The sequence below is a fragment of the Arachis hypogaea genome, chromosome 13 (assembly GCF_003086295.3).
Source record: "Arachis hypogaea cultivar Tifrunner chromosome 13, arahy.Tifrunner.gnm2.J5K5, whole genome shotgun sequence".
NCBI classification, from domain to species: domain Eukaryota; kingdom Viridiplantae; phylum Streptophyta; class Magnoliopsida; order Fabales; family Fabaceae; genus Arachis; species Arachis hypogaea.
In genome coordinates, this window is record NC_092048.1 from 32,583,231 (window position 1) to 32,655,319 (window position 72,089).

Below are 72,089 nucleotides of genomic sequence, written 5' to 3' on the forward strand. Positions count from 1 at the left end.
ACAAGAATAATTGGTCTATGAACCAACAAGGTAAAAATGGTATTGAAGTAACAAAATTAAGAATAAACAAAGTAACGTAAGTAGAGAAGAGTGAATTAAGCTTCCATTGAGTAAACCTGCAGCATGCCATAAAGAAGAGAATGAACAATAAGAAGGAAGGAATTATCAAGCCAAGTAAAAAATTCTGCAAGAAGAAGGGAAAGAAGAAGAACGTAGAGATAGAGAATTGAAAGGGTAGGGAGAAAAGAGTACCTTTCTCAGAACAACGATGCATAGGAAAAGCTCAAATTAAGGAAAATAAGAAGGGGTAACAGTAAAATAACAAAAATTTCATAAAAAAAATCCATGTTCACCCTCCCAAATCCCATGTCCATTATTATCCTTCGTTTAAAAGTGGACAAAAAAAAAACTGTCCTGAAGATATTGTGTCCAATGTCTATGTCTCTCTATCCAAACACTTTTTAGATATTTACTATCTTTGTATCCTGTCTACGAAAACAAATGCTGCCTTAGTGTTGTGAACGTGACCCTGTTAGATTTTAAACCTCTCTCACTCATCTCATTCACAAGTTTCCTAACTTCTTTCAAATCGCAGATCTTGCAAAGGTCATTGATCAGCGCATTGTACGTGATCAAGTCCGGCCTAATGCCTTGATTGATCATTACCTGAAAGTTCTTCCAGACCAAATCAATTTTTCATATTTACATTGCCCATCAATCAAAGTGGTGAAAGTAACACCATTCGAGACCAACCCTTTCTTGCACATGTCATCAAACAAAATCTCTGCAACATAAGAAGAAAAAGAAGCAACAGCAGTAGCAAGGAACTAAGGCTACTACCAACCAAGGCCAACAACCAGTGTAATAGCAGGTACAATGACTTGGTAAAATTTAGGGATACTTATCCTATTTCATGGTTCATTACAGGTTTATGTTTAAATTAGTTAGGGGTTTAAGTGTCTCCAAAAATTTTTTTCAAGAGTTTAATTGTCCTATTTTACTGTAGCATATTGCTGACATGGTAGGGAGCATTTTGTCCTTTGGAATAGTTTCTTGACACATCATTAACTAACGTGACATGTAGACAAAAATCCATTAGCTCTGGATGAAAATATTAACAGAGAGGGTAGAATGTTTGACGGAGTTAATCGTTAGGGACCACAATTATGTCATTTTCTAATCGATGAGGGGGCGGAATGAGAGTTAGCAAAATAATTAGGGGCGGAGTAGGATTTTACTCAAGTTTTTATGAAAAAAATTTAAATTCTATCCTTATTAACTTACAAATAAAAGGTTTAATTACTCTATTGGTCCCTATAGTTTTGTCAAATTTTCAATTAGGTCCCTATATTTTTTTTTTAATTAGATCCCTGAATCATTTATTTTTTTCAATTAGGTCCCTCTTGGATAGTAAACATTAAAAAAAGAATAAATTTACTGTTATACCCACTGCTTGTTTTCAATTTACTATTATTGTGACTTCGTCCTTTTCTATTAGATAATAGATATCGTTAGCCATGTACAGGGTGGCTTCATTCCAGGTTGTCGTTCAAGAATATCATTGTGGCACAAGACGTTCTTCATTTCATGAAGCACAAAAACTCCTAAAAAGGTACTTTTGCTTTCAAAATAGATCTTGAAAAGGCTTATAATAAGATCGACTGGAGGTTTTTCGAAAGCACTCATTTTTTTGGCTTCCGTAGGATCACTGTTAATTTAGTTATGTCAAGCATTTATATTTCATCTCTTTCTATTCTGTCTACGGAATGGCAATAGGTTGAATAGTTTTTTTTCTAGGAGAGGGCTAAGACAAGGAGATCCAATGTCTCCTTACTTGTTTGTTCCTTGTATGGAGAGGCTTGAGTGTTATATCTCCCATAACTCAAAGAGGGTGTGTCGAAACCAATTTCTATCTCAAGGGGTGGATCAAATTTTCTCATTTAATGTTTGTAGATGATCTGTTACTTTTTTGTCAGGCTTCTAAGGTTCAGGTTCAAGTGGTGATGCAATTCTTGAACTCTTTTTTGTAAGACATCCGGAATGAAAGTCAACCTAATGCATGTCTACTCGCTAAAGAGATGTTCTTACAAGTGTTTCTTCTATAACATGTGTATTAGACCTAAGCAAGTATCTAGGGGGTGAATCGCAATCATTCTCATGTGATCAGGATGTGTTTTCATTCGGTAATCAAGAACGTTCGAGGAAGATTAGCTAATTAGAAAGGAAGACTCTTCAACATAGCAGGTATGTGCTACTTAAACAATTCAGTTACAATGTCTTTCTCTGTTTACCATATGCAAGTATATTTTTTTTTCAAATTAAGTTTGTGATAAGTTATCTTCTATGATGCTTCAGTTTCTTTGGAAGAGTCAAGTGGATGGTAGGAGTCTTTTTAGTTAATTGGAAGAAAGTGGTCACTCTTAAGAAATATGAAGGCCTAGGCATTAGAAATCCTACTTATGCTAATCTATCCTTACTTGGGAAACTAGTCTGGCAACTTTTGCACCATCAAGCCAAGCCTTAGGTGGCGCTTATGAGCATGAAGTTAAGAAATGAGAGTGTGTTAGATGAGTCTCTTCCTTGCAATGCGTCTCATGTTTGGAAAAGCATTTTTAAGGCCTTTCAATTTATCAAGGATTGTTTCTCTTGGTGTGTTGGCCCTTCTAATTAATCTTTCTGGTTTGATAAGTGGATGATTGAAGCCCTATTGCCGAAGATCTCCCTTTTGTGCATATTTCTGCTTCTGACTTAACTATTAGTGATATTTGGTAGGGCGAGCAGTAGGATCTGCATGATGTTTTCTCTATCATGCCGAAGGAGGTGATATAGCGTTTGGATGATTATAATCTATATTTGGAAGTTTGGGAAAGACCTAGATGGAATTGGCACCCGGCGTCCACTAGACTCTATTCATTGAGCAACATATATAGTTGGTTGGCTAAGAGGAAGCTTAGTTAGGATTAGCAGCAGAATTGGTTGTGGTTATGGCGGCTTCACATTCCAAAGAAATACAAATTCTTGATTTAGCTTAGTCTTTATAATGCTCTTCCTACGGCAGAGTTTCGATTTGATCATGTTTTAGCTATGTCGAATACTTACCATCGGTGTTAGCTTGGTTCTGAAACTGTTTTTCATTGTCTTCAAGATTGTCCCAGTGCCAAAGAGGTATGGATGCTATTAGGACTTGTTCATACCCTGGGTCGAGCTATCCGACCTGGGATGATTGGAGGCAAAGTGACCGACATCTTCAGGTCAGACTACCCGACCTCTTTATAAAAGAAGTCGGCTAAATCGACAGGAAGGCCCAAGTAGGCCCAAACAAAGGGACACAACCCAATCCAAAGGCAACCCAAGCCTACAGAGAGAAGGGAGGTTCCGTTAAAGATAAGCTGACCTCACCCAAAGATAAGATAAGATAAGATAAGATAAGATAACTAACTTATCTTATCTAAAAAGGTCACTCTACACCATTATAAATACACTGGAGCACCCAGGTATAACTCATACTCTGATTCTACAATAAACCTGCTTAATACCCATGCTAACTTAAGCATTGGAGTCTCTTACAGGTACCCCCCACCCTCCGGTGACCAAGGATCAGAAGTGCAGCTAGATCAACAAGTCGGACACGACGGCTCCGGCCGCCACTTACCGGCCAAACACGTCGGCACCGACCAGTGACATTGGCGCTGTTGACGGGGAACCTGGAAGTCATCCCATCACCATGGCGGACGACCATGACAACGACCACGATTCAGATCTAGAAGATAGAACGCCGCACAAAAACGCGGACACTACACTGAAAGATACCCCGGAATCCAACGGGGACAAAAACTCACCAAATCCGGGAGCAATAGAAGCGCTTCAAGATCGCTGAAAGCAACTTGAAAAAGAAACCCAACAACAACGAGAGATCGGAAAGGATCTACAAAGAGAGGTACGGTGACGTCGAGAATTGAAAGAAAAACTACAGCAATTAGAAGCCGATATCAAATCAAAAGCTCCTCGAACCACCCCAGACGAAAATTCACACAAAGAGCAAGACCCATTTACCAGGAAAATCATGAAAACCAAAATTTTAAAAGACTTCAAACTCCCGGATATGACTTTGTATGATGGAACCACAGATCCCAACCACCATCTCAGTAATTTCAGAAGCAGAATGTACCTCACCGACGCCTCAGATGCCGTTCGCTGTAAAGCCTTTCCAACAACTCTCACGAAGACAGCAATCAGATGGTTCGACAACCTACCTCCAAAGTCCATCTCAAACTTTGACGACCTGGCCAAAAAATTCCTAGCCAGATTCTCCATCCAGAAAGATAAGGCCAAGCACGCCCCCAGTTTACTAGGGATCAAGCAAGGAGATCGGGAGAGCCTCCGCAACTACGTGGAAAGATTCAACAAAACATGCATGGACATACAAAGCTTACCAACAGAGGCTGCCATCATGGGACTCATCAATGGCCTACGAAAGGGACCTTTTAGCCAATCTATATCAAAGAAGTACCCTACCTCCTTAGACGAAGTACAGGAGCGAGCAGAAAAATACATCAACATGGAAGAAAACGCTCGGTTAGGAGAAATCTCAAAATCTGGGGCCCCCTACCGAGATAAAGACAAGGAATCCAAAAAGAAAGAAGATCGACAAGGGGAGAAAATAAAAAATACCATAATTACACTCCTCTCAGGGCATCCCTGGTCGACGTATACAAAGAAGTCTGTCATACAGAGAAAATTCCTCCAGCGCGGCCACTCAAAGGCAAAAAGGGGAGGAGGAAACCGGAATGAATACTGTGAATACCATCGAGTCCGAGGGCACTCCACCAACGAGTGCTTTGACTTAAAAAACATCATAGAAAAATTGGTGAGAGAAGGAAAATTAGATCGATTTCTGGCCACCCGAGATGAGGACCAAAGAAAGAGACGAAGGGACGAATATGCCGGACGAACTGAACGATCACCTCGGACACCAGAAAGACACGTCCACATGATACACAGCAGATTCGCAGGAGGTGGGATCTCCAAATCATCTCGCAAAAGACATCTCAAAGAAGTATATCATGTCAAGGGAAAGGAGGAAGCACCCGACATCCCTGCGATAACATTCACTAAAGAGGACGCATCCGGCATCATCTCGGGACAAGACGATCCCATGGTCATCACTATCATACTGGCAAACGCCAATCTACACTGCACATTAATAGACCAAGGGAGTTCTGCCGACATCTTATTCAAAACAGCCTTCGACAAAATCGGCTTAGAAGAAAAGGAACTTAGAGCATACCCGAACAGTCTGTTCGGACTAGGAAATACCCCGGTACAACCACTGGGATACGTATCGCTACACACAACCTTCGGAAAAGGGAATCAACTCTCAATGCTCTAATAGGTCAGACAACTCTCAATCAACTCGGCGCAATAGTCTCGACTCCACATCTATGCATGAAATTTCCAACTACAGAGGGGATAGCCACGATAAAAGCAGATCAAAAGATGGCATGCCGCTGTTATAACGAAAGTCTAAACCTCAGAGGCAGAGGAGAAGAGTTTCATACAATTGAGATTGACGGAGTTCAGCGATGAGAAGAACTCCGTCCACAGCCAGAAGGCGAGATAGAGAAGGTTCAGATCGGAAATACCTCGGACAAAACAACTAATATCGGAACGATCCTAAGAGGAGACTCAAAAGAATTACTGATACAATTCTTACGAGATAATGTCGATCTCTTCGCATGGAAAGTCGCAGACATGCCAGGCATAGACCCCAAGCTAATGTGCCACAAGTTGGCGGTCTATCCAGGATCTCGGCTGGTGCAGCAGAGACGAAGAAAACTTGGGCCAGAGCGATCCCAAGTTGTGGAAGAACAGGTACAAGCACTACTGGAGGCAGGATTCATAAGAGAAGTAAAGTACCCGCTATGGCTAGCCAACATCGTCTTGGTGAGAAAATCAAATGGGAAGTGGCAAATGTGCACCGATTACACTGATCTCAACAAAGCCTGCCTAAAAGATCCTTACCCACTCCCAAGTATCGACGCTCTAGTAGATACTTCCTCCGGATATAGATACCTTTCATTTATGGACGCATACTCGGGATACAACCAAATTCCCATGTATCCACCAGATCAAGAAAAGACCTCGTTTTTAACGCCGAAAGCAAATTATTGCTACATCGTGATGCCTTTCGGTCTCAAGAACGCGGGAGCTACTTATCAAAGACTAATGAATAAAGTCTTCTCAGATCACATCGGAAAAATCATGGAAGTCTATGTGGACGACATGTTGATAAAGACACAAAGCGAAGATATATTATTGTCCGACCTGGCTCAAGTGTTCGACACTATAATGAAGCATGACATGCGACTCAATCCCACAAAATGCACCTTTGCAGTAGAAGCAGGCAAATTCTTAGGTTTCATGCTCACACAAAGAGGAATTGAAGCAAACCCGGATAAATGTCAAGCCATACTCAACATGAAGAGCCCCACCTATGTCAAAGAAGTACAGCAACTCAACGGGAGATTGGCTGCCCTATCCAGATTCTTAGCAGGAGTAGCGATAAGATCTCTCCCTTTCTATGCTACTTTAAGGAAGGGAAAGAAGTTTGAATGGATGACAAAATGTGAACAAGCCTTCCAAGCTTCAAGGAATTCTTAGGACGGCCGCCTATCCTATCTCGACCACGAGAAGGAGAACTGCTCATATTATATCTCGCAGTAGGAAGCCGGGCAATAGCCTCAGCACTAGTCAGAGAAGACGAAAATGGGCACAATCCGTCTACTTCATTAGCAAAGCGCTACAGGGATCCGAGCTGAACTACCAGAAAATAGAAAAGTTTGCCTATACCCTCATTCTAACATCCCGACGACTTCGCCCGTACTTTCAGGCTCGCACCATTAAGGTTTGAACTAACCAGCCCATAAAAGGAATATTGCAGAAAACAGATTTAGCAGGTAGAATTTTACAATGGGCAGTTGAGTTATCAGAGTTCGACCTCCAATATGAAGCTCGGACGGCCATCAAATCACAGTATCTGGCCGACTTTATCGCAGAATTCACAGATGCCCTGGAAACCCTCACAGAATGGAATCTCTATGTGGACGGTTCTTCAAATAAAACTGGAAGCAGTGCAGGTGTGATAATAGAAAGCAACCAAGGAACCCAGGTTGAGCTCTCCCTCAAGTTCGGGTTCCCGGCCTCAAACAACCAGGCGGAATATGAAGCGTTATTAGCTGGTTTGAAGCTGGCTAAAGAGGTTGGAGCTCAAAAACTCAACATTTACAGTGACTCACAAGTAGTCACCTCACAGATAACAGGGAGCTATCAAGCCAAAGATCCCACCATGAAAAAGTATTTGGATAAAACCAAGGGACAGCTCGGACAACTCGGGGAATATAAGATCTGCCACATACCCCGAGAACAAAATGCCCGAGCTGACGCACTCTCGAAACTTGCCAGCACCAAACCAGGGGACAACAATAGAAGCCTCATCCAGGAAATGCTACAGAACCCGTCAATCTCGGAAGAGGAAAAAGTCCTAGCCATAACAAGCCAGGACCAAGGATGGATGACCCCCATCATCAACTACCTCAAAGCAGGAACACTCCCCATAGAAGAAAAGGAGGCAAAGAGGTTAAAAAAGGAGGCACAGTACTACACCATCATAAACAACATCCTGTACAAAAGAGGGGTCTCAATACCATTACTAAAATGCGTGCCGACCTCCAACACAGGGGAAGTACTAGAAGAAGTACACGGCGGCATTTGTGGTAATCATCTCGGAGTACGAGCTCTCGCAAAAAAAGTATTCCGGGCGAGATTTTATTGGCCAACCCTACAGAAAGAAGCTACAGAATTTGTAAAGACATGTCCACCATGTCAGAAACATGCCAACTTTCACATCGCCCCACCAGAAGAGCTCATCAGCGTGACTTCGCCTTGGCCGTTTGCAAAATGGGGACTCGATCTTCTCGGCCCCTTCCCCCAGGGGTCAGGACAAGTTAAATTTCTCATAGTAGGGGTAGACTATTTCACAAAATGGATCGAGGCAGAGCCCCTAGCCAACGCCACCGCCCAAAGAAGCCGGAAATTCTTATATAGAAACATTGTCACAAGGTTTGGGGTTCCATATTCAATAACCACAAACAACGGCACTCAATTCACAGATGCAGGCTTTAGAAAACTAGTAGCCGACTTAAATATAAAGCACCAGTACACCTCCGTTGAACATCCACAAACCAATGGACAGGCCGAAGCTACCAACAAAGTTATATTAGCCGGGTTAAAACGGAGATTACAAGATGCAAAAGGAGCTTGGACAGAAGAGCTTCCACAAGTCCTATGGGCGTATCGAACGGCGCCACATTCCACCACGAAGGAATCCCCCTTCCGGTTAGCATATGGAATAGAAGCAATGATCCCAGTGGAGATCGAGGAAGGATCACCTAGAGTGGTTCATTACAATAAGGGAGCAAACTCCCAACTTCAGAGGAAAGAGCTCGACCTACTACCTGAAATCCAAGAAAGAGCTCAGATCAGGGAAGAAGCACTAAAGCGTCAAATGGCTTCCAGATATAATCAAAGGGTAGTGTCGAGAAGTTTCGCGGAGAATGATTTCATCCTAATCCAAAATGATATCAAAACAACTCGACCAGGAGAAGAAAAGCTGGCAGCAAATTGGAAAGGACCCTACCGAGTTGTAGAAGTACTTGGGAAGGGCTACTACAGACTGTCCGAACTCGATGGACGAGAGCTTCCCAGATCATGGCACACCTGCAACCTAAGAAGGTACTACAGTTAGAAAAAGTAAAAGATCTCATTATTGGATGCACTCTTTTTCCTGAAAAGGTTTTTTAACGAGACACCAAGTTGAGACTCAGACACTATCCGACTTAAAGGGATGAAAAATTCCCACATGTATATATTTGCACTTTCCTTTGAATAAAATATATTTTTTAGATATTCTACAAGATCTCAAGACGCATTAATCTGAAGCATTCATCGTCCGATTATAAAGCAACAGATCGGCGGAAAGTGAAAAACAATTTCACTGCACGATCACGATAAAGATAAACCGTCCGATAAAGGTGAAAACGCGATTCACCCAAAAGACGATCTAGAGATGACAACCACTTTCTACAAATCGACAAAGATGAACACAGAATAATGTAAGAAGTTATCGAAAGTGATCCAAAAAAGAACCTGACGAGGTCTTACGGATTGCTAAAATAATAACTTAAAGACTGGCCGACGTTAAGAAGTCGGACCAAGTCAACCCAAGTTATAAGTAAACCCTGGAAAGAGGTCTGGCCAACCCTATTAAAGAGGATTACTTTAACTTAGAAGGGCCCGACATGACAAAGTCAGCCCAAAATGAAAAAGTTATAAAAGTAGTCCCTGAAAGAGACCTGACAAAGGTCCAAAAAAGAGGACTACAAAAATAACTTAGAAAGAGGACGAAACAAAGAAGTCGACCTCCTACAAACAAGTTATAAAAGTAATCCCTGAAAGAGACCTGACAAAGGTCCAAAAAAGAGGATTACAAAATAACTTAGAAGAGATCGACCTAACGAAGTCGATCTCCTACAAAAGAAAGTTATAAAAGTAATCCCTGAAAGAGACCTGACAAAGGTCCAAAAAAGAGGATTACTAGGAATAACTTAAAAACGAAAGCTACAGCTTGGACCGACAGGAGAAGTCGGACCAACGAAAACTACAGCTTGGACCGACAAGAGAAGTCGGACCAACAAAACTACCACTTGGACCGACAAGAGAAATCGGACCAAAGAAAGCTAAAGAAGGACCGGCAAGAAAAGTCAGACAAAAAAGAAACAAGCGCTAAAAGGGACATAGCTTTACCCAATAAGCCACCCGACAAGCCTAACGAAATTGTTCAAGACTAACTAAAAAGGTTTCACCAAGAACACTAAGAGTTGTCGAACAAAAGTCGTCCTACCTCAACCAAAAAGGAGACACCACAGACAAGTCGAAAGAAGGCCGAAAAGACCTCTCAAACAAATTATGCAAAAGATCGACATGATAGCATCGGTCAACTACAAATAAACTTGGAAAAGGACAACATAAGAGAAGCCGGTCATGGATTGACACTTAAAAACAGCTCAAAAAGGCTGAGCAACAAAGCCTCAACATTCTCAAAGCGCATAAAGAAATGCAAGCAAGCATGACATAAAATACCAAGCTTCAGGGTCAGACCCAAAAAAGCTTAGAAGCTACTCGTTGCGTTTGTTTTAATGGGTTGCTTAAAGCAACCAAAAAGAGTGTCATCAAAGGATACCAACCACAAAGTAAAAAGTTAAAAGCCCACAAGCCCGGCCAACTACACAGATATCTAAAAACTAAAGATCAGAAGACTTTTTAATAGCACCAGTCTGAGGAGAAGGAGGGCGAGCCTGGAGAGGAACAGCATCCACAGAACCATTGTTCCGGTTTAAGATCTGGCAGTCAGGATCAAAAATAGGAGGGCCGACCTCAGCAGGAGGAACAGTAGGAGTTGACACCTTGGCAGAAGGAACAGGGAGAGGTTCAACATCATCATCATCCTCATCATCAGGGACAACCTTACCATCCCTGACGACATTCTCTAGGCTGAAGAGAGTGAGGTCAGCCTTGGGAGCAATAATCCGAACCTGCTCCTTCAGGTTCTCGTAAGCAGCAGTCACACTGCCAACGAGATGACCTTGGAGCTCAGAGTAATTAGCTCGGGCATTCTCCAACTCCTCCCTCACGCGCACCACCTCCCGATAAGATGTCACATAACTGTCCTTATGTCTCATAGCTGTATCCTCGGCCAGCCTCACCGAAGCCGCCAGAGAGATGGAACTCGCCTTCTCATTCTCCAGATCCTTCTCCAACTTGGCTACCTTTACCTCAAGCTCTTCCTTCAGGCCCTTCATCCGGTCGAACTCCTGTTTAGCCTCCTCCATAAATTCCTTAGTGGCATGGAGAGGAAGATTCTGGGCAGTTCGGTATAAGGCAGCCCCCATGTATGCCATTTTAACACTGTTTCGGGTCATAAAATCCAGATGGCGAAGGATTGACACATCATCCATGGGGAGGGTACCGTAGGGACCGATCTGCTGATCTACGAATTCGATTGCATTAAAATCAGGGGCGTCAAGGTTGAAGACCTCAGTTGTTTTTTGTTTCTTATTGGGAGGAGCACCAGAAGTAGCAGCTGAAGACTGTGGAGGCTCAGCCAGACGAACTCGAGGAGTGGGGATCACTTTTCTCGGCCCAGGAGAACTCGGCATGGGCGGCTTCACTAGCACTTGGAAAGATCCCTCCCTGGCCGCCTTGGCCGAGATGTTCTGAGCAGCAGCAGCCTTCTTCGCCTTCTTATAGGCCTTCATGGAATCATTATTTTTTGACATCTCTGAAAGAACAGAATCAACCATAACGATAAGTTACAACACAGGAAAAGAAAAGCTCAGAAAGCAAGTATAAAAACAAATCAGATAGTACCCAAAGCAGTTCGAACCAAAGACGGATCACTCAAGAATCTTTTTGTATCCAGATGGGGTGGTTTCCCCCACAAATCCTCAAGAACAACCACAAAAGCCCGCTCAACCTCATTAAGCATCTCCCATGTATAACGTGGCACTCTCACATTCTTTTGCCACTCTAGAGGAAAAGCAGGCTCATCATTTTCATCAAGAAAAAAGGGGCGGACCCCCTCAACAACACGGACGCGGAAGAAATAGTTCTTAAAATCTTTAAAAGACTCATCATACATGGCAAAAACTTTATGCCCCTGGGCCGACCTGAAAGAAACCCAGAAAGTTTTCTTTTTGGAGGAACCTCCGGGCTTGGTCGAGACGAAAAGATAAAGGAAAAGAGTTTCAGAAGGTGCTATGCCTAACTCTTGGCAAAGCAGTTAAAATATTTTGATAAAACCCCAGGAATTCGGATGAAGCTGGGATGGAGCAATGTTACATGACCATTACAGGTCAGTTTCAAAAGCAGTAAAAGGAAAAGTAACGTCTAACTGGCTGAAGAAGTATTCATAAGCGTAAAAGAAGGGACGCTCCCCCTCGACGAAAGTAGAAAAGCAAGCCCTCTCATCGGAATCAGGAGCTACGAGTTCATAATCCCTCTCCCGGGCACTGCTACTACAAATCCTATGACGCTTCCTCAGTTCTACACAAAATTCAGCATCCACGACAGAGACACACATTAGGACAAGGGAGTCCAGCCAATCAGACATCCCCTCAGGAACTTTGGAAGACACCTCTACAATGTTATTGCGAGAAGACATGACGCCGACTAATCCTACAAATAAGAAAAGAAGATTGGATTACTAAAAAATATCTCGGACGAGGGGCAAAACAACTCGACAAAAATGACTCAGGCAAACACATAGGAAAGGAAAACCCCAAGACTCAAAACCAAAGTCCTGGGGCATCCTTTGGAGGCAGAAACAAGGCAAGGTTTCAGGAAATTCCTACAGCTTACGAAGGTCTCAAATAAACAAAGGAAGCAAAAACACAAAAAGCCACTATCTTTCTACAGTTTCACCAAACAAAAGGGCATAACAAAAAAGCCGAAAGCAGGAAAATCGTCAAAGATACAACCTTTTTTCAGAAACAAAAATCATCATTTCAAATACAATCATCAAAAGCACAAGCAGAAGTGACGGCAACATGCAAAACTCTAAAGGCATCAAGCAGCAGAGAAAGTCAAAGAAATCACACAAAAAGACGAAGAAATCCCAGAATACACAACAATCAGGCATAGTAAAACAGAAAAATCCAAACTTTCTCCAAATCAGACTTTCTCTAAATCAGACAAGAAAATGACGCAGAAGAAAGGGAAGGAGAAAACCAACCTGGAACAAAAGAGAAGCTGCAAAAACTGAAGACGGGAAAATAGAATCAACCCAGAGAATCGCCAAATGACGCTATCACACAAGGAAAGGCAGAACGATGCGGATGAAAACAGAAAGTGAGAGAGTGAAGGAAGAAGTTACGAAGGAGAGAAACCATTTTTTGATCGAAAGATTCAAAATAAAAACCAAGGAAAACGAGCAATTAAAACCAATTAATGAAGGTATTTAAAGCCTCGCATATTTCCAAAGTCAAAATATTAAATGCAAAAGTGCGCGCTTTCAGAAGAAGCGAAAGAAGAAACGTTCCACATTCAAAAAGACTCTACAAAGAAAGGAATCGACAAAATGCTTGAGTTCGGCTTCACTAAAAAGGACCGAAGCCAAGGATTCGACCTCAACAAGAAAGACCGAGCTCAAGCAGGGGCACTGTTCATACCCTGGGTCGAGCTACCTGACCTGGGATGATTGGCGACAAAGCGACCGACCTCTTCAGGATCGGCTACCCGACCTCTTCTCAAAGAGGTCGGCCAGATCAACAGGAGAGCCCAATAAAGGGCCCAAATAGAGAAACACGACCCAAATCAAAAGGCGGCTCAAGCCTACAGAGAGAAGGGCGGTTCCGTTGAAGATAAGCTGACCTCACCAAAGATAAAATAAGATAAGATAAGATAACTAACTTATCTTGTCTAAGAAGGTCACTTCTCACTACTATAAATACACTGGAGCACCCAGGTATAACTGATACTCTGATTCTACATAAAACCTGCTTAATACCCGTGCTAACTTAAGCATCAGAGTCTCTTGTAGGTACCCCCCACCCTCTGGTGACCAAGGATCAGCAGTGCAGCAAGCCCAACAAGACGGACACAACAGCTCCGGCCGCCACCAGCCAGCCGGATACGCCATCTCCGACCAGTACAAAAGATCTCATCCAAGATCGACCTCCAATTTCAGGTAACCCTCGGAACAGGTACTTTGTTAAACAAATCATTTAGATGCATTCATTTTGGTAAATAGACAATTATTGGGTTCAAATATTCCAGAATAAAAATTAGCAAAATAAATTTAAGAGAATATAAATTAGGACTTCCAAATTACTATTGCTATATATAATCTAAAGAGATGTAAATAGTGTACCAGACTGTATGGCTAGAACAGCTGTTTCTAGTAAAGAGTCTTATTCAAATTGGGTTCAACCTTAAAGTGAACTTTAACATTGTATAGTAATCTTAGGGTAAAATACATAAATAAACCAAATGTAATAATAAATTACATAAATTATCCAAACAAAAAAATATTACATTGATCTTCCAAATGGACGTCTTTATGTAAATTAAATGAGGCTTATTCGATTTGTCAATTTTTCTACTAAATCGAATTAGGCCAAATCGAATTACCAAGAATTTTATGTAAATCGAAGCATCATGAGTCGATTTAAGCATGCATGTAACGTTCCTTAGTAAATCAAATCACCATGATTCGATTTATGCATCACGTGATTTAGCTAGTAATTCAAAATAAGCTGTTTCGATTTATTCAGATAACCAGCTAAAGGACATACCACCAGGACATTACAAATTTTTATAATGCTCTTAACATCTTTTAAATCATTTTTTTAAATTATTTTGCATGAAATAAAATATTTTTTTATGGTATAATTTAAATAAATTTATTAACTCAAATTTCAAATACAATGCTCTTCTACATAATTAATAATTTAAAAATTGAAAAATTATTAATATTCATGCAAAAAAATTATTTTATTCCTATATTAAAAAAAATTAACAAAATATTTTTTTGGTGACTAACTAACAAAATATTTAATTATGAGAGTTATTCAAAATTAATATTTATTTATTAAATTAAAATAACATATAAAATAATAAATTTTAATATTTTTTTAAGTATTCTCAATATTATTATTATTATTATTATTATTATTATTATTATTATTATTATTATTATTATGTATGATCAATTTTTTATTTATTTTATTCAAAAAAAATTAACAATTTATATTATAATATAATTATAATAAGAAATTCAATAAAAAATAAAAAATTATAATATGAATTGTTAATTTTTGGACAAAATAAATTTAAATTGATAACATATAATTTTTTTTGTTAGATTTCTTATTATAATTTTGTTATAATATGAATTATTGATTTTTTTAGATAAAATAAATAAAAAATTGATCGTACATAATAATAATAATAAGATTATTGAAAGTATTTACCAAGAGTATTAAAATATATTATTTTATATGTTATTTTTAATTTAATAAATAAATATTAATTTTGAATAAGTTTCATAGTTAAATATTTTATTAGTTTTTTATAATTCATGGAATAAAATAATTTTTTTATTTTTAAATTATTATTGATTATATAGAATATTTTATTTAAAATTTGAATATATATATGAATATTTATATTTAAATTTAATTTTTTTAATTTTAAATTATTAATTATGTAGAAGAGTATTGTATTTAAAATTTGAGTAAATATATTTTTTAATAAATTTTTTTAAATTATACCACAAAAAATATTTTATTTCATACAAAATAATTTTAAAAAAATAACTTAAAAGATGTTAGAAGTACTATAAAAATTTGTAATATTTTAGTGGTATGTCTTTTAGCTCGTTGCTGAATAAATTGAAACAACTTATTTCAAATTACTAGCTGAATCATGTGGATGCATAAATCGAATCACCAGAATCATGATAATTCGATTCGATTTACTAGGAGAAGACGTTACATGTATGCTTAAATTAACTCATGCTGCTTCGATTTACATCAAATTCTTGATAATTCGATTTAGTAAAAAAATTGACAAATCGAATAAGTCTTATTTGATTTACATAAAAATGTCCCTTTAAAAGATTAATATAACGCTTTTAGATTTGGATAATTTATGTAATTTAAAATTGTATTTGATTTATTTCTGTGTTTTACCGAATAGTCTTATATGATTCTAATCACACGATTTGACTTTTTTCTCTTTTCCTTTTTTTTATTGTTTAGTCGCAATAGTAAAAAAAAAAATGTTATTGCGTGATCCATATGACATAAACGAATAAAGTTTCTGATGATTTCTGAAGATTGTTCATATGTTCTGTATTTAGTCATCATAAGATAAGTTCTAATGCTAGTTTTTATATTGTTTTGCGGTAACAAATCGGCCCCCAAAAGTACTTTTTCCCGTCGAAGAATATTTTCGTATATTATTTTACAGAAACTGATTATCATCCACCGAAACAACAAAAGAAATAAATAATTAGCCTTTTCTTTCATCACTTTTTCCTCTATCATGTGACTACAATCAGCTAGTCAAACATAACGAACGTCACATTATTTATGCAATGCATAATTAGTTAATCATTGTATACGTGTTTTCCTTTTTCTTTATTCCCCAAAATTTGATTTTGGAGACAGTTAGTGAATTTTTTATTTTTAATATTAGAGTGGTAGTGGTATTTTTTTAAAATGTGAATTGTTAGGGGTATTATACTCAAATGTTGAATTGTTTAACTAGAAAAGCATAAATCGGACGGTCCGATTTATTAGAGGTACAGAAATCAGACCGTCCGATTTCTAGAAGTACACAAATCGGACCGTCTGATTTGTGAGAGGTACACAAATCAGACCATCCGATTTGTGAGAAGTACACAAATCGGACCGTCCGATTTGTGTTTAAAAAAAATTAAAAAATTTTAGGTACAGAAATTGGACCCTCCGATTTGTGTACTTCCACAGTTTTAAAAAACACTAAAAATTACAATGTTAAAGTATATCACCACTTCTACTTTTATAACAAAAAAAATTAGCTACAGTTAGTGTGTTTGTGTATACCATACTATAAATTTTCGTTCTGTGTGAAAAAAAAAAAACCCCTCAAAGATGTCTATTTGTAACAGTTTGACATTTTCAGAGCTGGTGTCCTTCCGTCCTTTGAAGTGTCACTTGAAACTTGTGAGCAACAATATAATTACAAAAATCACCTACATAGCAAAAATTTCGACGTACCTAAACGGCCTCTAAAGCGATCGTCTGATGACAGTGATATAATAATAATAATAATAATAATAATAATAATAATAATAATAATAATAATCTTTCATATAAAATTAAATCAATTTGGATATTAGTTCACTTTAAGACGATATTTGACTCCCACGTTCATTATTTCGAAAGATAAAAATGTTATGTCTATATAAAAAAATTAATCGCAAAATCAGTTACAATATATGAATATATATATTATTTAAATTATTTTTAATATATATTTTATATTTTAACACGTATTTTATACAAATAATTAATTTTTTATATATACACTTAACATAGTTGATCAAAATATTGCATAGATTATGTACAAAATATTAAGAGAATTAATTACCCTAACACGACTATATAATTTATATTTTTGCTTAGTAGCCTTAGAATGTGATGCATGCATAACTAAATTTGATCATGGCATATTGGCATGAGCATTGACAACACAAATTGGACATGATCATGGAAAAGACATATAAAAACTAGGTGGACCTATGACAAACACTACAAGAAAAAAAAGCTTGTGGTCATGCTTTTTTTTTTGTCACGCTTTTAAAAACGTAGCCAAAAAGGGTTAATAGTCACGCTTTGAAGAGAGCGGCGATTGATTAAAGATTTGGTCATATTTTTCTTGTCATGCTTCAAAAGTGTGGCGAAAGGGGTCAATGGTCACACTTTTATGAGGATAACAATTGATTAGAGATTTGGCCACATTTCAAAACCGTGGCTATAGAGAGAAACATGCACGCATTTAAAGCGTGGCGACATGGTTTCGTTATAGTGACATTTTAAAGGCGGATCCGTTTCTTGTAACCCTTTTAGCACGCATCAAAAGCGTGGCCAAAGGTTCCAAAAAAAAAGCATTCGTTCAAATATGATGAGTTACATTGTACACCAGCACTCTTTGAAACTCTTTCTCCTTCTTCGAACCCTTTTGTGCTTCATTGAAAAATAAATATCAAAACCTTAACCCTTTTGTGCACTCCGAAGAACATCGTCGACACTTGCAATGCCTCCGTCGGCGCTCCCTCTTCCGACACTCCTATCATCGTTGCTCCCATCATAAACCCCTAACCCTCCTTCGGCGGTGACTCTCTCTGGCGGTGACTCCCTGGTGCTCACTGTCCCTCGCAAACCCTCCGCTGATGCTCCCTCCACCACCGCTCCCTTCCGTTGCTGCAAACCCCTAACCCCTTCCGCCATCGCTCCCTTCTGTCGGAGCATTGGAGAAGGCTTGTTGTTTAGGGTTGTTCCTTTCCATTGCTTGAAAGAAACCCTTCCTCGTGAAGGGCCGAGCTGGTTTTGAGACCTCTGCCACCACCTACATTGCTTCAGAACCACACCCCTAAACCCCAAACACCCCATTGCACCACCTCATCGTCGCTGTAGCTTCCTCAATTCGCCTTGTCGTCACTTCCCCTAATCTTCCCCTTCAACTCACAGTAACCCACTTTCAATCCCTACCTTCTACCCTCCCTATGTTGCATCCATCTTTTCTTTTAGTTTCTGATTTGTTTGCTTCCATTTTCATTTTCGTGATATCTTTAATCTGCATTTGTTTTAATAGGCCTTCAATTGTTGGTGCTCATCGATTCCCCTGCTTCTCCACCGTGTCCCAATTGAACATGCCTTAGGTATTTATTGTTTCTGCAGAAGTTTCACCTCTTCTTCAGCTCATAGTAATGAAAGAATAAAACAAATTATTCTAACAAATTCCAACTTTGTAATGCTATTTGTTCTTGTTGCATGTGGTTTACTGTTAGTTTGTTATAGTTTATTAGTTGAAAGTTGAAACACATTCTTAATTTACTCGGCATAACATGTTAGCTGTTGAATTTCTTGTTCATTTCTACTCTAATTGTTACTGATGCTTATTTTATCCTAAACAAATCAGTATTTAAAAAGCTTTGAGACTAAACAATTCAGTATTTGAAAGAGTGTTGGCTATTAAGTATTTTGAAGCACACATATGGATATTGTTATATGCTTTATTCTGTTACACAACACGTGTACACCCACGATATATTTATCAATGTATGTATCTTGTCTTAAGTACACTATAAACAAGATAAGTAATAAAACCTAAAAATATAAATTGTCTCTAAATGACTTATTTTGGTAAATAAAAGAATTGAATTATTTATTTAAAAAAACTATTAATACACCAGTGAGCACACTAAAAGAAAAAATCCAAACAAAACAAAAAACCAAAATTATAATAAAATGTTTGATAATTTATGTTCTAAGGACAAAAAAAATTCTATAAAAATTACTAAAAAATAATTTTTTATATTTTTAATACATTAAATACATAAAAAAATTTAAAAAAATTCATTACTATATATTTAAAATTGCTCCTTAAAACACAACTTAATTAAATCCTTATAATAAAACATGTTGAGTTTTGGAAAACTAATCCTTGATTAGAGTGATGAGCAAACATTATTGGGTCAATTGTTTATATAATTATGTTGTATTTGTGTGCAGAAAATTAATAAATTGACATTGGCCCAAGAAGCATGAAAAACAAAGTCCACACTATATCAAGTCCAATATAATTCAAAGCTCTCATGATAAATGGCTATGAAAGCATGATGCTGAACCTTATGAAAGAATACTGAAAGAGTCCAAAGAAAAGATCCAAGCCCATTCGATGAAGTAACCTAAGCCTAACTCTCAGAAACTTGAATCTCAAGTTAAATTCTTTTTAATTTCATCTAGCTTCTACCAAAGCGAAACTCTCTCTCTTCTCTTCTCTCTCTTTCGGTCACGTCACTCAACGAAGAAGAAAGAAGAAAATGGAAACTGGAGAAGCTAGGTTATGGAGAAAGTCAAAAAGGTTATTTCAAATCTAAGCAAAGAAGAAGGGCTACAACTAAGAAGCTATTTTCATTTGGTCTGAGAACGTCAAAAGGCTTCTTTCTCCATTTGTGTTACACTAAGGAACTGTGAAGAAATCTGTCAAGCCTCAAGTACAATTCAAGCAACCATGGTAAAAATCAAGTCAAACATGGTCAGAATCTCATCAACGCTCAGAAATAAAACTTGGGGCCAAAGTCAAACTCAACGGACAAGATCAATGGAGCTTGAAGAGAAAGGATGAAAGAGAAGGTAAATTGCATGTCTCATATTCGGCCTTCTCTCTCTCTCCTCTGACCAAGCTACTGCAAGCTCTAATGAATTGGAGAAGAAGACATCACATGGTTTGAACTTGATTCAACCTTGGAAGCTTCAATCTTCTATAATAAGAGTGAACGTCCAAGGGTTGAAGGCAAGAGAGAAAAACAGAGCATTGAGTTCAGTTCTCAAAGCTACCTAAGCTGTTCTGAGTTTTTCTCCTTCATGGTTTACATGTTGTATTTTTTTTTCTCAGTTTAGTCTATCTGAGTTTCATTGAAAAAGACAAACATGGTGAGGTTTGTAAGAAAAAGCCGATGAAAGGTAAAAGGCAGTGAGTTAAACTTGGAGAAAAAGTCATAAGATGTCTCAGATTTTCTTTGTACATCTTTCTATTTTGTGTCATGATTCTGTGGGAATTCCCTTGCAAGTTGGGTTAGCACTTGGCTGTTGAAAGCTATGTTGAGTACTAGTCAAATTTAGATTAGGTTAGAATCTGGATTTGTCCCGGATAAGATTGGGTAGATCCTAGAGAATTATTAGTGTTTGTAATCTTGTGAAAAAGATAGTGAAATTCTATTATAAATGTGATGGAGACTAGATGTAGGCTACATTGTACTGAATAGTTGAACCAGGATATATCTGGATGTCACTATTTTTTCTCTTCTCTCTTTTTGTTTTTGTAAATTCAGGAGACAAAAGGTGGAGTCTCATACCTCAACGGAGACAAAAGCAAAAATATCTCGCAAGTTCTTTTGATAAAACAAAAGTAATATTTAGCAAAAAAAAAAAAAGAGGTCAAAATTCAATCTCCCTTCTCTTAGCCACTGATAACTATGAAAACATGCATGTGAAATCCAAAGGAGAGATTAAAATCTCAAATTAGTATTCAAACATCTTTTTTAGGCACATTAGTTCAATTGTTTTGTTTCGAAGTTTTAAATTTAAAGACAAATTCCAGTACAAGTCTACAAGTTCTTAAATACTCTACAAAATAAGAAGTATATTTTATTCTTTGTTAATTAGACATAATTTAATTCTCTATTTTATTATATTTTATATTAATAAATTAAATTTAACCATTTTTCTTTTTTGTAAGATTTGAAATCTTTTGAAAAAAGCACTACAAATTTATTTTTTGCTTCTAAGAATAAGATTGTTTCAAGAGATGTTGTATTATCTAATTATTTACAAATCGCATTAACTTTCATCAAATTTGTCCTATAATTAACTAGGTTAATTATTGAACTTTATAAATAAAAATATCAAAGTGACTGATTTACTTTTTATCTTTAATGATAGGTTATTTTTTAGAAAGGACTTTTTCTTCTATTTTTTTCTCAAGCCCATTAGTATTTGTCATTAATCAAATATGAAAAAAAAAAACTAATTTAAGATTTTAAATTTAAGTATGCTTGTGATAAGATTAATTATTTAACGAGGCAGATTTTATGAAAAGGTTTGACTAATGAAAAAGTGTTGTCTCTAGTAAGATAGGATATTATTACTTCTTCTAAGAGGTTGGATGGTCTTGGGATAAAAGATTATCAGTGTGATAATATGACTTTCTTTGGCAAATTGATTTGGAATTATTTTAATTATAAAGACAAGTTATGGGTAGATTTTCACTCACAAATATCTTTAGAATTCTTTCTTGTCAGGTAGTAATTATTTTCCTAATTTCTGAACTATTTGAAGGTTCATTGTCAAAGTTTATGATTCTCTTAAGGTAGATTTTAAGTGGCCTGTTAAAAATTTTCAGCAATCTTAATATGATGAATGGATTCCTCTTAAAAAATGGCGTGATTTTACTTCGTATGTATATATATCTAAAACTGAATTTATAGTTGCGAATTTGTGGAGAGATGGGTTTTGAAATTGGGCTAAATTGGCTACTCAGTTTTCTACAGATATTAAGCAGATTGTTAGCAATCTCAATTTTCAATTTCATATGGGAAAGGATGTCGGATAAAAATGATGGATGTAAAAAAATAAGTGCAATGACCATTTTAATGCTGAGAGTCTTTGGTCAAATTACAAGATAATAGCGAATGCTAAGATCATGGCTAATCTGATCTTTAATTTGAAAATGGTTGATTTTAGTTATATAATTTGAGACTTTAATGATTGTTAGAGTATGAGCTATTTAGATAGCATTTTTCTTGATTTATTTTTAGATGTAAGTTATTTATTGTTTAGAAAGGTCTTGTTTTAATTTGGGACTATAATATCAAAAGATATTATGTGTAAAACTGACTGTTTAAATATCTTATATCTTCTACATAATAGTATTGATGGTGGCATGTCTAAAATTCTTGATCTAGTTATAAATATTAAAGAGTTTCTGATCAAACAATGAGTTGTGCTCGTGAAAATAATAAAGCCACAAATTGATTAGAGTATTATGAGACTTTGATTAATTAGAGTCACGTAATTTGGAGTTCTCCTAATGAAGATGTTACGGACTCTTACGATCCAACCCAAAAGAACCTGGCGGGTCGGGAACACTGACCCGACCCGAAGCCCGAATCACCCTCCATGATAGAGAACCCGGCGGGTCGGGAACACTGACCCGATCCGAAGCCCGAACCACCCTCCATGATAGAGAACCAGGCGGGTCGTACCCATGCGCCCGGCCCAAAGCACGCACAACTACTCCTAGCAAATCGGTTGGGGCGGCGTTATCGGGGCAACACCCGAGGCCCCGACCCGAACTCCGGAACGATCTGCTCCTCCCCACGTGGACAGGGACAACTTATAGATACCCTAATCAGTGGGCTAGGTCATTTATGGGTCCGTCCAACACAGTATATAAGGGGAGACGTCAGCTCTCCCCCCGAAGTAGACACACTTTTACTTAATCTGGCTGTCATTTCGTACGGACGCTGACTTGATCGTCGGAGTGTCTTTGCAGGTGGCCACCCCCCTCCGCCCGTTCAACCACCAATTTTGCCATCCTCCAGTACCAAACCAGAAACCCGTTCCAAGCCACTTCAGGGTCTTCCCCTCTTCACCCTTCACCATCACCCGACCCATTGAGCACCCGAGATTATCAGGTGACGAACAGAAGACTTCTAGTAAATTATTCATTCTGATTCAGTTTAGTTAATTTGCTTTATTTCTTGATTTGTTTAGACAAAAAAAATATTTATCTTTTGGAGCATAATAACAAAGAAAACAATAGGCAACCAATGAGCTATTTGACCTTATGACTGATAAATCTAAAAATAAAAATTAAAAATATTAGATTTATTTAGATGAGTTCATACAAAAAAAATTAAGTAATTTTTGAAAAAAATTTTAAAAAAATAAAATTAATATTATGTTCGAATATTTTATATAAAAATATTTTTATATCTAACAATTATTTTTGGATATAATAATATAAAAATATTATTTATTTATTATTAAATTTTTTTTTAATTAAAAATTTTAAAAAATATATAAATTATAACATTTAAAAAAAAGTTAATTTTATTTTTTTAACATTTTTATTTTTATTATTAAAATTTTATCAAATATACTAAAATAATTTTTTTCATTTCTAAAAATTTAATAGTATCCAAACAAACTCATTATCTAATACTGATAGATATTTACTTTTATATTATTAAAATTTAATATTTAAAATTTAAAATTAACTAATTATTAAATAAATAATAAATTTTATTAATTATATAACATTGTCCATAAATGATTTAATTACTCTGTTGGTCCTTATAATTTTGTAACATTTTTAATTAGGTCTTTATATTTTTTTTCTTTTTAATTGAATTTCTGCGCTAAATTTTTTTTTTCAATTAAGTCTCTTTTAGTAGTAATTGGCGTAATTTTATAGAGATCCAATTAAAAAATAATTAGTATAGAGACCTAAATAAAAAAAATAATGTAAAAATTTAATTAAAAAAATTTTGATGCAAAGACTTAAACTAAAAAAAATATAAAAACCTAATTAAAATTATAGACCACGAGAATAATTAAACCTAAAATACTATAAGCTATAAAATAGAAAATTCTGGAATGAATAGAACCTTACACGTACACATAAATCTTTTAAGACCAATCATAGTTATTATTGAAAAATAAAAATTAAAAACAGAAAATTAAACATGTCACCACAGAATCAGGCTACACTCAATCATGTCCAAACTAAACTATAACAATAATAATTAAAAAAGAAAGAAAGGAAGGAAGGAAGGAAGGAAAAGAAACTCCACAAGACGACATGGAACCATTTATACAACAAAGAGAAAACTCCTCATTTAACGCTTTCAAACGAAGAACACAGCAGCAACAACAATGGTAGCCGAATACACCAAGAATTTCGAAGGAGTAGCAGCCCAAGCGTTATTTTTTCCCGGCGGTGGAGCCGTTTCACTTGAAGCTGGCGGATTAGCCGTTCCAGGAGCTGCACCCCCCGGAGGTGTCGCCGGAGGCGGAACGGGAGGTGAAGTCGTCGGACCCGGTGATCCAGATGAAGGAGACGGCGTTGTACCCGCCGGAGTCGGGGACGGAGGTCCACTTACAGGAGATGGTGACGGTGAATTCCCCGCCGGAGCCGGTGAAGTCGCCGGAGTAGGAGTAGGAGTAGGTGTAGGTGGTGAAACGGAAGGCGCCGGAGGATTTCCGGCGGGTGCTGGTGTCGGTGCCGGCACCGGCGGCGAGCCAGATGGTGCTGGTGTTGGTGTTGGGGTTGGTGTTGGTGAGGGTGATTTTGGTGAAGGCGGTGTTGGTGTAGTGCCACGTGGCGCCAAGACAACAACGATTAGTTTCTGACCTTTGTTCTGACAGTTTTGGTCTTGGCCGCTGATGAAGTAGAATGGACCTGAATGATCCAAGGTGAATTCCGTGTTACCGTCGTCAAACTTCTTTATTGGGTTTGATTTGTTACACTTATCGTAATCTTCTTTCTTCACCTCTAGCACCGAGTCTGAACCCTTCTTGTATTTGAAAACTGCACAAAACATGCACATAATTAGCAAAACAGTCCACAGAGTCAGTTAAATAATGAATCAAAATTGTGGTCACTTATTATTCCCAAGGTGGTCATAGTAATACTAGTAATATGATCTCTCTATCACGAGGAAATAGCAAAATTAAAAATCTATGAATTGAATGACAATTTGATATTTCGAAAAAGGAAAAAAAAAATCATTTGATCACTAATCAGAGGATAAACATTTGGTACTTTATTTTTATGGGAGCTACTCAAATGAAGATGCAAAAAACATCTTTTTATGAAGATGCTTTGTATAAAAGTGTGATTTATTGATTTGGCCACACTTCAAATAAAAACAACACTTTTATAACATATCAAAATCTAACCCTACACTCCATCATCTAAGGGTCAAAAAGAAAAATCATCACATGAAGACAATTATAATATCTTCATGGGAGTACCCACCTATTTTTATTCCCCCTCCCCCCCCCCTCTTTTCTCTCCCTCTTTTTCTTCCTTTTATCACTGATTATGGAATAAAAATTTGATTTTTTGCAACCGAGACTTGAAATATATATATAACTATTTAAATACTAAGTATACTTTTTATCGAACAATAAAATTTAACCTTTCGAGATGAAGATTGGAATTGAAGTATACTAGCTAGGTAGTGATTATAGTAAAGGAGTAAATTAAACTCACCTAGAGTGTCATTGATTTGGAACCTGTTGCTCCCAGCCCATTGATTGTAACTCTGAGAAGGGTTTGGAACCCACCCTGCGCTTCCACCAACGTTAAATTTGAAGGCTTGGGTGGTTGACAAAACAGATAAGAGAATCAACAAAAGGGGAAGAGGTCGCACAAACTCCATGATGATTATGTATGTATGCGCAGGACTACGATATAGATATGTTGAGTATATATATATATATATATATATATATATATATATATATATATATATATATATGAGAGAGAGAGAGAGAGAGAGAGAGAGTGAAGGAATAAGGGGAAAACTGAAGACAAAAAGCAGTGATGAAGGGATTTTGTAATGGAAATTGAAATATAAAGGGAAAGATTTTAGTGCTTATGTATCGGTGGAAATTGTGCCCCCGGGAGGAGAGGAGGGGGGGGGGGTGACATTGACATCAGAATTAGGTGTCAAATGCAGTCGTGTAACGTGCTTAGATTTTACCCTTGGTTGTGTCCAAACGTTGGCCACCGTACACTTGGCAAAATCAAGGGTGTGGATTACTTAGTAATGGTTGTTACACAATTTTTATTTTATATAATGTACCTCACTGATTTCAGTGATTTATCTATATACTAAAGTATATATTTTAAAAATAAATTTATTTATATTTTATTGTTATCTAGTGTACAAAATGTACAGGAGAAATATGCACATATCATGTTTACTATATTCGGCTCATTTTTTTCATATGAATTCTGCTGGTGTGTTATGTATTGATATGAAAGAGGGGTGTATTTTATTTGTTTGTGGCGTTAGGCTTTTTAAATTAAAAATGTTAAAATCGGAGGGTTCGATTTATTTAACAAAAAAATCATGATGAAATTGGCAGTCTGAATTTTTCGGTAGAATAAAATTTGAATTTTTATAAAATAGAAATCAGTAGGTTCAATTTAAGTATTTTAGATTTTTTTTATTTTAGAAAAAAATAATAAAGGAGTCTAATTTGTGTTGTCTATATAGGCAACATATTTGTTAATTCTCTTCTTTTTCTTTGTCCCTCGATCCTTTTCTTTCAGAGAAGAATTCCAGTGAAAGAGTTTTGTAAATGTGAGTAGAAAAATATATAATGGATGATAGAATTATATTAAAAGTATATTATTATAGTTAGATTTTGTTACAAATATTTGAAGGAGTGAAATTTGTATGTGAGAATTCATTTGATATTATTATTTATTTCTGTTACGGCCCAGCCCAGCTAGACGTGTGGACTGATCCGGCCCGAAGACCTATCGATCCGGCCATGCACTCTCTTTGTCAGCTGCATAACAGCTGGGGAGAAGGAAACTTCCTGGAAAGAGGCCTTCTACTATGGGGCCCACTTTTCTGACAAGGTATATAAGGGGAGGGTAGGCCCCAAGATACGTCACATACATCATTTTACCTCTTTTTTGTATGCACACTTGACGGACTAGAGTGTCGGAGTGTCTTTGCAGGTGACACCTCCGCTCTCCACACAAAGAGCTCGGGACGCCGGCTGCTCCAGTTTCACCCCCGCAACCCAGGACCAGGCGATACCCCACCTTATCAACTCAAGGACCTCTCCGAACCGTCCGGTACCTGGACCGAACATTGGCGCCATATGTGGGGATTGCCTAAATGGACATCGTACAGGGTCCTGGCGACCATGGTCGTGGGGCAGATCCCGGGGGAGCAACCTCCGTGGCTTCTTCCCGGGAGCGCACGAGGTCCCCTCCACGACGACCCGAGCCGTCTTCACGATCCCAAGAAAGACTACCCTTTGGGGGGACAGGCAGCAACAACGCCAGAAGAATGCAGGAATTGCGTCATAGGATGTAGAACTTGGAGCGTCAGCTGGCTGATCAAGAACGTCGTCAACGAACTCACGAGCCAGACTATTCCCGGTCTTCCGAGACACGTGGGAGAAGTCACTCCCAGCGCACGCCCAGCCCGCGATCCGAGTCTGAAAGCGTCGGGGAGGAGCGGGAATGCCCCCAAAGATGGCGTGACCCTGTGATATACACCCGACCTGAGGGGAGGCGCGCCACAGAGAGAGACCGGGAGGACGGCGGAGAAAGGCCGAAGAGAACGCGACGACCCATGATAATGGGCGCAACCCCGTTTCATTATTCCGTCCTCGAGGTCTGGCTACTAAAGCACTTTGATAAGCCGACAGACATGAGGTATGATGGAACCCAAGACCCACAGGAGCATCTTACGGTCTTCGAGGCCAGAATAAACCTGGAGGGAGTAGGCGACGAAGTGAGATGTCGCGCTTTCCCGGTCACTCTGGTGGGACCTGCAATACGGTGGTTTAACAGCTTTCCGCAGGGGTTCTGTTGCCAGGTTTTCAGACATTAGCCGCGCTTTCTTGGCCTAACTCACTACCAGAATCGCAAAGGCGAAGTACCCGATCAATTTGCTCGGGGTGGAACAAAGGCCCAGCGAGCCAACCAGGAAATACCTGGACTGATTCAACGACGAGTGTTTGGAGATTGACGGGCTAACTGATTCGGTGGCCAGTCTGTGTTTGACGAATGGACTTCTGAATGAAGATTTCAGGAAGCATCTCACCACGAAGCCAGTATGGACGATGCGAGAGATCCTAAGTGTGGCTAGGGAATATATCAACGATGAAGAAGTCAGCCAAGTCGTGGCAGCCAACAAGCGGCAGCCCGCCTACAATCAACCCCGGCAGCACGGTGGAGGGGAAAGGCTGAAGGAGCACACCAGAGACGGCGGGCCGAGCAAGACATCCAGGCCGTTCCCCCGAGTTGGGAAATTCACCAACTACACCCCCCTTACCGTCCCCATAGTAGAAGTTTATCAGCAGATAGCCGAGAAGGAAATTCTGTCGAAGCCCCAACCTCTAAATGACCGAACCGGGGGGAACAAAAGCCTCTATTGTGATTACCGTAAGGGCTACGAGCACAAGACGCAGGATTGTTTCGACCTCAAGGACGCGCTAGAACAAGCGATCCGGGATGGAAAGCTGGCCGAATTCTCCCACCTCATCAGGGAGCTGAGGAGGCGAGATCGCGATCGCGAGGGAGAGGACAAGACTCGTGTGGTGAAGCGACGTCAAGAGCCAGAGGACAACGAACACGGCCTTACCATAGTAAACGTGGTAACAGCAAGAGACGCTGCTCCAAGGTCGAAATCGGCAAACAAGAAGGACGCCAAAGTCCTGGCAGAAAACCCTCCCATGGTCATCACGGCCAGAGTGGGAACCGGCATCATCAAGCGGATCCTTATAGACACCGGGGCTGACTCGAATATCATGTTCCGTAACGTGTTTGATGCCTTGGGTCTCCGGGATGCCAACTTAAGGACTCACCAACACGGGGTAGTGGGCTTGGGCGACCACTTTATCAAGCCAGACGGGATAATCTCCCTACCGGTATCTGTAGGACTAGGACGTGGGAGAAGGTCGGTAATGGCTGAGTTCGTGGTTCTACGAGACTCCACGGCCTACAACGTCATCCTAGGAAGAAAGACTATCAACGATCTCGGGGCAGTGATCAGTACAAAGATGTTGGTAATGAAGTTCGTCGCTGATGACGGATCCGTAGGATCCATAAAAGGAGACTTGGAAATGGCAGTTGCTTGCGACAATGCCAGTCTCTCCTTAAGAATAGGGGTGGCAGTGGGGCGGGTAGGGGCGGGTTTTTACCCTACCCGACCCCGCCCCGCCGGCCTATTATTCATCTACTACCCGCCCCGTCACTACCCGCGGATAGTAAATTGCACTACCCGAACCCGCCCCTGCGGGTACCCGCCCCACCCCTACCCGCCCCTATAAAAATTAAATATTTTAATTTTTACATATTCATATATAAATTAAGACAAAAACTTAAAATTCATAGATAAATTAAACTACAAACATAAAATTCATACAATGTCATTAGCTCAAATAACTTGAAATTAAAAAAAAAGTGTTAGATCACTACAAATTTAACACCATAATAAAGAAATTACAATATTAGATATAAAGGAAACTTCAACCCTTATTCTTGATCACTTTCAACATTTTCATCATCATTAAAAGTTTGCAAATCAAGATTTAAACCTGAAAATCATATAAAGTTTGCAAATCAAGATTTAAACCTGAGGGTATAAAATTAACATAAATCATATAAATGTATAAAGATCAGAATGCACAATTGCAAAATCAGAATAAAATCAAAATTCAAAATGCAAAATCAGAATAAAATCAGAGATTTTTTACTCTTTATGAATACACATGCATAACTTAAATGATCAAAAGAAACAGAGTCACTACAACACACTAAAATGATTTGAAATGGAAAAATAAATTAGAAAGAAAGGAGGGTAATAGCTATCAGCTTGTCCTCATAGAGAACAACAAAATTGACTCAAGAGGTAAAAGAACATTGACTCAAGAACAACAAAATTTTGATGTCTCTACTCTAGGAAACACTGAATAAAAACAATAGTATATATAAATAATATACATTTCAGTCTTGTTAACACTTAACACAAGGCTTTAAGTCACATGAATAAGTAAAGTGGCTCCTCTAGCCTAGTGGGGTCAAGTTCAAGTTCAAGTTCAAGTCATCATTTCTAACCACAACATTCCTTAGATGAACAACATTAATCTAATAATAATGATAATAATGGAATACATACATTTGAAATGTTTAGAGCTATATAGCATGTATAATAAGCAGCATTGAAATGTAATAATGATGAAGATTGGATTATGAATCTTTGATAATCTCATAAAATTAATTAAGATGATGCATGCACTGATGATTAAAAAGAAGAGAAAAAGGCTGCTATGCTGTAGAGTGTAGTAGTGTCTTGCAAATACAAACTCATAATACATATTATAAAATACTAATATGATCTACAAACATAAACAGGCATAGCACAAGTAAATTAAAAGGAGTAATTATTATTGTTACTATTATATTCATGATTAAATAATGAGGAAAAGAAAAGGGAGAAGAAAAAGTTGGACATGGTTACAGCTAAGCAGTAGGCAGATCTAGAAGGAGCCATGGTTCAAGCCAAGAAAGAAATGTGTGTGTTGTTGCGGTTTACAGGAAAAAGGAGCAAAAGTATATATAAATAATATACATTTCAGAGCTCAAGTTTTTAAAAGGATTGAAGCTAAAGTTTAGGAGAAAAAAACAAAACTTTTTGGTTCAGTTTGATTAAAAAGAAAAACATAAAGGGTGAAGCTTCAATAAATGAATAAATAAATAAAACAACAGTGGAATTATTATATCATCATTCAACAGGTTGAAGCCATCAATCTCAGACTCAGAGTAACGAATTCAACAAGAATCAAGCTATTTCAATTTCAACAGGATGAAGCCATCAACCCACACCGTCACTTCATAGCTCAATTTCATAATTTAATTTTTTATTTAAAAAAGGGGAAATGATTTTTTTTTTAATTGAGCCAACAAACACTGATTGTTCCCTAAATCAAGCTATTTCAACCCACAAAACTTAGTAACAAATTCAGGAAACTCCCCAGAAAATCTGTTATCACCCAAATCAGAAATTGAAGAATTTTACAAGAAGAAGAGTTACACAATGCAGGAATCTACCCAGTCAAAAGAATCTATGGATTGAATTTTAAATGTTCTTTTGAGCATCAAAATTAATTTTAGTTTTATCTTAACTATTTTAAGATAAAACATAAATCATAAACATTAAATTAAAGAAAAAAAACTGAAGATGCACATCAGCGGTAAGTATTGAGCGAGAAGTGCTTAGTGCTTACCAGTCACCAGAGAGATGACGACGGAGGAAGGAGGGACGACAAGGTGAGCAGAGACCAGGGACCGCAGATCGGAGAGGCGAGTCGGCGAGGACTGTGACGGCGGGAAGTGGGAGCGACGCCGACGTGAGCTCCGTGAGCGACAGCAGCGAGGCGACCGAGATGAATGAGGAGGGTTGGTGTCTTGGTGAGCGACGGCGAACGACCGGACGATCTGTGACGGCGACTTACCGGCGAAGCTGAGCAGAGGATGTGGTCCTTGACAGCCTTCGAGACTTGGAGAAGAGCTGAAGGCTTGAAGCCTGAAGGAGTGAAGAGCGACGCAGAACTGAGTGACGGCGAGGAAGTGAGTGACGGCGAGGAAGCCCTAATGCCTAGGGTTGAGAATAGAGATGAAATGACTAACGGCTTAACCTAATTTCTAAATTTCATATATATACTTATGCACTCCGGGGCGGGTAGGGGCGGGTTCACCATAAATCCGACCCCGCCCCGCCTCGCTCGTCCACCCCGCCACGCTTCAGACCCGCCCCGCTGCGGGTCGGGTTTAAACCCGCCCCGACCGGGTAGGGGCGGGGCGGGTACCCGCGGATTCGGGTATTGCTGCCACCCCTACTTAAGAAAGAAATCTAAAGAAGCATCGGGAGTGTTCCTCGCCGACCTGGACGCAAGAGTCAGCGACAAGCCCAGACCCGAACCAGAGGGGAACTTAGAAAGGTTTAGGGTCAGTGACACAGAGGAGAAGTTCACCTTCGTGAACAGAAACCTCCCACACGAATTGAAGGAACCTCTAATGAAAATGATCAAGGCTAACGGTGACCTATTTGCTTGGACGCCAGCCGACATGCCGGGGATAAACCCCCAACTCATGTCACATCACTTGACCGTCAAGGCGGAGGCCAAACCGGTGGCTCAAAGGAGAAGGAAAATGTCACAAGAAAGAGCAGAGGAGGTAGCCAGGAAGACGGCCAGCCTCCTCGAAGTAGGATTTATCCGGGAACTCGACTACTCGACCTGGCTGTCGAACGTAGTTCTAGTAAGAAAGCACAATGGAAAATAGAGGATGTGTCTAGATTACTCCGATCTTAACAAAGCATGTCCTAAGGACTGCTACCCCCTACCCAACATTGATGTGCTCATTGACGCGGCGGCGGGATATCGGTATCTGAGCTTTATGGATGCTTATTCTGGCTACAACCAGATACCGATGCACCGGCCTGACAAAGAAAAAACAGCGTTCATAATACCGGGGGGAATAAAGTGCTACAAAGTAATGCCGTTCAGCCTGAAGAACGCCGGGGCCACATACCAAAGGTTAATGAACAAGATATTCAACGATCTCATAGGCAAAACAGTGGAAGTATACGTGGATGATATCCTTGCAAAAACCACCCGACCTGAAGACCTCTTAAGCGACCTAAGAAATGTGTTTGCTTCCCTCCGACAACACGGCATGAGGCTTAACCCGCTCAAGTGTGCCTTTGCCATGGAAGCAGGAAAGTTCTTGGGGTTTATGATAACCCAGAGAGGGATAGAGGCCAACCCCGAAAAGTGTCAAGCAATACTCCAAATGAAGAGCCCAGGCTACGTCAAGGATGTTCAGAGATTGTCAGGAAGGCTCACCGCATTGTCTCGCTTTCTCGGTGCGTCGGCTGCGAAATCACTGCCGTTTTTCAACTTGATGAGGAAGGAGATAGCGTTTGAGTGGACCCCGGCATGTGAAGAGGCGTTCAAGAATTTCAAAGAGATTCTTGCAACACCACCTGTTCTCGGGAAGCCCAAGGTCAGAAAACCACTATACCTGTACTTGGCCATAACGGATGAAGCGATGGCCGCGGTTTTGGTGTGAGTGGAAGGGAAGATCCAACAACCAATTTACTTTGTGAGCAAAGCACTCCAAGGAGCATAATTGAGATACAGCAAATTAGAGAAGTTGGCACTTGCACTCCTGACCTCTTCTCGTAGATTATGACAGTACTTCCAAGGTCATCAAGTGGTCGTGAGAATAGAACAGGGAATCCGCCAGGTACTCCAGAAACCCGACTTAGCGGGAAGAATGATGACTTGGGCTATCGAGCTATCCCAGTACGACTTGCAGTATGAACCCAGGCATGCGATTAAGGCGCAGGCCATGGCCGACTTCTTGGTAGAAGTAACGGGAGACCCAACCGAGGCAACGAGCATACGGTGGAGGCTCCACGTAGACGGAGCCTCCAACCAAACGTTCGGAGGTGTCGGGATCATGCTGGAAAGCCCTGCCGGGGTTATATATGAACAATCAATCAAGTTTGAGTTTCCAGTGTCAAACAACCAAGCGGAATGCGAGGCCCTCCTGGGCGGCTTAATCCTAGCTAGCGAGGTCGGAGCCACGAGGCTCGAAGTGTGCAGTGACTCGCAGGTCGTTACTTCTCAAGTAAATGGAAGCTACCAAGCCAGAAACTCACTGTTACAAAAGTATCTGGAGAAGGTCAAAGAGTTGAGCAAACAATTCGAGGAGGTCACGATCCAACACGTTCCGAGGGAAAGGAACACGCGGGCGGACCTCCTATCCAAGCTAGCAAGCACAAAACCAGGGTCCGGCAACCGGTCTCTCATTCAGGGCCTGATAAAAGAACCAGCAATCACCCTATACCTGACAAAGATAGACCCCTCTTGGATGGACCCAATCACCGACTTCTTAGAAAGCGGCAAACTCCCTGACGACGAGAAGGCGGCCAGAGCATTGAGAAGGGAGGCGGCCAAATATGCGATTAATAAACCACTATTTTATGGTTTATCTTATGTTTAATCGAGTGGTTTCATCAAGTCTTCACCCACTTATTCATATGATTTGCATGATTTTACAATTCCTTCCTAGTTTTGTTTTATGGTTGAAAACTTGCTTCCTAAAGATCTTTAATTTGTGTATTTTAATTCTCCTTTATACCATTCGATGCCGTGATCCGTGTGTTAAGTGTTTCAGGCTTTATAAGGCAGGAATGGCTTAGAAAATAGAGAGGAAACTTGCAAACAAAATGGAAGGAACACAAGAAACTAAGGAGATGACCAGCGAGCATCGACGCGCACGCATGGCTCATGCGTGCGCGCGACATGGAGAAAATTGCAGCGATGCGTGCGCGTGCCTAACGCGTACGCGTGGATTGGAATCTGCAAGATGACGCGTGCGCGTGCTTGACGCGAACGCGTGACACGTCAAAACGACCAGCGCACGTACGCGTGACTGATGCGTACGCGTGACATGCGCAATCTGCAGAATTAACAGAATACGCTGGGGGCGATTTTGGGCCGCGTTTTGACCCAGTTTTTGGCCTAGAAACATAGATTAAAGCCAGGGAACATGCAGAGACTCAACACACATTGACACATTCTCATTAGGATAGTTTTTAGGTTTTAGATCTGAATCTAGAGAGAATTTACTCTCCCTCTAGGTTCTCTTTACATTCATAGTTTATTAGTTTTATGCTTTTGCTTTGGATATTGAAGAGTCATCACCTCCGTTGAAGATACTATTCTAGTTTGTTTCCTTACTTGCTCTTTTATTTATTCCATATTCTTAATTCTTGTTTAGAGTGGTAATTGGATTATTTTGAATTTATTAATGCAAAGGATTATTTTTATTTTTAATTAGTTTTCAATACCTATTTTATTTAGTTTATTTTTTCTTCTTCTTATATTTCTATGAGCGTAATATTCATGTCAATGGAGTAGATTCCCTACTTAACATGGGGTTGATTAAAAGGAGACACTTGAGTTGGAATGCTTAAGTGGTGATTAAGCTGGAAGTTGTTGGTTAGTTCTGTATTTACTAACGCTAGACCTTCCTAAGGGAGAGGACTAGGATTTGCAAATAAGAGTTAGCTCAATCACTTGACTTTCCTTTATTTAGTAAGGGTTAACTAAGTGAAAACAACAACCTTTTTTATTCTACACTTAAGAGATCCCAACAAGGATAGAACTTCCGATTAATCATTCCCCTAGTCAAGGCTTTTTATTTAGAATATTTTAAATTTTTTTTAGTTTTTATTGCTTTAATTCACAATTATTTAATTGCTCATTACCCAAACTCAAATTCTCTTGGAATTCCTGATTAATAAATTAGCATCCTTTCTTGCAACTCGTTGGGAGACGACCTGGGGCTCATACTCCCAGTATTTTTATTCTAAATTTCGTGACAACCTTTCTAAATTGATGAGACGAATTTTAGCTGGTTAGGGGCTATACTCGCAACGCTGCTCTTATATTACAATCTCTTAATTGGCCTAATTTCTGCTACGCATCAATTTTTGGTGCCGTTGCCGGGGAGTTTCAATTGTGTGCTAGATTATTAATTAGTGTACATATTTTATTTTTATTTGCATATTTTACTTTGTTTTATTACCACGAGCTATATGTTTCTTTCATTGAATGACGCGTTTACTACCTGATCCTAGCTTAGTCGCGTTTGATCCTGAAATTGAAAGAACTATTTCACGTATTAGGCGAGCTTGACGTCGGTTAGCCTCTGAGGGTGGTGAAGTGATTGTTATCGATTCACCAGTCTCATCTGAGGGCGAATTTGAACCGCTATCTGAGAGCGAAACAAGCTCCTTTACTACTGATTCATTTGATTCACGCGCAGATAGAATGGCAGCACCTAGGAGGATTACTCTCCAGGAAGCTGGAGCCCCAGATTTTTCAATACAGCCGTATCAAGTGCATCACTCAGCTATGGCTGCAGATTTTGAACTGAAGACTGCACTATTCAACTTGATGCCCAAGTTTCATGGCTTACCTGCTCAGGAGCCCATCAAGCACCTCAGGGACTTTCAGACAGCCTGTTCTACTGTTAGGCGTCATGGTGCAAATGAAACTTCTATTCTGTTAACTGCCTTCCCGTTTTCTCTTGAGGGAAAGGTGAGGGAGTGGTACTACTCCCAACCTGAAGCGACTGTTACTAACTGGGACACGCTCAGGAGAGAATTTTTGGAGAAATACTTTTCAGCTGAAGTTACAGACAGACTGAGAAAAGAGATCTCCTGCATTGTTCAAGGTGAATCAGAAACTCTCTTTGAGTACTGGAAGTGTTTTAAGAACCTTCTGGACGCATGCCCCCATCACATGATTGACAGGCTAGTGTTGATCAGCTATTTCACTCAAGGCATGAAGCCTCGAGATAAAACTACACTAGATGGTGCTAGTAATGGTTCTCTGAAGAAGTACAAGATCACAGCTGAAGCATGGCAACTGATCAGCGACTTAGCTGAGTCCACCAGAAATCACAGGCATAGGAGTAGCCACTCAAAAGCTGTTGCAGAAATTCCCTCTAGCACTGAGACTTCTGCTCTTACATAGAGTATATGTGAAATGACCAACCTACTGAAGCAAATGCAGTTGAACCAACAATAACAAGCTCAACCTTCCCCACCACAACAAAGCCAACAGTTAGTTCTCCAAAGAGTATGCGGAATATGTGTTGATTATAGTAATTATACTGATGAATGCCCGCAGCTCCAACAAGAAGACAATACTATGGCAGCTACTCATAACTTCTATGACCGCCCGAATCAAGGATACAATCAACAAGGCGGCGTTTACAAGCAAGGTGGGAACTATAACCAAGGATGGCAGGAACAACTCCAACCAAGGTTGGAGGGATAATTCCAACCATGGCTGGAGGGACAACTATAACAGAGGAGGCAGAGACAACAATAGAAATCAGAGGTGGAATAACAACAACAGACAGCAAAATCAGAACCAACCTTACAGAGCTCCTCACCTAAGGCAATCACAAGGACCCCAGCACAACCAACAACAGGTCCCTCAGATCACTTATCCCACTTTCTCATCAAATGACGAGATGCTCCGTTCTCTTGCACAAGGACAAAAAGACATGCAGACTACACTGAATTCTACTCTAAATGGTCTGAATGCCACTTTAGAAGCTCTCGCCGCCCGGATAGATTCATTACCTACTTCCACTAACCAACCTTTAAGCTCCAGTAGAATTCCTTCTCAACCCTTACCCAACCCCAAGGGTGGCATCAATGCCATCACTTTGAGGTCTGGAACCACACTGCAAGAGAGGAACCAAGAGGAGCCAAGAGCACTAGAACACGCCCCAGCTGAGGATGTGGTAGAAGTGGAAGATGCTGAAGAGGAAGAGGAAGTACAAGACGTTGTTGAAGAATAATTAACTCATCAAAGGAATGAACCACCAAAGGATGCAGAAGCTGCAAGTGGCGCCATCCCTATTCCATTTCCACACGTTGCAAGGAAATCCAGAAAGCAGATGAAACTTGATCCCAAAATGGTAGAAATCTTCAAAAAGGTTGAGGTAATTGTTCCCCTTTTTGATGTTATTCAGCAAGTACCTAAATATGTAAAATTTCTGAAAGATTTATGCATACACAAAGATAAAATTAATGAATTAGAAACTATTCCTTTAGGTAGTTCTATATCTGCTTTAATGGGAGGTATACCTGAAAAATGTAGTGATCCATGCCCATGCATGGTTAACTATACCATTAGAGGTGTAATATTTTCTAATTGCATGTGTGACTTAGGAGCATGTGTTAGTATAATACCATTGTCTATATATGATACTCTAAGGCTCCCTCCCTTAAAAAGGTCAGCGGCTCATTTTGTGTTAGCAGATAAAAGCATTATTACAGTAGTTGGAATTGCTGAAGATGTATTAGTGAGCATTAAGGGGCTCACTTTTCCCATTGACTTCTATATCCTGGAAATGCCTCCTAATGACTCAGGAAAACCATCATCAATCCTGCTTGGAAGACCATTCCTGAAGACCTCGAAGTTCAAGCTGGATGCATTCTCAGGAACTTACTCCTTTGAGATAGATGGCAGAACAGTGAGATTCAATTTAAATGAAGCTATGAAGCACCCTCCGGAAGACCTTTCTATCTTCCACTGTGACATCGTTGATGAAACTATATCTGAAGTTCACCAAGAAGAAGTAGAAGAGAGGCATATGGAGCAAGGTCCAAGTGTGGGAACACCCTTTGAACACAATGAGGACACTTTGCCATTATCACTAGCCCCTGGATGATCCAGAGCCTAGCTATGAGTAGAAATTGGAATTGAAGCCCCTTCTTTCACACCTCAAGTATGCTTACCTTGAGGATAATCAGAAGTTCCCAGTTATCATTGCAAGGGAACTCACTTCCCAACAGGAAGAGCAACTGCTCAGAGTGCTGAGAAAGAACAAGAAAACAATTGGGTAGAGTTTGGCGGATATATTAGGCATCAGCCCTCAAGTTTGTGAGCATAGAATATATTTAGAAGAGGAATCAAAGCCTATCCGTCAACACCGAAGAAGATTGAATCCCACCATCTTAGAAGTTGTCAAGAAAGAAGTGTCCAGGGTACTTGAAGCAGATATCATTTACCCCATCTCAGACAATGAATGGGTCAGTCCAGTACAAGTGGTTGATAAGCGGATAATTTATACGCTTTTTGGCATTGTTTTTAGTATGTTTTTAGTATATTTTAGTTAGTTTTTATTATGTTTTTATTAGTTTTTATTCAAAAATTATATTTCTGGACTTTACTATGAGTTTGTGAATTTTTCTGTGATTTCAGATATTTTCTGGCTGAAATTGAGGGACCTGAGCAAAAATCTGATTCAGAGGCTGAAAAAGGACTGCAGATGTTGTTGGATTCTGACCTCTCTGCACTCGAAGTGGATTTTCTGGAGCTACAGAAGCTCAAGTGGCTCGCTCTCAATTGCATTGGAAAGTAGACATCCTGGGCTTTCCAACAATATATAATAGTTCATGCTTTGCTCGAGATTTGATAGCCCAAACCGGCGTTCCAAGTTAGCATAGAAATTCTGGCGTCAAAACGCCAGAACTGGCATGAAAGCTGGAGTTAAACGCCCAAACTGGCACAAAAGCTGGCGTTTAACTCCAAGAAAGGTCTCTACACGTAAAAGCTTCAATGCTCAGCCCAAGCACACACCAAGTGGGCCCCGGAAGTGGATTTCTACACTAACTATTCTAGCTTACTCATTTTCTGTAACCCTAGGTCACTAGTTTACTATAAAAACTACTTTTAGTGATTCATCTTGTACCTCATGACACTCTACACATTTCATATTGTATCTTCTATGGCATGAGTCTCTGATCCCCATTGTTGGGGGTGAGGATCTCTGCTGTTCTTCATGAATTAATGCAATTACTACTGTTTACCATTCTATCACGCTTGCTTCTATTCTAAGATATTCATTCGCACTTCAACCTGATGAATGTGATGATCCGTGACAATCATCATCATTCTCACCTATGAACGCGTGCCTAACAACCACCTCCGTTCTATCTGCAATAGCTTGAGTGCATATCTCTTGGGTTTCTAATCTAAGATTAGAACCTTCGTGGTATAGGCTAGAATTATTGGCGGCCATTCTTGAGATCCGGAAAGTCTAAACCTTGTCTGTGGTATTCCGAGTAGGATCTGGGAAGGGATGACTGTGACGAGCTTCAAACTCGCGAGTGCTGGGCGTAGTGACAGACGCAAAAGGATCAATGGATCCTATTCCAACATGAGTGAGAACCGATAGATGATTAGCCGTGCGGTGATAGCGCATTTGGACCATTTTCACTGAGAGGACGGATGGTAGCCATTGACAACGGTGATCCACCAACATACAGCTTGCCATGGAAGGAGCCTTGCGTGCGTGAAGAAGAAGACAGTAGGAAAGCAGAGATTCAGAAGACAGAGCATCTCCAAAACCTCAACCTGTTCTCCATTACTGCATAACAAGTATTTATTTCATGTTCTTTTACTTTTTACAATCAAATCTGAGAATTATTGACATCCTGACTAAGAGTTACAAGATAACCATAGCTTGCTTCAAGCCGACAATCTCCGTGGGATCGACCCTTACTCACGTAAGGTATTACTTGGACGACCCAGTGCACTTGCTGGTTAGTTGTGCGGAGTTGCAAAAGTGTGATTGTAATTTCGTACACCAAGTTTTTGACGGCGTTGCCGGGGATTGTTCGAGTTTGGACAACTGACGGTTTATCTTGTTGCTTAGATTAGGAATAATTTATTTTTGTTGGTTTAGAGTCTTTTATTCTAGTTTATTTTCATATTTTAAGTTTGGTGTCAATTGTATGCTTTTATTTTCTTTCAATTTTTCGAATTTGCATGTTCTTAGTTCTTTCTTGATCTTTAAAAATTCTAAGTTTGGTGTCTTCTTTGTGTTTTCCTTTAAATTTTCGAAAACTTGTGTTTGATTTTCTAAAAATTTTAAGTTTGGTGTCCCTTGTGCTTTTATTCACTTAAAAATTTTTCAAAAATTTGTTCTTGGTGTTCATCTTGACATTCAAAGTTTTCTAGTTTGTTCTCTTTGTTTTGATCTAAAATTTCTGAGTTTAGTGTCATTTTGTTATTTTTCTCTTTCCTCATTAAAATTCAAAAATAAAAAAATTATCTATTCCTTATTTTACTCATAAATTTCGAAATTTTGCATTAAATTAGTAAAAAAAATTTTAAATCATATCTTTTTTTAGTCAAGTCAAAATTCTAATTTCAAAAATTGATCTTTTCAAATCTTTTTCAAAAATCAAATCTTTTTAATTTCTTCAATCATATCTTTTTTTTAATAAATTGCAATCATATTTTCTCAATCATATCTTTTTCAAAATAATTTTCAATCATATCTTTTTGATTGCTAATTCCAAAATCTTTTTAATTAATTAATTAATTTAGTTTTTAATTTGCTTTTATTTCATTTTCTTCTAATTTTCGAAAGTTTTATTTTATCTCCCATTTATTTTGTTTTATTTTTGGTTACTTTTAATTAAATAAAATAAAATAAAATATAAAAATATAGTTTAATTGTAATTCATATCAATTTCCTTTTCTCCATCATGGACATAAGTGGAAATGAACAGTCCAGAAGGACTCTGGAGTCATATGCTAACCCCATTACAGCTGCATATGGGAGTAGCATCTGTATACCTCCCATCAAAGTAAGCAGTTTTGAGCTAAATCCTCAACTCATTATCATGGTGCAACAAAATTGCCAGTATTTCGGTCTTCCACAGGAAGAACCTACTGAGTTTCTGGCACAATTCCTACAGATTGCTGACACAGTACATGATAAAGAAGTAGATCAGGATGTTTACAGGTTGTTACTATTTCCATTTGCTGTAAAAGATCAAGCTAAAAGGTGGTTAAATAACCAACCCATAGCAAGCATAAAAACATGGAGACATTTATCAGACAAATTTCTGAATCAATTTTACCCTCTAAAAAGGATGACACAGCTGAGGCTGGACATCCAAGGCTTTAAACAAGAGGATCATGAATCCCTTTATAATGCTTGGGAGAGGTACAGAGGGATGCTAAGGAAATGCCCCTCTGAAATGTTTTCAGAGTGGGTACAATTAGACATCTACTATAGGCTTACAGAAAAAGCTCAGATGTCTCTAGACCACTCAGCTGGTGGATCTATACACATGAGGAAAACGATTGAAGAAGTTCAAGAACTCATAGATACGGTTGCTAGAAATCAGCATCTGTACTCAAGCAGTGAGTCTTCTATAAAAGAAGAGGCTAGAACAGTAACTACTGATCCTAATCCTCAAGAACAGATTGTTGAACTTAATCAGCAATTATTCCTTATGACAAAACAATTAGCAGAAATTAAAGAGATGCTCCAAGACACTAAAAATTCTAACAAGAATATGGAAGTACAATTGAATCAGACAAGACAGCAGCTATCTACACAGATAACAGAAGAATGCCAAGCTGTCCAATTAAGGAGCGGGAAGACATTAAATAAATCAGCTCAAAGTAGCAGAAAGCCAAGAAAGGAATAACTGACAGAGGATGACCAAACCACTGCCCAAAATCCCTCTGAGGACAGCAAGAGCCCAGAGAGGAATAATTCTGGCATTCAAACGCCAGAAAAGGGTGAAAAATTGGCGTCAAACGCCCAGTAGATGCCCAATTCTGGCGTTCAAACGCCAGAAAAGGGAGAAAAGTTGGCGTTGAATGCCCATTCCTTGCCTAGTTCTGGCGTTCAAACGCCAGAAAAGGGTGGGAAGCTGGCGTTGAACGCCCATCCAGCACCCAATCCTGGCATTCAAATGCCAATGAGGGATCAAACACCTGCAAGTGCTGATAGTAACCCCTCTAAGAAGGTTTCTCCAACCACCTCTGTAGGGAATAAACCTGCAGCAACTAAGGTTGAAGAATATAAAGCCAAGATGCCTTATCCTCAGAAACTCCGCCAAGCGGAGCAGGATAAACAATTTGCTCACTTTGCAGACTATCTCAGGACTCTTGAGATAAAGATCTCATTTGCAGAGGCACTTGAGCAAATAGCCTCTTATGCTAAGTTCATGAAAGAGATCTTAAGTCATAAGAAGGATTGGAGAGAAACTGAAAAGGTGTTTCTCACTGAAGAATGCAGTGCAGTCATTCTGAAAAAGCTTACCAAAGAAGCTTCAAGATCCAGGAAGCTTTATGATACCATGCACATTAGAGGGTGCTTGCACCAAGACAGCTCTATGTGACCTTGGAGCAAGTATCAACCTAATACCTGCATCCACTATCAGAAAGCTTGGCTTGACTGAAGCAGTCAAACCAACCCGGATATGTCTTCAACTTGCTGATGGCTCCATTAAATATTCATCAGGCATAATTGAGGACATGATTGTCAAGGTTAGGCCATTTGCCTTTTCCACTGACTTTGTAGTGCTGGAAATGGAGGAGCACAAGAGTGAAACTCTCATTCTAGGAAGACCTTTCCTAGCAACTGGACGAACTCTTATTGATGTACAAAAAGGGGAAGTGACCCTAAGAGTCAATAAGGATGAGTTCAAGTTAAATGCTGTCAAAGCTATGCAGCATCCAGACACATCAAATGACTGCATTAGCACTGATATTATTGACTCTTTGGTGGAAGAGATCAATATGACTGAAAGTCTCGAATCAGAGCTAGAGGACATCTTTAAAGATGTTCAGCCTGATTTGGAAAAATCAGAGGAAATAAAAGAACCTCTGAAAATTCCTCAGGAAGAGGATGAGTCTTCTAAACCCGAGCTCAAACCACTACCACCATCCCTGAAATATGCATTTCTGGGAGAAAGTGACACTTTTCCAGTGATCATAAGCTCTGCTTTAAATCCACAGAAAGAGAAAGCACTAATTCGAGTGCTAAGGACACACAAGACAGCTCTTGGGTGGTCCATAAGTGATCTTAAGGGCATTAGCCCAGCAAGATGCATGTACAAAATCCTATTGGAGGATGATGCTAAGCCAGTGGTTCAACCACAGAGGTGGCTAAATTCAGCCATGAAGGAGGTGGTGCAGAAAGAGGTTACTAAGTTACTAGAGGCTGGGATTATTTATCCTATTTCTGATAGCCCCTGGGTGAGCCCTGTTCACGTTGTCCCCAAGAAGGGAGGCATGACAGTGGTTTATAATGAAAAGAATGAACTGGTTCCTACAAGAACAGTTACAGGGTAGCGTATGTGTATTGACTACAGAAGGCTCAATACAGCCACCAAGAAGGATCACTTTCCTTTACTATTCATAGACCAGATGCTAGAGAGACTAGCAGGTCATGAATATTACTGCTTTTTGGATGGCTATTCAGGTTACAACCAAATTGCAGTGGATCCTCAAGACCAAGAGAAAACAGCATTCACATGTCCTTCTGGAGTATTTGCCTACAGAATGATGCCCTTTGGTCTGTGTAATGCACCTACAACATTTCAGAGGTGCATGCTCTCTATCTTCTCTGATATGGTAGAGAAATTTCTGGAAGTCTTCATGGATGACTTTTCAGTATTTGGAGACTCATTCAGCTCTTGTCTTGACCATTTAGCACTTGTTCTGAAAAGATGCCAAGAGACCAACCTAATTTTAAACTGGGAAAAATGTCACTTTATGGTGACTGAAGGAATTATCCTTGGGCATAAAATTTCAAACAAGGGAATAGAGGTGGATCAAGCTAAAGTAGAGGTAATTGAAAAATTACCACACCCTGCCAATGTTAAGGCAATCAGAAGCTTTCTAGGGCATGCAGGATTCTATAGGAGGTTTATAAAGGATTTTTCAAAAATTGTAAAACCTCTGAGCAATCTGCTAGCTGCTGACACACCATTTGTGTTTGACACAGAGTGTCTGCAGGCGTTTGAAACTCTGAAAGCTAAGCTGGTCACAGCACTAGTCATCTCTGCACCAGACTGGACATTACCATTCGAACTAATGTGTGATGCCAGTGACCATGCCATTGGTGCAGTGTTGGGACAGAGGCATAACAAGCTTCTGCACGTCATTTACTATGCTAGCCGTGTTTTAAATGATGCACAGAAAAATTACACAACCACAGAAAAAGAGTTACTTGTAGTGGTTTATGCCATTGACAAGTTTAGATCCTATTTAGTAGGTTCAAAAGTGATTGTGTATACTGACCATGCTGCTCTTTAATACCTACTCACAAAGCAAGATTCAAAACCCAGGCTCATAAGATGGATGTTGCTTCTGCAAGAGTTTGATATAGAAATAAGAGACAGAAAAAAGGACAGAGAACTAGTTAGCTGATCACCTATCCCAGATAGAACCAGTAGCAGGGGCGTCCCTCTCTCCTATTGAGATCTATGAAACCTTTCTGGATGAGCAACTTTTTGCCATTCAGGAAGCACCATGGTTTGCAGACATTGCAAATTATAAAGCTGTAAGGTTCATACCAAAAGAGTACAGCAGGGTGCAGGCAAAAAAACTAATTTCAGATGCAAAGTACTACTTATGGGATGAACCATATCTCTTTAAGAGATGTGCAGACGGAATGATCCGTAGATGCGTACCCAGAGAAGAGGCACAGAAGATCCTATGGCACTGCCATGGATCATAGTATGGAGGACATTTCGGAGGTGAGCGAACAACCACTAAGGTCCTCCAATGTGGCTTCTACTGGCCTACTCTCTATAGAGATGCCCGAGAGTTTGTGTGTAACTGTGACAGTTGCCAAAGAGCTAGCAACTTGCCTCATGGTTATGCCATGCCTCAACAAGAAATCTTAGAGATTGAGTTGTTTGATGTATGGGGAATTGACTTCATGGGTCCCTTCCCACCATCATACTCAAACACTTACATTCTGATGACAGTAGACTATGTATCTAAATGGGTAGAATCAATTGTCACACCCATTAATGATACTAAAACCACTACAAGAAAAACACCCATTCAGGTACACTTGAAAAGTGTAGCCAAAAGTGAAAAAAATGATGCCTTAGGCTACGGCTACGCTTTTTAGGCTACGGCTACGCTTTTCAGGGTGATTCCTATTCGGCCGTTGCCTATTCTCAAAGGCTACGCTTTTCTGCACCAAGGGCTACGCTTTTGGCGTTTAGGAATAGGCTACGCTTTTCAAGTGATGCTCTCCGTGACCAAAGGCTACGCTTTTCAGCTTTCGTTCTTCCAGAATAGGCTACACTTTTTAACGCTACTGCATCACTTGTAAAGCGTAGCCACAGTGGATACTATAGCTACTTTTTATAAGCGTAGCCTTAGGTCCCTCTTTTTTTTTTCCGTATACTATAGCTACTGTATATAAGCGTAGCCTTAGGTCCCTCTTTTTTTTTTTCGTATACTATAGCTACTCTATATAAGCGTAGCCTTAGGTCCCTCTTTTTTTTTTCTGTGTATATATATATATAATTATCTAATAATTATTAATACAACATAATAGTTAATATGATTACATGTATAAAGTAATTAAATATTACAAAATAAAATAAAGACATAATTATACTAAATAATTACTTTATATAATAAAAATTGTCTCTAACCAAAATATATTTATAACATTATCCAAAAGTACTAGAATGCTCAAACTAAAGTAAGCATAGCCATATGAAAACCATAATATCACTTAGCCAATAAAAGTATCTTCTAATAAAAATCATTAGTCAACCATACATGTAAAGATTCTAAGTAGCATTCTATCTTAGCCAATAAACCACAATAATAGTCAGTTTTATCTTCATTGCTTAATCTTCATTATTACCCTGCATAATTATATAGAAAAGTAGTTAAAGAAATATTCATAATGACATTCGTAATTATAAAAATTAAATGGAACACGTAGTCATAGTAAACCAAGAAAGCATATACTAAAAAAATAGCATGGCTATACCACTTCAGAATACAAGTTTCACCCATAGCAATACAACTTCAGTGTTAATAAAGCCAACAAACATTTTCTAGCCATGACACGATCAACGTTTTGACAAAATCTTCTTGGAAGACCTTAACCAAAAACTTTCGCCTTCAACCTTAACGACGAATAACTGTAAAAATTAAATTGATATAATCAAACAGATTTGAAACCCAGCAGCAGCAGCAGCGATTAAATCATTCAACAGATAACGGCAATCTAATGGATTAAAAATACAAAATATTATTGTGTAAAACTATTTTATAAACAGAACGAAGGTGGTCTTTAATAATGAAAAGAGCTGTAATAATAGTAATTTTTAGGGAAACAGTTCTAATTAACTTTATGCAAGCTGATTTTTTCACACAAAGTTGAAGGAATCAAGAAATTTTAAGCGGAGAGAGTTTTAATGTTTCCTTTTTTCAGTCAAATAATTCAGATTCAATTCATTTTCAATTTCATTGGGTTTTGACTTTTTTTTATTACTATAATTAAAGAGACCAAAGAAATAAATGCCACCTCTCTTCAATCTAATCCTGTTTAATTACAATTTCTTGAATCTCAATCAACAAAGATTAAAGTTAAAGTAGACAAACAATAATCATTTGTTATCACAATAATAATGTGGCATGCATCTTAATTAGATAGCACCAAAATTATTATATATGGTATTTCTAGCTTTGATGAAGTGGCATAATAGATAATGTCAAAGATTATATGCTCCAACAACAATTATATATATATATATATACCGAAAATCACAAATTGAATTTGTCAACGTGAATTACAATGCACATGGATATATCTTCGGACGGACTGGGACTCTCTTATATGGTAAAATCTGTAACTTTATACCTTATAGAAACCTTTAAACTTGTATATATATATATATATATATATATATGAATATATGTCAAAACAGATTCTTCAGGCCATAGCTAAAGCGTTTCTCCCTTTAGTTTTGCAAATACTATTAATATCCACAGAGAAAAGGGGTTGGGGGAGGAAAAATAAAGTCATAAAGTATTGTGGATTTCAGCTTAGCATGTCATGAGATATTCCTTGTGTACTAGGCCATAGTCCCACACTAAGCAAACATTTACTTCAACCCCATAACCTTGGAAAATGTAGAACATTAAGATATGACTACTGTTAAGGCTTTCAGAATTTTAGGATAACAATGTCCCTAAGGAAAAGACAGGCACTTCAATAATTAGAAATTAACTTCTATAACTCATTTGGGCACCATTTCCGAATCAAAATTTGAGATCTACAAGCATGTTACCTGATTAACAGCAGAATAAGCAAATAAGAAATCAAGATATTTGTTTCCCTCTGGATCCCACACAGCAACTCCCTTTGCTTGAGAAAACACAATGGGAATTGGATGGTAACTGCATTTGAATCAGAAAAGATCATTTCAATATCATAGGTGCAGTCTAAAAATTCACTCCTAGCTCCATCAGCTAGTTTTTAATCCATACAATTTTAGCTTCATAAGAGGCCAAGCTTCTGAATTCTACCTCAGTCGATTATCTACTTACTACGTGTAGTTTTCTACAAGACCAAGAGATTAAATTAGAGCGAAAAACACACAATTCTAAAATTGATATTCGATCCTCTAGGTCACACGTCCAATTAGAATAAAAAAACCATAGATTCTGAAGTCTATGTTGTTGTAAAAGCCAAAGCCATGTTCTTTTGTTCCACTCAAGTATCTCGAGACTATTTTAACAGCTTTCCAATGAGTAAGCAAATGCTTATGCATGAATTGACTTCGAATGCAAATGGAGAAGGATATATGAGGCCTTGTAAAGGATAAATATGGGAGACTACTAACTATTGATCTGTCCAGCTTAGGGTTTTGAAATTCTTCAGAACCTGTAGATAATAATTGTAGAAAAAATGCTATAGGAATTGACAGAGCTGATGCCTTTCCCATATTTACTTTAGACAATAAATCAGTAATATACTTTGTTAGAGACATATGTAACTATCTAGCACTTGTTCTTCGAACTTCAATGCCTAAAAAATAACTTAATTCTCCAATGTCTTTTAGAATAAAATATAATTCAATTCTTTAATCATAGATTCAATTTCAAAAGTATTACTTCTAGTGACGATGATATCATCAACATAACATAAAATATAGATAGTGTAAGTGGCAGATTACTTAATGAATAGAGATGTATCAGACTGAGTATTTTTAAAACTAAATTGCGATAAAATATTGTTTAATTTAAGAAATCACTCTCTTAGGACTTGCTTAAGATTATAGAGATCTATTTGACCTATAAAATTTAATTTGAACATTAATTTAAAAGCCTTTGGGCTGTTTTATATAAATAACTTATTTAAGATCTCCATTTATAAAGATATTATTAAAGTCAAATTATCTAATCACTCAATTGCTAAGTTCTATGATTATTTTCTCCCAATTTATCCTCAATAAAAATTTGATTTAACAATCTTGAATTTGTTGTAATTTGATTAAGATCTGAGTTGAAAATATTTTTGATTGAAGAGGATGGTGAATTATTTGCAGATTCAGCCATTTATAGATTAGAACCTTAAACTACTAATACCATGACATAGTTTTAATGAATCTTGCACAACAAAAAGTTATGAGCTGAGTGTTTGAACAAAACCAAAAAGTGAAAGAAGTAAAAAAGAAGAAAACTGAAAAATGATATTTTAATGAGAACTGAATTACAAAAGTATATTATTAAAAATGAAGTAAGACAACTCTATGTCAGTATATTATTAAAAGAAAGCCAATTACTGCACTAACAGTTTAAAAGAAAAAAATAAAGGATCAAAGAGAAACATTTAATCAAGTACAAAAACTTTCAAAACAAAAAGTGTTTCAATATTACACACATAACACATTAAATCATTCACCTATTCAAGAAATCAACTTCAGTCTCAGAAAAGAATTACCACAAGAATCAGCAACTGAGGGAAAAATTGTAGTTTTAGTCAAAAGGGGTATAAGTAACTATAATGTCCCCATTTTTATAGATGAATACATAGATTTCTACAATGGAGATGTCAAACAATCAGATTTCTAGAACTGAGGCATCCTAAACCCAATTCATACCTGAAGTAGAAGATCCTGTGCTTAAAAAAGATGAAGAAGTTGCAGAAGGCAAATTAAACTCTCTTTGGGTTTATTGCTGACAAGCACCTGAGATAATATTTATTCTGATGAGGACACCATAAAACTAGCAACGAATCATAAAATTTCCTTAACAAAGTCCACAAACTCTTTGTATCACTTCTAATAAAAACAGGAATTGTTATTATATTATTAATATTATTAATTTCTTATACTATGTTCTGTATTAATTATTAATTTAAAAAAGCTTTTAATTATATATATTATAACTTAAATAACATAGTCTTTTTATATTTATTGGTATCTACAAGGTTATTGCCTTTGTTGAAGGCTCACCTGATATGGCTACATAAACAGGATTGTATATGATTGGTTTTCATGTTAATCAGATTTCTTTCTTTCAATTCAATTTACAATTCACCTCACCTTTCTTCTTCCTCTTCTACTTCTTCTCTACTCCTTGTCTTCTTTTCATTCTTTACATTCTTCACACTATTTCTGTTTCTGGCTAACCAAGAAATAATTCAAACGGCAAGAACTCTGTTAGAAACAGGAAGCTAAAAACAGGAAGCTGAAAACAGAGAAATGAAAGCCAACTTATTCATTGAGAAATCACAGAAACAAAAGCTTATTAACGCTGCATTTGGATTCAGTTTCAGAAACAAAAATACACAGAAAATACACAAGCTGTATATTAAATCACAGTTCACAAACCCTAAAATACCACACATCTTCATCAATAACAGCATGCATGTTACCAAATTACAGTTCACAGACCCATATTTCAAAGATTAAAAGCCCCAAATTAAAACCCCTAAAATAGGAACCCTAAGCCACTAATCAATTTCAGAAGCAAATAGAAATCAATACATACCTATTCAATGATGTGAGCACAGCGAAGATGATGACGAGAAGCACGGAGATGACGATGGTGAGGGCCACACAGCGACGATCAGTGCAAGCGACGGCGAAGAGGAGATGACGACGGTCAATGTGTAGAGTAGTGCAGGTGACTCGTGAGTGGGAGGCGACGACTCTCAATGGCGAGAGTGAGAGGGTTTCCGCTTGTAGTGAGGCGGTCAATGGCGAGAGTGAGAGGGTGAATGGCGAGACCGAGAGTGAGAGGGTCAATGGCGAGCGTGAGTGGGGGGCGACGACGGTGAGCTATGGAGGGTGACTGAGCTATCGAGGGTTTACGCACGAGGATGAAGGTGACTGAGACTCAAAAGGGTTTAATTTTCTAAGTTTTACTAAGTGTTAGGTCATCACTCATCATCAGTTTGCTTTCAGGAAAAACAAGGAAAAAAATTACTAAGTGTTAAGTTTTTTGCTCTAGAGACATTAGGCATCACTTTTAAAATGCACCCGAAACTTAACAAATAGGCTATACTTTAAAAGCGTCTCCTTTGATATGAAAAGTGAACCTATAGATATCAACCTACGGCTACGCTTTTTAAGTGATATCTTTAATACCTAAGGCTACGCTTTTTAAATGATGCTGCATTTGTGTATCCTTTTCTCTTATAAAAAGGCAACACATTCTATGAATAGGCTACGCTTTTCAAATGTAGCCTAAAAAAAGTGTGGCTGAATGGGTATTTTTCTTGTAGTGAACCGTATTGAAATTCCTCCAGAAACATATCTTCAGCAGATTTGGCGTCCCCAGAGTACTAATCAGTGACGGGGGCACTCATTTCTGCAATAAACAGCTATACTCTGCTATGGTACGATATGAAATTAGCCACAAAGTAGCAACTCCATATCACCCACAGACAAATGGGCAGGCTGAAGTCTCTAATAGAGAACTAAAAAGAATCCTGGAACGGACTGTAATTGCTCGTAGAAAGGATTGGGCAAAAAGCTTGGATGATGCTCTATGGGCATACAGAACAGTATTCAAGACTCCTATAGGAACCTCTCCATACCAGCTTGTGTATGGCAAGGCCTGTCATTTGCCCGTGGAACTGGACATAAGGCCTACTGGGCAACCAGATTCCTAAACCTAGATGCTAAGTTAGCTGGAGAGAAAAGATTGCTCCAGCTGAATGAGTTAGAGGAATTCAGACTTAATGCTTTTGAAAATGCAAAAATTTATAAGGAGAAAGCAAAAAGGTGGCATGACAAGAAACTGTCATCTAGAGTCTTTGAACCAGGATAGAAGGTTCTGCTGTTTAACTCTAGGCTCAGACTATTTCCCGGGAAATTAAAATCCCGGTGGAGGGGACCATATGTGATTACAAGTGTGTCACCCTATGGATATGTTGAGCTTCAGGATATTGACTCTGACAAAAAGTTTATTGTTAATGGACAGAGAATCAAATATTATCTTGAAAGCAATTTTGAGCAAGAATGCTCAAAATTGAGGCTTGAATAAAGCTCAGTCAAGGTCCAGCTAAAGACAATAAAGAAGCACTTATTGGGAGGCAACCCAATGTTCTTTGAACCAGGATAGAAGGTTCTGCTGTTTAACTCTAGGCTCAGACTATTTCCCGGGAAATTAAAATCCCGGTGGAGGGGACCATATGTGATTACAAGTGTGTCACCCTATGGATATGTTGAGCTTCAGGATATTGACTCTGACAAAAAGTTTATTGTTAATGGACAGAGAATCAAACATTATCTTGAAAGCAATTTTGAGCAAGAATGCTCAAAATTGAGGCTTGAATAAAGCTCAGTCAAGGTCCAGCTAAAGACAATAAAGAAGCACTTATTGGGAGGCAACCCAATGTTCTTTAATTATATATATTTATTTTCCATTATTATCTTATGTTTTCTGTAGGTTGATGATCATGTAAAGTCACAAAAACAATTGAAAAAGCAAAAACAAACTGAAAAACAGAATGAAAAATAGCACACCCTGAAGGAGAAGCCTACTGGCGTTTAAATGCCAGTAAGGGCAGCAGAATGGGTGTTAAACGCCCAGTCTGGCACCATTCTAGGCTTTTAACGCCAGAAATGGGCACCAGACTGGCGTTTAACGCCAGAAAAGGGCAAGAAGCTGGCGTTAAACGCCAGAAATGGGCAGCAACCTGGCGTTTAATGCCAGGATTAGCAGCAAAGGGCGTTTTGCAAGCCTAATTGGTGCAGGGATGAGAAATCCTTGACACCTCAGGATCTGTAGACCCCACAGGATCCCCACCAACCTCAACTCACTCTCTCTCTTCTTTACACCTTTTCATAATACTCTTCCCTAAATACCCTTCACCAATCCACATTCATCCATCATAAACCCCACCTACCTCACCATTCAAATTCAACACTACTTCTCCCCCTTGGCCGAAACACTAACCCCCTCCATCTCCTCTATTTCTTCTTCCTCTACTCTCTTCCTTCTTCTTTTTCTCGAGGACGAGCAAACCTTCTAAGTTTGGTGTGGTAAAAGTGTTGCTTTTTGTTTTTCCATAACCATTTATGGCACCTAAGGCCGGAGAAATCTCTAGAAAGAGGAAAGGGAAGGCAAAAGCTTCCACCTCCGAGTCATGGGAGATGGAGAGATTCACCTCAAGGGATGCATTTTCCTCCACAAAATTATTGGGAGCAAATTAACACCTCCCTAGGAGAATTAAGTTCCAATATGGGACAACTAAGGGTGGAACACCAAGAGCATTCTATCCCCCTTCATGAAATTAGAGAAGATCAAAGAATCATGAGAGAGGAGCAACAAAGGCAAGGAAGAGACATTGAGGAGCTCAAGCACTCCATAAGATCTTCAAGAGGAAGAACTAGCCGCCATCGCTAAGGTGGACCCGTTCTTTAATTTCCTTGTTCGAATTTTTATGCTTTATGTTTATCTATGTTTGTGTCTTTATTACATGATCATTAGTGTCTTAGTGTCTATGCCTTAAAGCTATAAATGTCCTATGAATCCATCATCTTTCTTAAATAAAAAAGTGTTTTAATTGCAAAAAGAAAAAGAAGTACATGAATTTCGAATTTTAAAACAAATTAATTATTTTGATGTGGTGGCAATACTTTATGTTTTTCTGAATGAATGCTTGAACAGTGCATATTTTTGAATTTGTTGTTCATGAATGTTAAAATTGTTGGCTCTTGAAAGAATAATGGAAAAGGAGAAATGTTATTGATAATCTGAAAAATCATAAAATGATTCTTGAAGCAAGAAAAAGCAGTGAAAAGCTTGCAGAAAAAAAATATATGCGAAAAAAAAAGAGAGAAGAAAAAGAAAAAGCAAGCAGAAAAAGCCAATAGCCCTTTAAACCAAAAGGCAAGAGTAAAATAAAAAGAATCCAAGGCTTTAAGCATCAGTGGATAGGAGGGTCTAAAGGAATAAAATCCTGGCCTAAGCGGCTAAACCAAGCTGTCCCTAACCATGTGCTTGTGGCGTGAAGGTGTCAAGTGAAAACTTGAGATTGAGTGGTTAAAGTCGTGGTCCAAAGCAAAAAGAGTGTGCTTAAGAGCTCTGGACACCTCTAATTGGGGACTCTAGCAAAGCTGAGTCACAATCTGAAAAGGTTCACCCAATTATGTGTCTGTGGGATTTATGTATCCGGTGGTAATACTGGAAAATAAAATGCTTAGGGTCACGGCCAAGACTCATAAAGTAACTGTGTTCAAGAATCAACATACTGTACTAGGAGAATCAATAACACTATCTGAATTCTGAATTCCTATAGATGCCAATCATTCTGAACTTCAAAGGAAAAAGTGAGATGCCAAAACTGTTCAGAGGCAAAAAGCTAATAGCCCCGCTCATCTAATTAAGACTGATCTTCATAGATGTTTTTGGAATTCATTGTATATTTTCTTCTTTTTATCCTATTTGACTTTTAGTTGCTTGGGGACAAGCAACAATTTAAGTTTGGTGTTGTGATGAGCGGATAATTTATACACTTTTTGGCATTGTTTTTAGTATATTTTTAGTATATTTTAGTTAGTTTTTATTATGTTTTTATTCAAAAATCATATTTCTGGACTTTACTATGAGTTTGTGTGTTTTTCTATGATTTCAGGTATTTTCTGGCTGAAATTGAGGGACCTGAGCAAAAATCTGATTCAGAGGCTGAAAAAGGACTGCAGATGTTGTTGGATTCTGACCTCCCTGCACTCGAAGTAGATTTTCTGGAGCTACAGAAGTCCAAGTGGCTCGCTCTCAATTGCATTGGAAAGTAGACATCTTGAGATTTCCAGAAATATATAATAGTCCATACTTTGCCCGAGATTTGATGGCCCAAACCGGCGTTCCAAGTCAGCATAGAAATTCTGGCGTCAAAACGCCAGAACTGGCATGAAAGCTGGAGTTAAACGCCCAAACTGGCACAAAAGCTGGCGTTTAACTCCAAGAAAGGTCTCTACACATGAAAACTTCAATGCTCAGCCCAAGCACACACCAAGTGGGCCCCGAAAGTGGATTTCTACACTAACTATTCTAGCTTACTCATTTTCTGTAACCCTAGGTCACCAGTTTCCTATAAAAATTGCTTTTATTGATTCATCTTGTACCTCATGACACTCTACACATTTCATATTGTATCTTCTATGGCATGAGTCTCTGAACTCCATTGTTGGGGTTGAGGAGCTCTGCTGTTCTTCATGAATTAATGCAATTACTACTGTTTTCCATTCTATCACGCTTGCTTCTATTCTAAGATATTCATTCGCACTTCAACCTGATGAATGTGATGATCCGTGAAAATCATCATCATTCTCACCTATGAAAGCGTGCTTGACAACCACCTTCGTTCTACATGCAATCAAGCTTGAATGTGTATCTCTTAGGTTTCTAATCTAAGATTGGGACCTTCGTGGTATAGGCTAGAATTATTGGCGGCCATTCCTGAGATCTGGAAAGTCTAAACCTTGTCTGTGGTATTCCGAGTAGGATCTGGGAAGGGATAACTGTGACGAGCTTCAAACTCACGAGTGCTGGGCGTAGTGACAGACGCAAAAGGATCAATGGATCCTATTCCAGCATGAGTGAGAACCAACAGATGATTAGCCGTGCGGTGACAGCGCATTTGGACCATTTTCACTGAGAGGACGGATGGTAGCCATTGACAACGGTGATCCACCAACATACAGCTTGCCATGGAAGGAGCCTTGCGTGCGTGAAGAAGAAGACAGTAGGAAAGCAGAGATTCAGAAGACAGAGCATCTCGCTACCCCTTGCCATTTATTGATCAGATGCTCGATCGTCTATCATGGAGGGTTTGCATTTACTATAGGTGTCTCAACCAAGCTACTCGCAAGGATCATTACCCCTTGCCATTTATTGATCAGATGCTCGATCGCCTATCAGGTAAATCCCATTATTGCTTTTTAGATGGTTATACAGGTTACTTTCAAATTCATATAGCTCCTGAAGATCAGGAAAAGTCCACTTTTACATGTCCCTTTGGAACGTATGCATACAAAAGGATGCCTTTTGGCTTATATAATGCACCTGCTACTTTCCAAAGATGCATGATGAGTATCTTCTCAGATCTTATTGAAAACTATATGGAAGTATTTATGGATAATTTTAGCGTATATGGTGATTTATTTGACCTCTGCCTATATAGTTTAGCTAGAGTATTAGACAGGTGTGTTAGTTCAAACCTTGTATTGAATTTTAAAAAATGTCATTGTATGGTAAAACAAGGGATTGTTCTAGGACATGTTGTCTCCAAAACTGGTATTTCAGTGGATCTAGCAAAGGTAGATGTCATTTCTAGTTTAATTTACCCCTCCTCCGTGAGGGAAGTCCGTTCGTTCCTAGGCCATTCAGGTTTTTACAGGAGATTCATTAAGAACTTCAGTAAGGTAGCATTACCTTTATCCAGACTGCTGCAGAAAGATGTCGAGTTCGAGTTCAGTGAGGATTGCATGTAAGTATTTGATAAGCTAAAGATGGCCCTGACTCAAGCTCCGATTGTGAGAGGACCAGACTGGAGCCAGTAATTTGAAATTATGTGTGACGCCTCCAACCATGCAGTAGGAGCGGCGCTGGCTCAGCGCGAAGGTAAGGATCCCTTCGTAATTGCTTATGCGTCTAAAACCTTAGACGCTGCTCAGTCTAATTACACTACTACTGAAAAAGAGCTTCTTGCTATTGTTTTTGCTCTGGATAAATTCCGAGCCTATTTACTTGGTACTAAGGTAGTAGTGTACTCAGACCATGCAGCTCTAAAATATTTATTAGCTAAAAAAGAGTCCAAACCAAGGTTGATACGTTGGATACTGCTGCTGTAAGAATTTGATTTAGAAATTAAGAATAGGAGTGGTAACTAGAATTTAGTGGCAGATTACTTGAGCCGCCTTGAGCACATTAAGGATGACTCCACTCATATAAATGATGCTTTCCCATTTGATAGCTTGCATGCAGTATCTGAAGTAGTTCCTTGGTATGCACCTGTAGCTAATTATCTAGTTAGCCATACTTTCCCTCCCAATTTTACTAAACATCAAAGGGACAAACTGAAAAGCGAGTCTAAATATTATATATGGGATGACCCATATTTATGGAGGTATGGTGCTGAGCAGGTAATTAGAAGGTGTGTGCCTCAAACAGAATTCCAATCCATTTTAGAGGCCTGCTACTCTTCTGAGAGTGGAAGACATTTTGGCCATCAAAGAACAGCTAGAAAAATCTTAGACTGTGGATTCTAGTGGCCTACTCTTTTTAAAGATGCTGCTGATTTTTGTAAATCTTGTTCCCATGCCAAAGGTTTGGTAATATATCCAAGAGGGATGAGATGCCTCAACAGATTATGCTTTTCTGTGAAATTTTTTATGTTTGGGGCATTAACTTCATGGGTCCATTTCCAAACTCTAATGGTTATCTTTATATACTGTTAGTTGTAGATTATGTTTCTAAATGGGTGGAAGCAATTCCTACCCGTACTGGTGATGCTAACATTGTTGTTTCCTTTGTTAGAAACCATATTATCTGTCGCTTTGGATCACCACGAGCAATCGTGAGCGATCAAGGTACTCACTTCTGTAACAGGAGACTTACAGGATTACTGAAGAAACATGGGATAGTTCACAAAGTAGCAACAGCTTATCACCCCTAAACCAATGGACAAGCAGAAGTGTCTAACAGAGAAATAAAACGTATTCTGGAGAAGATAGTAAAGCCTCATAGGAAAGACTGGAGTGCCAGGCTATAATATGCACTCTGGGCATATAGAACAGCGTACAAGACACCCATTGGGATGAGCCCCTTCCGCTTAGTGTACGGAAAGGCTTGCCACCTCCTAGTAGAGGTGGAACACAAGGCTTTCTGGGCTGTAAGGGAATGCAATATGAATTTTGAAGAAGCTGGTGCTGAAAGAAAGCTGCAACTAGCAGAATTAGAAAACCTTCGCCTAGAAGCATATGACAACTCCAAGCGATACAAAGAGAAGATGAAGGCTGTCCATGACAAGCACATAAAAAGGAGAGAATTCAGACCAGGGGAGTTAGTTCTTCTTTATAACTCCAGACTGAGGCTTATGCCAGGTAAATTGAGATCAAGATGAGAAGGTCCCTATAGAGTAGATAAGGCAGAGCCATACAGAGTTTTTCACCTGCGTCATCCTTCAAGCTCCAAATTCCTTAAGGTCAATGGACATCGCCTAAAGCTTTATCATGGAGAAAAGATGAAGGATCACAAAGAACTAGAAGTTTTCCTCCTTGAAGACCCACCAACAGAAGCAGAATGAGCCTGAAGACCGTCTGACTTAAGGACGTAAAAGCAAAGTGCTAGGTGGGAGACAATCCACCATGGTATGATCGTTCCGTTTCAGTCTTAGTTTTATTTTACCTTATTCTATTTTGTTTTTGTTAAATGACTCTTCTCATAATCTCTGTATATAGCTGCATATAGCCTGCATTTGCATTTGCATTCTGCATATATAAAAAAAAAGAATAGGCACACGACGCGCAAGCGTCGTTGATGCGTCCGTGTCATAGGTGATTTCGAAACAAGAAGAAAAGAAGCAGAGAGTTACGCGGGAGCGTGGTTGAAGGCGTGCCTTAGGCACAAAACACGCCCACGCGTGCGCGTCAACCACGCGCACGCGTGACCCTGCGAACTCGACATAAATGGGTGTATGGCAGAGAATTATGATGGAGTGGGGCAGGAATGGTGCTGGAAGCACAAGCCCTATCATGCGAACGCGTGCCCCACGCGTCCGCGTCATATTTCAAAAAGAGGCCATTCACGTGTGCGCGTCACCTACGCACATGCGTCACCCAAAATTTTGGCAATGTGCGTATAAAATAGAGAGTTGTGCGTACGCGAGGCTGTACTCGCGCCAATAGCACAAATCAGGTCACGCGTGTGCGTCACCCATGCGTATGCGTCACCTGAAATTATCATAAACCACGTGAATGCGTGAACCACGCGTCTGCGTCGCCTGCGCCGCACAGGTTATCCAGATCAGCGCTAGATATCTTATCTTTTCTTCCCCAATCCTAATTTTTTCTTCCCCCTTCTTATTTCCTTCTTCTTCCTTCTTCCTCCTTTATTCTCACTCACTTTTTACTTTCCCCCTTCCTTCTTTTTCACATCCATTATCAAGGTTCTTTTCTTTCCTTCTTCCCTTTTTACTTTTCCATTATTATTTTTATTTATGTTTTCTTCTTCCCTTTCTTTTTACTTTCATTATCTATGTTTCCTTTTTCTTTCTTTTCCTTTTTATTCTAAAAATAAATCCAAAAATATTCAAGTAATTAAGTAATTAAATAAATGAATAAGGGGACAAAATTACCCCAATGCTAAGTTAAGTTTAATGAAAAGATCAATGCATATGTGATACAAGTTAAGAGAAAAGTTGATGCATGAGTATGTAATACAAAAGTGGGAAAATTTTGGGTAGCTAGGTATGATTTAAGAAGAATACAAAGTATGTATAGGTGATAGCTTAGGTTAATCAAGGATTCAATCTATAGCTCACTTAGCCATATATATACCCTCACCTTTACCTTGGCCCCATTACAACCTTGAAAAGACCTCATGATGTTTGTATTGGTACATTAAATACTTGTTGATTGGTTAGGTGAAGAACAAGGTTTAGAAAGTATGATTATAGAATAGTAGAGTGATTACCCTATACACTAGAGTGACTAGAGTGCATATACACTATCAGTGAGGGTTCAATGTTTGATTCTATGATTCCCTACTTTCATGAGATGTCTTCCTACAAGTTTACTTATTTTCACTGTATAATTTGAATTAGTGGAATTTGATTTATGTTTGAAGAACTTATTTATTTAACCAATTAGGCAAAATCATTTTAAGCATATAGTTGCATTCATGTACATAGGTTGCATTGCATTGCATGAGTCTTACTTTTCCCTACTCATTTATTTTATCTCCTTAAGCTAAGCATGAGGACATGCTAATGTTTAAGTGTGGGGAGGTTGATAAACCACTATTTTATGGTTTATCTTGTGTTTAATTGAGTGGTTTCATCAAGTCTTCACCCACTTATTCATATGATTTGCATGATTTTACAATTCCTTCCTAGTTTTGTTCTATGGTTGAAAACTTGCTTCCTAAAGATCTTTAATTTGTGTATTTTAATTTTCTTTTATACCATTCGATACCGTGATCCGTGTGTTAAGTGTTTCAGGCTTTATAAGGTAGGAATGACTTAGAAAATGGAGAGGAAGCTTGCAAAAAAATGGAAGGAACACAAGAAACTAAGGAGATGACCAGCGAGCATCGACGCGCACGCATGGCTCACGCGTGCGCGCGACATGGAGAAAATTGCAGCGACGCGTGCGCATGCCTAACGCGTACGCGTGGATTGGAATCTGCAAGATGACGCGTGCGCGTGCTTGACGTGAACGCGTGACACGCCAAAACAACCAGCGACGCGTACGCGTGACTGACGCGTACGCGTGACATGTGCGATCTGCAGAATTAACAAAATACGCTGGGGGCAATTTTGGGCCGCGTTTTGACCCAGTTTTTGGCCCAGAAACACAGATTAAAGCCAGGAAACATGCAGAGACTCAACACACATTGACACATTCTCATTAGGATAGTTTTTAGGTTTTAGATCTGAATCTAGAGAGAATTTACTCTCCCTCTAGGTTCTCTTTACATTCATAGTTTATTAGTTTTATGCTTTTGCTTTGGATATTGAAGAGTCATCACCTCCGTTGAAGATACTATTCTAGTTTGTTTCCTTACTTGCTCTTTTATTTATTCCATATTCTTAATTCTTGTTTAGAGTGGTAATTGGATTATTTTGGATTTATTAATGCAAAGGATTACTTTTATTTTTAATTAGTTTTCAATCCCTATTTTATTTAGTTCATTATGTCTTCTTCTTATATTTCTATAAGCGTTATATTTATGTCAATGGAGTAGATTCCCTACTTGACATGGGGATTGATTAAAAGGAGACACTTGAGTTGGAAGGCTTAAGTGGTGATTAAACTGGAAGTTGTTGGCTAGTTCTGTATTTACTAACACTAGACCTTCCCAAGGGAGAGGACTAGGATTTGCGAATAAGAGTTAGCTCAATCACTTGACTTTCCTTTATTTAGTAAGGGTTAACTAAGTGAAAACAACAACCTTTTTTATTCTACACTTAAGAGATCCCAACAAGGATAGAACTTCTGATTAATCATTCCCCCAGTCGAGGCTTTTTATTTAGAATATTATAAATCTTTTTTTTAGTTTTTTTTACTTTAATTCACAATTATTTAATTGCTCATTACCCAAACTCAAATTCTCTTAGAATTCTTGATTAATAAATTAGCATCCTTTCTTGCAACTCGTTGGGAGACGACCTAGGACTCATACTCCCAGTATTTTTATTCTAAATTTCATGACAACCTTTCTAAATTGATGAGGCAGATTTTAGCTGGTTAGGGGCTATACTCGCAACGCTGCTCTTATATTACAGTCTCTTAATTGGCCTAATTTCTGCCACACACTAGCAATCATACAAGGTCAGTTGTTTAAAAAGGGACTCAGCCAACCCTTGTTGAAATGCCTGCACCCCGACCAAACGGACTATGTGCTCAGAGAGGTCCATGAGGGGTGCTGCGATCACCACATCGGGGGCAAAGCCCTAGCAAGAAAGCTCATCAGAGCTGGTTATTACTGGCCATTGTTGGTGAAAGACTCCAAAGAATTCGTAAGGAAATGCGCCAAGTGCCAGGAGAACGCCAATTTCCACAAGGCCCCGGAAACCGAGCTTAGTCTATTGACATCTTCCCGACCTTTCTCACATTGGGGAGTCGACCTCCTGGGACCCTTCCCGGTTGGTCCAGGGCAGGTCAAGTACCTCATAGTTGCTATTGACTACTATACCAAGTGGATAGAGGCCGGCCACTGGCCAGCATATCCTCATCCAATTGTCGGAAGTTTATGTGGAGACAAGTGGTAACTCGATTCGGCATCCCTGAAGTCCTTATCTCTGATAATGGGATGCAGTTCACTGATAAAAAATTCGTAGAGTTCCTCGCCGGTTTGGGCATAAAGCAAAAGTTCTCATCTGTGGAACACCCCCCCAAACGAACGGCCAAGTTGAAGCCGCGAGTAAGGTCATCTTGCTAGGCCTCAAATAGTGGCTTGATAAGAAAAAGGGAGCATGTGCTGACGAACTCACCTCCGTCTCCTACCGCACAACCCAGCAATCGTCCACAGGAGAAATCCCATTCTGCCTGACATATGGGGTAGATGCTATGATACCCATAGAGGTTGGCGAGCCGAGCCCACGGTTGCTTCTGGGAGGAGTAGAGGAAGCTGTAGAGAAAGACCTAGAAGACGAGGCTAGAGAAATGACTCACTTGTTGGAAGCAGCGCTGAAACAAAGAATGGCCCTGCGCTATAACGCCAAAGTACTCAGGAGAGAATCCGAACAAAATGACCTGGTCCTGCGGCGCAACGACATCAGGATGCCGACTCAGGGGGAAGGTAAGCTGGCGGCCAACTAGAAAGGCCCCTACAGGGTCAAAGAGGTGATTGGTAAGGGCGCCTACAAGTTGGAAAGGCTCGATGGCAAGGAAGTCCCAAGAACATAGAATGCGGGTAACTTAAGAAGATTTTATTCCTAGTCCAAACACGCCGAGTAGGCGAACCGGAAAGCTTAGTAAGACCTGGGTTTCGCTTTATCATTAGATAATTTACCTGTGTTAAATACTTATCATTGCCATAGATTTGTCCAACTTCCGATTAATATTCACTTGTTCAAATTTACTTTTACCCTTTTATACATCCCATGTCAACGAATCTTTTATGATAAATGTTAAACGAGGCGATGATACGGTATCCCGGGACTAATCACCCTAGAAACCAACCAAATCAACACCATAACAAACGGCTATAGCAGTAATAAAGCCACAACTTGGCTTCGTCAAACTACCAACGCAACGGTAAACAAACGCAAGAGACAAGCCAATACCAACAAAACGGTAACAAAATAGAACGAAAACGCACTACCGAGTAAGCGAGGAAAAACAGTAATCATAAAGCCGACCAGGTGACTACTAAGGCAGTTCAAAGTTATAAGATCCAACATGCACAACAAATTTCATCAAGCTACACAACAAGCTCCACAAAAAATGAAAAATTACAAAATTCATACAAGAGTACAGAGATCACTTCTTCGGCATGTCGACAATCTTGCCATCCTTGATGGTTTTAAAGACCCCAATTGCCGACGTGTCAAAGGCAGGAGCCACGAGCTTCACTTGGGCCTTAAGGGCCTCTTCAGTCATCAAAATAGTGCTCTTCCCCTGTTTCACGGTCTCTTTGTACTTCTTCTAAAATTCTTCAGCTTCAGTTCAAGCAGTCTTGGCCAATGAAGCGGCCTCGTCGCGTTCCTTTTCCAAAGCGGCCACCCGACCCTGAGCAGCATTGAGCTGGCTCTCCAATGTCATCTCCCGCTCGGTTAGCCGGGAGACGGTTGCATCAGAGGTCTTCAATTTTTTCTCAGTGGATGTGGCCTTCTTCTCGGCAGCTTTGAGCTTCTCCTCCGCTTGGGACAGCTGCTCCCGAAGTGTTTCAACTTGCACCTTAAATTGATTGTTGGCCTTAACAGAAGATTCGAGCTTCCTATGCATCGACTGCATTCCCGACAGCTCAAACTCAGCCTTCCGAGCTATGGCGGCACCGCGGAGGAGAGAACGGTACATCCATCTCACCTGCCCAGGAAGGTCCGAGCCATGGAAATATTCCTCCGTGGCGGGAAGCAACTGGGAGTCTATAAATTTTCTGGCTTCGAAGTTCCTCTCCATCACAGTGAGGGCTCCTTCAGGACTGGAGGATGGCTTCCTCCTCTTTGGGTTGTTGATAACCTTCACATCATCCTCCGCAAATTGTGGATTGAAAATCGAGTCTTCGCCAGTAACGACAGCCTCGTCTGGGATGGGAGAAACGCGCGCCCCATCAGCACCTTGGGCCGACATCTCAACATCATGAGGGGGAGGCACCGCCTGATTCTCGTTTTTTCGGGTTGGGCCTCCTGATTCTCATTAGTCGTCTCCTCATCACTGTCGCTGGCCAGAATGGTGTTATATAAATTCTCAAGACCGATCACTTTGGCAAACATTCCCACTGCAGCAAAATAGTGAAACAGGTTTGTCGTGAAATCGGCATAACAAATCAAAGCAACAGTAGCGCAAGTTAAAGCTACTCACAAACATAATTTTTGGCGACCTCCCGGTCACCCAAAAGGAGGTGGGGGTTCACGTGGTTTTTCCCAAAAACAGCCAACAACACGTCGGCAATCTTTTTGTCCACAGAGGACATCCCTTTGTATGTTACCTTGATAAAGGTATTGGACTGCGCCCCGAAACTCCAATATGTCGGGATGAGGTGCTGCCCCTCCAACGACAGCCAGAAGGGATGGCGACCTTTAACTGGGCGCACCTTGAAATACTTGTCCTTGAACCCGTGGTAAGAGTCCTCGAACAAGCCAAAAATCCTCTGACCCTGGGCAGACCTTAAGGACATGAACCCTTTCCTTACTTTCCCCTCCTTAGAAGGATTCGTAAGGTTAAAGAGATAAAGGAAAACGTTGACGGACACCGGCAGCTCTAAATATTCACACACCATCTCGAAACAGCGGATGGAAGCCCAACTGTTTGGATGCAACTACGACGGCGCCACGGAGCATCGGTTAAGGAGCGCCATTTGAAAAGAAGAGAAAGGAATGCGAACCCCCAATTGGGTAAACATTGCCTTGTAGAACCAGATCCAGTTGGCAACTCGGGGGGAGTGGAGGTTGAGTTCGTCTAACCGTTCGTTAGGGGTGTGGATGAAAACATCGTAGTTAGACTCCTTGTCAGTCCCACCACATAAGTACTCGGCTTGACGGAACTCGGTCAGCTCCTCTTCACCCATCTAGTTTGGGGAATCCTTCACGTCGGAAGCCACCTAAGCATACCGGTAGTAAGCCGCGCTTGAGGAAGAAGCTCGTGAAACGTGACGTGGGGCCATACCTACAGTAAGGCACCACTCAGTTAGTCTACGAGGTCAGGAGTTTGGAAAAGGTTCAAAAACTACGTTTTGCCTATTCAACAATTGCAACCAAGCATGGCTGAAGCAAATCCTAATTAAAAGCCTAAAAACTAATGCCCTGGAATGGTAACCCCCCCTAATGCACCTACCTAACACTAATATCATCCAACACACAAGTCAAATCAGAAGAACTACATGCATATAAGAGCACAGACAGTAAAGATAAAGTAAACATGGAACAAAGAGTGAAGGATGAATGCTTACCAGGACAGTTGCAGGGATTCAAAGGGAAGCAAGAAGGATCGAATGCACAAGGATACAAAAATCATAGCAGGAAATTCGATAGGGAAGAAGATGGAAGTAGAAAGAACCAGGCACTGAAGTAGGAATGAAATGCAAAAACTGACTACGGGATCAAGAAACTGACTCAAGAAGCGCGAAGGGCAAGGGCAAAATAGTCTTTGCGTGCATGGTTTTGAAATAACTCCTTATGAGCATTAAATTCCTGACGCGAAGAACGAGGCGACGAAAGGTTATCCCCAGCAACAAACAGACACGCGCGCAAGAAGCACGTCCTCTCCACGAGCGGCCGACCTAACGACAATGCACAATAGAGAACATAACACACCACCAACGACGCTCACGTTCATTGCTGGCGCGTTAGGGGTACTGTTACAGCCCAGCCCAGCTAGGCATGCGGACCGACCCGGCCCGAAGACCTACCGACCCGGCCACGCACTCTCCTTGCCAGCTGCATAACAGCTGGAGAGAAGGAAACTTCCTGGAAGGAGGCCTTCTCCTATGGGGCCCACTTTTCTGACAAGGTATATAAGGGGAGGCTCCTACCCTCCCCCCAAGGTACGTCACATACATCACTTTACCCCCTTTTTTGCCTGCACACTTGACTGACTAGAGCGTCGGAGTGTCTTTGCAGGTGACACCCCCCTCTCCACACAAAGAGCTTGGGACGCTGGCTGCTCCAGTTTCACCCCTGCAACCCAGGACCAGGCGATACCCCACCTTATCAACTCAAGGACCTCTCCGAACCGTCCGGTACCCGGGCTACCGAACAATTTCACATTTTTATTTGAAGAACTAAAATGTATAATATGTGAGAAGATAGATTCTTAAATATCAAAGAGAGTGTCATGTATTTTGTATAAGTATTCTATATCAGTGTTTGATGGGTTCATTCAAATTTCAAACCAAGTATGTGACTAATGAAGTGAGCATTCAATCTATATTGAAACTTGCTTACATATGTCGTTCATCGAGCTGTATATTAAACTCGAACAATTTGAAGATGAGTAAAATATCGAACGAAAAAATTACAATAGTAATAGTAATGAGGAGTTTGAAAGCAACTAAGAGTTTGAAGCCCATCGGATTGCTCGCTTAATAACACAAGGCCTAACAAGTTCATGCGATTACCAAATTTTGTTTGATATCAGTACATGTAAGCTTCCAGGGAATGTAGCACAGGAACCTCAGCAAGAATGTGGCTACACTGATTCATCCATTGCATTACCCAAAAAGAGTGGATGGTGGACCAATAAAAAATTTTAAGGCTAGTGAGGGCTTTCCCATGTGTACCGTCTAGATCCCGTTCTTGATGAGGAATATCCTAATAAAATCATGTTATCTCCTGAATCTATCGGATGCATGCCACTCAACACATTCGAATGATATCAAGGGAACTAATGCGCTCTAAATCACTAAATGTTGGCGTATGTCTATAGGAATTACGTTTGGCTCAATGTGATCAACAGCATAAGCTTTCCATACAAACTGAACATATTAAAAGAAATAGAAGATTACACACCAAATAATAATAAGGTTCAACAAAGATAGAAGATTAAGTACCTGGCCATCTTGCAGTTCATCTAATGACCTCCTAAAGTGAGCATGAGAATGAAATTTATGACGGCGATCAGCACGATCCCAGTTATGCCATTTGACATCATTTTTTTCGTTAATAAACTTTTCTGACCAAACATTAAAATACAATGTGGAACACTTAGTTAAAGTTGTTACTAATTAATTTTTCCTAGTGTGTGTTTGGATTACAGTTCACAAACGGGAGTTTGCATAAAATTGATTTTGCAAACTTGATTTTGATAAAAAATAAGTTGTTAAAGTGATTTATGTTTGGTAATTTTTGTATCAAAATGGATTATAGTAAAATAAATGTTGTTTGACTTATACCATTCAAAATCACTTTTAGATAAAAAATTACTAAAATAGACATCAACTTAAATAATTTTTTTTATATTATCCTATCTTTTTAATTTAGATATTTAAATAGATCTTATTAGTTAATTTTATAATAAAAATTAATATATACTTACTAAAATAAAAATAACATATAAAAATAGAGAAAATATATTTTAAATAAAAATAAAAAATATAAATTATATATATATATATATATATATATATATATGTAAAAAAATATTTAATCAAATATGTTACATTTTTTAAGTATTAACGTAAGAATGTTACTTTAGTATTTTTTTACATCGTATTCTTATTCTAGTACTCTCAATAATCTTATTCCTAATATTAATTTGGAATCCAACGTTTATGATTTTATTATTATCTATGATTAATTTTTTATTTAATTTATCTTTTTTAATGGAATCATAATTTATATTAAAAAAAATTACACTAAAACATAGTATACGAGAATTACAATGATAAAAAAGAGTACTAAAATTAATAAAAAAAATTAAATATTTACTTTGTAGTGATTGAAACAAATCTGAAGTTCTTGATGATCTTTTTATATAGTATATTTTTAGTATTGTTTTTAGTATACTATAATTTTTTACTATTATTATTATTTACAGTTAATTTTTTGTTTAATTTATTTTACCTAATAGAATCAATAAATCATATTATAAAAAGATAATAACAAACATAATACACAAAAATCACAATTATAAAAATGTATAATGTCAAACAAACAGTTGAAAAAAAAATAAATAATAGAAGAATAGAGCTCATATAAATAGAAATAACAAGAATTCTATAAATAATACAATAACATACATAAAGGATAAAGTTGGTAATAAGTAAATAAATGGTTAGTAGGCTCAGGATTCGGTGGTCCCAGAACCTTTGGACCGCTTAATGGTCCCATTAGAAAACATGTTTTTAGAGTTTTTTTAACAATTGCTACATAGTTCTTGAACTAATTTTAATTATAAATTAACCCCATATATTTTATTTAATTATAAAAACTGTTTTTTATTTTATAAATTATTATTTTATCAATTATCTATTATATTTATTAACAATCAAATACAAAAACAACAACCAATTATATCCTCCATTGATCCTAATAAAGCTTTTGGCCATTCCAATCGATTAAAATATTAAATTTGATCTCGTGATGTTCGTCCATGGCTTCCAAATCGTGTTTTCTTGAAATTCAATCGATTGGATTACAGTGTATCACAAAACAATCGATTGAAAGTTGTAAGGTAGAATGGTTTTCGCTTAAACCAATCGATTGTTTTTGTTACTCAATCGATTGAATTCACGAAAACAACATGCATTTGCCAAATACAATCGATTGAAAAGTGATGACATTGAAGTTTTAGCCAAATTCAATCGATTGGTAATGTAATCCAATCGATTGGAAGGTGATGAAGTTGAATTTTTTGCCAACTTCAATCGATTGGTAATGCTACCCGATTGAAATGTGTCCTGCGCCTATTTCAATCTTGTTATCTTTTTAGAAATTATCTTATTATTTATCTATTTTATCTTTAAAATTCTATCTTCAATTTTTGCTGTTTTATTTTGATGTAGATAAACTAATCTTATCTTTTCTTTAATATTAACATTATAAATTGGTGAATAATTCATCACTAATTATTCAATCCCACCATTAAAATCGTGTATCATTTTCTTTGATTATAAAAAATTTAATTGTTTTTCTTTGGAACATCCATCTACTCAATATCCAATTTTTTTTAAATTTTTTATCCGTCTATTTAATATCCACTATTTCTTCATCGTTAATCATCGTTGCAGCAATCAGCAAAGGTCCAATCAAGTTTTTCATTGTAGTGTTCAAAAAATAAACCATCGTTTAGATTACAAAATCGAGGCCAGTGAATAGAATCTCTAATTTTGCAATTATTCGTTTCGATACTTTATTCGTGAAATTGATTGTGTAAGGAAAAAATATTTTTTTTATCTTTTATTAATTCATAGAAATTGAGAAATACTAAAAAGTAAATAGATGTTATTATTTTTTTATTATTAATTAATTAGCTAGCAATCAGGAACAGATCTAGAGGGGGCGAGTAGTGGCCTGGACACCCCAAAATTTTAACAAACTATACTTATCTATAATAATTTATATTAGGACAGAGGGTTGGGTATCGATTATTTTTTTCCTATTTTACTCCTATGTTTATAATCTAAAACAACATACTCAATCACATACTCACGTTCTGTAAATTTTGCATTAACTCGTGACAGAATGATGTAACTGCTCGTTAAGATATTCTTATTGGATGTAAATTATTGTTACAAATATTTTTATTAAGATATGTTTTGAAGGAATAAAAGTAGAATAGTTCAATAAGGATTAATTTTAAAAAAAAATAAATTTACACTAATAATTTTTCTCTTCAAATTATTAACGTACTTTTCTAATATACTCTAAGTGCCTACACAATATATAATATCAATTAGCGTTCAAATTTAAGTTCCAATATTGTTATTAACGAGAGAGGTTTATTAATTTTTTAAAAAATTTACATACAATAAGTTTTGTATCAATATATCATGATTTATTTTAAAAATAATATTTATTCATCTAAGTTATAGAGTGTCTTGAAAAATTATATTTAAATAATTTTTTTATTTTTTAACTATTTTATATTTTTAGATTAAAAATTTTGTATTTTTTTTCAAGATTTATTTTTATATTTTATTTTAATTGTCTTATTCAAAACTATTAATATGAATTTTTATTTTGTAGGATAAATAAAAAGATGAGATTTTTTTTAATAAATTAAATTATTGAAAAACTTACTTATTATAAAAGAAGTTAAGTATATTTCTTAATTATAAGAATACATATAATTCACTTTTGAATGTAATCACAATAAATATAAATTTATTCAATTTTTTAAAATTTACATTAATTATTAAAATTATAACATAATGAATGTACTCCTATACAAATTTATTCTTATTTTTGTGCTTTATTTTAATTTTGTTAAACAAAAAAGTTTAAATATTATTTACTTTTAATTTTTAATTTTTACCACAAATAAAAATATATGACTTTGTGTGTATTAAATAATTTTTTTATTGGCCATTTTTAAGATGTCAGGTATATTTACGGACACTGAAATAAATAAGCAATACCAGGAGGACGATGACTTTAACCAACAAGAAGAGCTAGTAAGTGACCAAGATATGATGGATGAACAGAATGAATTCAAACAAGATTTCAGGGAGCGTTTTTTTCTGAATCTGATATGTTAGAAGATATCCTTGAAGCCGCTTATGCGGTTGACTCCGTGCAAGACATTACAACTTTGAAATTTAGTGAGAATTTTGCGGAGGAAATTGGCAAATACCACTTTTCTACTTTGCAGCTTGCATTTGATTTTTATATGAAGTACTCAAAGTCGAAGGACTTTAGTGCAAGGAAGAGCAAGAAATGGCGTTCGAACATTTAAAAGGGGGAAAGGTGCAGAAATGGCGTTCGAACGTTTAAAAGGGGGAGAGAGTAGGTGTGAATACGCAGGGTTATCTGCTTTAATACATAGCACGTTTCAAATTTCAATCGATTGGATTACATTACCAATCGATTGAATTTGGCAAAAAGTTCAATGTCATCACTTTTCAATCGATTGGATTGCATTACCAATCGATTGAATTTGGCAAAAAATTCAAAGTCCTCACATTTCAATCGATTGGGTAGCATTACCAATCGATTGAAGTTGGCAAAAAATTCAACTTCATCACCTTCCAATCGATTGGATTACATTACCAATCGATTGAATTTGGCTAAAACTTCAATGTCATCACTTTCCAATCGATTGTATTTGGCAAATCCATGTTGTTTTCGTGAATTCAATCGATTGAGTAACAAAAACAATCGATTGGTTTAAGCAAAAACCATTCTACCTTACAACTTTCAATCGATTGTTTTGTGATACACTGTAATCCAATCGATTGAATTTCAAGAAAACACGATTTGGAAGCCATGGACGAACGTCACGAGATCAAATTTAATATTTTAATCGATTGGAATGGCCAAAAGCTTTATTAGGATCAATGGAGGATATAATTGGTTGTTGTTTTTGTATTTGATTGTTAATAAATATAATAGATAATTGATAAAATAATAATTTATAAAATAAAAAACAGTTTTTATAATTAAATAAAATATATGGGGTTAATTTATAATTAAAATTAGTTCAAGAACTATGTAGCAATTGTTAAAAAAACTCTAAAAATATGTTTTCTAATGGGACCATTAAGTGGTCCAAAGGTTCTGGGACCACCGAATCCTGAGCCTGGTTAGTATCTAGGACTAAAAGCCCGTTAAGAAAACGCAGAAGCTAAAAATAGTTGCTTCTTGTAAATGTGGTTTTGGTAGCAAAATTACTTCTGCGTTCATGAGAAGAAAAATTCGCTAAACCAAAAGTTGAAACTTTCAAGAAGTCTAAACGTGCTTCTTCCCTTCCAACGGGTTTTCCAAACACACCCCTATTTGTAAGTAAAAAAAGTAAGAAGACGCCGGAAATCGGCGCAAAATATGGTAGACGGATCCAAGCCCAAGTTATCAAAAGTCTCAATCGATCATCTAGCTTTTTGCAGTCAAAACGAGATGCCCTACATAGTGCTCTATATAGGAGTGGTAATCATCTTGATCCCTAACTAAATTTTCTGATCACAGTGAAATTGCAGAACAATGACAGAAAT

General features: G+C 38.3%; 2 protein-coding genes and 1 long non-coding RNA gene across 4 annotated transcripts; 2 read left to right on the plus strand and 1 right to left on the minus strand.

The window, feature by feature from the left end:
- The first annotated feature begins 17,803 nt into the window (after positions 1-17,803).
- LOC140178130 (uncharacterized) lies at positions 17,804-20,610 on the plus strand. Its single transcript, XR_011870372.1, has 3 exons — positions 17,804-18,349; positions 18,475-18,541; positions 19,395-20,610. It is a non-coding gene; the product is annotated as an uncharacterized lncRNA (long non-coding RNA).
- Positions 20,611-24,075: 3,465 nt separating this feature from the next.
- On the minus strand, positions 24,076-26,095 carry LOC112737982 (uncharacterized). Of its 2 annotated transcripts, none has more exons than XM_025788181.3 (2): positions 25,666-26,095; positions 24,076-24,978 (listed from the first exon to the last, which is right to left on the minus strand). In XM_025788181.3, exons 1-2 carry the CDS (start codon positions 25,832-25,834, stop codon positions 24,296-24,298), a joined length of 852 nt encoding a protein of 283 aa, XP_025643966.1. In that variant the 5' UTR covers positions 25,835-26,095; the 3' UTR covers positions 24,076-24,295. The 2 variants fall into 2 exon arrangements, with proteins under 2 accessions (XP_025643966.1, XP_072067696.1); XM_072211595.1 differs by having other exon boundaries at positions 24,076-25,211; positions 25,429-25,821.
- A 1,686-nt stretch (positions 26,096-27,781) lies between these two features.
- LOC140177544 (uncharacterized) lies at positions 27,782-31,848 on the plus strand. Its single transcript, XM_072210665.1, has 3 exons — positions 27,782-28,021; positions 28,170-29,340; positions 31,697-31,848. The coding sequence occupies exons 1-3, from the start codon at positions 27,782-27,784 to the stop codon at positions 31,846-31,848; spliced, it is 1,563 nt and encodes a 520-aa protein (XP_072066766.1).
- Positions 31,849-72,089: the final 40,241 nt, after the last annotated feature.

What these genes read in the sequence shown, in the direction of transcription:
- LOC112737982 (XM_025788181.3), bottom strand. Translation starts at nt 25,834, where the DNA reads ATGGAGTTTGTGCGACCTCTTCCCCTTTTGTTGATTCTCTTATCTGTT. An exon ending in CCAAATCAATGACACTCTAG is followed by an intron (nt 24,979 to 25,665) that starts GTGAGTTTAATT and finishes TGTTTTGTGCAG; the next exon opens with TTTTCAAATACAAGAAGGGT.
- LOC140177544 (XM_072210665.1), top strand. Translation starts at nt 27,782, where the DNA reads ATGGGCGCAACCCCGTTTCATTATTCCGTCCTCGAGGTCTGGCTACTA. An exon ending in CGCAGGGGTTCTGTTGCCAG is followed by an intron (nt 28,022 to 28,169) that starts GTTTTCAGACAT and finishes GAGTGTTTGGAG; the next exon opens with ATTGACGGGCTAACTGATTC. An exon ending in AGTGGGGCGGGTAGGGGCGG is followed by an intron (nt 29,341 to 31,696) that starts GTTTTTACCCTA and finishes GGTCCTTGACAG; the next exon opens with CCTTCGAGACTTGGAGAAGA.